The following is a 72,089-nucleotide window of genomic DNA, read 5'->3' as shown; positions in this document are numbered from 1 at the left end:
TTTGTACACATTCAGCAAGCCTGTGTCTTTTGGTTGGAGCATTTAATCCATTCATATTTAAGGTTATTATCAATATGTATGTTCCTCTTACCATTTTCTTAATTGTTTTGGGTTTATTTTTGAAGGTGTTTTTCTTCTCTTGTGTTTCCCACTTAGAGAAGTTCCTTTAGCATTTGTTATAGAGCTGGTTTGGTGGTGCTGAATTCTGTTAGCTTTTGCTTGTCTGTAAAGCTTTTGATTTCTCCGTCGAATCTGAATGAGATCCTTGCTGGGTAGAGTAATCTTTGTTGTAGGTTCTTCCCTTTCATCACTTTAAATATATTGTGACACTCCCTTCTGGTTTGTAGAGTTTCTGCTGAGAAATCAGCCGTTAACTTTATGAGAGTTCCATTGTATGTTATTTGTCATTTTCCCCTTGTTGCTTCAATAATTTTTCTTTGTATTTAATTCTTGTCAATTTGATTACTATGTGTCTTGGCATGTTTCTCCTTGGGTTTATCCTCCCTGGGACTCTCTGTGCTTCCTGAAACTGGGTGGCTATTTCCTTCCCATGTTAGGGAAGTTTTCATCTATCATCTCCTCAAATATTTTCTCTGGTCCTTTCTCTTTCTCTTCTTCTTCTGGGACTCCTATAATGCAAATGTTGGTACATTTAATGTTGTCCCAGAGGTCTCTTAGGCTGTCTTCACTTCTTTTCATTCTTTTTTCTTTATTCTGTTCCATGGCAGTGAATTCCACCTTTCTGTCTTCCAGGTCACTTATCCATTCTTCTGCCTCAGTTTTTCTGCTATTGGTTCCTTCTAGTGTATTTTTCATTTCAGTTATTGTATTGTTCATCTCTGTTTGTTTGTTCTTTAATTCTTGTACGTATTTGTTCTTTAATTCTTCTAGGTCTCTGTTAAACATTTCTTGCACCATCTCTATCTTTGTCTCCATTCTTTTTCCAAGGTCCTGGATCATCTTCACTATCATTGTTCTGAATTCTCTTTCTGGAAGGTTGCCTATCTCCACTTCATTTAGCTGTTTTTCTGGGGTTTTATCTTGTTCCTTCACCTGGTACATAGTCCTCTGCCTTTTCATTTTGTCTATCTTTCTGTGAATGTGGCTTTCATTCCACAGGCTGCAGTATCGTGTTTCCTTTCTTTCTTTCCTTCACTTTTTTCTTTCCACTTGTATCCATTATTACTTCTTTTTGTCCTAATAGATCTTTAAAAATATGTACACTCCTACATATTGATACATTGTCATTGTAGGGAGGGAGGGTAACCCCTCAATAATACAGGTCTTTGGTTCCTTTCCTAGGTACAACCACAGTTATTGGGGTTTAGGATATATCCTTTATACCTTTGCTATCCACTGTGAGGTCTGAGGAATGCCTCATCGATACCCTTGGGTTTTTGTTTTTTTTTTAATACAGAATATCAGCCCCATCCTAGACTCACTAATTCAGAATCTGTATTGTAATAAAGTACCCAGATGATTTCTATGCACATTAAAGTTTCAGAAGTTCTTCTGCTGTAGATCAGTAGCATCCAAGCATTTTGGATTGCTCACTCCCAGCAGTAAAAAAGATTTTGAGTACATACCTTTAATATTTATATATATGAATTATATGCATGCTTTTCTATCAATATTAAACATCAGTAGATCTTCTTATAGACAATACATAGTTGAGTCTTGTTTTTTAATCCAGTCTGACAGCCTCTGTATTTTAAGTGGTATATTTACACCATTTACATTTAAAGTCATTATTGATATAGTTAATATCTCCCTTATTTATAGCTATTTTCCATTCATTATCATTTTTTTTGTCTTCTACTTTTTTTCTGCTTTCTTTGGTTTTAACTGAGCATTTTGTATGATTTGCCTTTTCCCTCTTCTCTTAGTGTATCAATTATACTTAAATTTTTTTTTTTTTTTTTAGTGGTTGCTCTAGAATTTGTGATATACATTTACGGCTAATCCAAGTCCACTTTCAAAGGACACTATTCTACTTCATGGGTAGGGCAAGTACTTGATAACTACAGAATATTTTCAACTCCTCCTCCCATCCCTTATAACATTTCTGTGATCCATTTCACTTATCTGTAAGCTATAATTACTGAATATATTATTGGTATTACTATTTTGAAAAAAATTATATTTATTAAATCAATTAAGACCTAAAAATAAAAGATTTTATTTTTTCTTCATTTATTACTTCTCTAATGCTCTTCCTTCCTTTATATATATCTAAGTTACTGACTTATATAGTTTTCCTTCTCTCTGAAGAACTTTTAATGTTTCTTGCTCGGCAGATCTATTGGTCTGCTCTTCCATTTTTGTTTGTCTAAGAAAGTCTAGTCTTTATTTCTCCTTCCTTATGAAGGATAATTTTGCTAGATACAGAATTTGAGATTGGTGGTTTTTTCTTTCAACACTTTAAATATTTCACTCCATTTTCTTTTTGCTTGCATGGTTTCTTAAGAGAAGTCCAACATAACTTTTATTCTTGTTCCTCTGTAGGTAAGGTGTTTTGTTTTGATTGTTTTTCTCTCTGGCTTCTTTCAAGAGTTCCTCCTTGTCTTTGATTTTCCACTGTTTGTATATGATGTTCCTATGTGTATAATTTTTGGTATTTTTCCTGCTTTATGGTTCCAACTGCAGGCTTCTAAGCATCTGCTCCTATTAAGCTGTGATTCTCTGTGCCCACCTGTCTCTCTAGATTGAGGCAGTGGTTTGCCCTGTGACTTCAATTCTCTGATGGATCTAAGAAACGTGGCTGATTTTCAGTTTGTTCTGATTTTTCTTGTTGTGAGGATGCTAGTGACAACATCCAGGATCTTTACATGTCAGACCAGAAGCTAGAAGTCCAAGTCTTCTTTCTCTATATTTTTAAAGATGTTTAAAAATTTTCTTCTCACATCCCAATAGATTGTCTTTCACACAGCTCTGGGGTGAACACAGCACACTTTGTAGATCACTGCTAATGACAAGGTATTCTTTTCTCGTTTCATGCTGTTGTGGTCAGAAAAGATGTTTGAAATAATTTCTAGCCTCTTAAATTTGTTGAGGCTTGTTTTGTGTCCTAGTATATGGTCTATCCTAGAGAATGTTCCCTGTGCATTTGAAAAGAATGTGTATTCTGTTTTTTTTTGGATAGAATGTCCTGAAAATATCAATTAAGTCTAACTGTCCTATTGTGTCATTTAGGATCTCTGTTGCCTTACTGAATTTCTGTCTGGAAGATCTGTCCATTGATGTCAGTGCATTGTTAATATCTCCTACTATTATTTTGTTCTCATCAGTTTCTCCCTTTATGTCTATTAGTATTTGTTTTATGTATTTAAGTGCTCCTATATTGGGTGCATATATATTAATGAGTGTAATATCCTCTTCTTGAATCAATCCTTTTATCATTATATAGTGTCCTTCTTTATCTTTCTTTCTGGCCTTCGCTTTAAAGTATATTTTGTCTGATATGAGTATTGCTACCCCTGCCTTCTTGTCATTCCTGTTTGCATGAACTTTTCTGTTTCCATTCTCTCACTTTCAATCTACGTGTGTCCTTCACCTTAAAGTGGATCTCTTGTAGGCAGCATGTTGTAGCCTCTTGTTTTATTATCCAGTGTTCCACTCTATGTCTTTTGATTGGAGCATTTAGTCCATTGTCATTTAAGGTAATTATTGATAGATATGTATTTATTGCCACGTTAAACCTTGTTTCCCAGTTGATATTGTTTTTCTTCTGTGTTCCTTTCTTTTCCTGTTTGTTTTTCCTTTGTGGTTTGATGGTTTTCTTTTGTATTCTGCTTGTGTTCTCTTCTTTTTGGTTTTTGTGAACCTATTGTATATTTTTGATTTGTGGTTACCCTGTTTTTCAAATATGCTAACCCATTACTGTATCTATTTGCTTTAGACTGGTAGTCATGTAGGCTCAAACACATTCTAAAAAAATCTACATTTTCTTACTTCCTTCCTCGCATTTTGTGACTGTGATATCCTTGTTTACATCTTCATGTTTATCCTTTTGCTGTTCATTGTGGTTATCATCACTTTCACAAAAATTTGTTTTGATTCTTTTTTTTAAATCTGTGTAATGGTTTATTTAAGTGATTTATTTTCTAATTGTCATTTTCTCTTTCCTATTGGTTCTTTTCTGTTTAAAGAATACCTTTCAATATTTCTTTTAGGATAGGTTTGGTATTTCTATATTAGTTTAGTTTTTGCTTGCCTGAGAAAGTCTTCATCTCTCTTTCTATTCTAAATGATAATCTTGCTGTGTAGCGTATCCTAGGTTGCAGGTTTTTCCCTTTCAGAACTTTGAATATATCTTGCCACTCCCTTCTGACCAGGCATTTTTAACTTGACTTCACACTAGAGAATCCTGAGAAGTTAAAAGCAAAGCAAAAACAAGAACAAAAACTGATGTCCAGGTCCCACAGCAGACCAATTAAATCAGGATCTCTGGGAGAGGATTTTTTGTTTCAGAATCTCCCTAGATGATTCTAACATGCAGCCAAGGATAAGAACCTCTATTCTTCTAGATATAGATTCTAGAATATCCACTAGGTGCAATTTTCTACTTTCTAGTATTCTAACATGGGGCTACCTATGACACCATAGGAAAATGTTAAGGCAGAGCAGAACCAGCTGTTCTCTTTCTGTTCTAGGTTTGTGTTCTTTGTGACTGCATCTCTTATAGCCACAACTCAAGGAAGGTAGTGTGGTAGGCAGAATTCTAAGATGGCCCCAGGATCCCTGTCCCCTGGTGTTCATGCCCTGTATAATCTCCTTCCCTAGATAGTTGGTAGACTTGTGAGTTGCTCTAGCCAAGAGAACACAGCAGACTTTATTAAGGTCCTATTCAGTTGATTTTGAGTTAATCAAAAGGAAGATTATCCTAGGTGGGCATAACTTAATCAGGTAAGATCCCTTAAAAGAGGGACTGGATCCCACCTAGAATGAGAGATGCTCCTTGTTGCTTTGATGGAGTTCCCTAGTCAACCTTGTAGATGAGAGCACTGCCTGGCCATTATCTTGCTTGCAGCTTGGCAAGACCCTGAACAGAGGATCCAGATAAGCTGTGCCCAGGCTCCTGACCCGCAAAAACTGGGAGATAAGGTGTATTGTTTTAAGCTGCCCAGTTTGTGGTAATTTGTTACACAAGGATAGAAAACTAATATAAGTAGTTTGGCATAATGTAGAACAAACTTTGTAGTTAGATACATCTGGGCCCAATTCCTAGCTCTGCTACTAGCTGTGTCACTTCTGATGAATTCTGTAGGATCACTGGAGCTTCAGTTTTCTCATGGGTAAAGAAGAAAAAAAATAATTTCTGCCTTGCACAGATAGGAAGGGGATTGTGAAGAATTCAGATATATGCATAAAGGTTTGCTATTGAGATGCTCAGTGTGGTAAGTTCTCAATAGCTGGAAGCTGTTACTCTTATGGTCAGCCTAGTTATTACTGTAAAATGGATAAGACCAGTGGTGTTTCTGAAAATGTCTTTGACCTGAAAATTTTCACTCTGTCTGTCATTTTTCCAAAGAGAAGGAACAGCTCTTCTTTAGTCCCTTAGCAGTGGGATGATCTCATGCAAGGAAAGCTTTCCTGAGAAGGACTTTTGATAACCTTCCACCAACTAGTATTCTAGTTTTCAGCAGGTCTTACTGGGGTGGGGATTGCAGGGAGGCTTTTTTTTTTTTGGAAGGGAGGCTTTTTGATGTCCAATGTGGATCTCTTTTACTTACAGTGGAAATTCTTTCATTCATGTTTGTTTTCTAGTATTAATAGAAAGTTGTTATCACTTTTCAGATTCCAAACTGACAGAGGTTTCAAGTTTTAGCCTTTAGAATAATATCTGCCAAGCAATTTATAGCACACAAGCTGCTTTCCATAAACATCATTTCATTTAATCCTCACCAAAGTGCTGTGAAGTAGGCGTTATTTTCTTAACTTTGTAAGTAAAGGAATGAAAGTTCAGAGAGTATAAATAACTTACCCAAAGTCCCAAAGCTAAGGAGGGGCAGAAAGGAAAATCATTTTCAGTTCCATAACTCCAGTGTGCTGTGTTTTCCACTCCACCACACTGCTTGGCTTTCTAAGTTTATGAACTACTTTCCTTCCTTTTCTCTCTAACTAACCCATTTGAGTCTATGCATCTGAGGGGCTTAGCACCACCATTACTCCTATGTCTTTCAAACTAAAGAGGTGGTTAAAACTATTACCAGCCCATTAAACTGGCAACCTGGTCACCATGTTGCTTGGCTCACATCTCACTTCAGATTGTGGAAACATGTGAGCCATCAGCATGAAGCCTCTGGCATTTTTTAATTATCCAGGTTTGTTATTGATCAGTCATACTCTTGACCTTTCTTAGTTGTGGGAGTGTATGTGTGTGTCTGAATGAGTGTGTATATGTGCACTTGTTTCCTTAAAGAGGAAGGCAAGTTTTCTGAAAAAAAAAAAAAAACACAAACATACAAAAAGCAGAGTAAGGAAATTTACTAATTTACTATTATGGAATCTAAGGACTTGAATAAAAATAAGTAAAGTGTGGGGCTCTGAGGTTACCAGACAATCCACAAAGGAAAAAGTAATGAAAAAATACACTCACTGAAGTAAAACATGGCACCCTTTCATAGAACTCTGTCTTTGTTAGAGACATTTTTACATATCTTCATGGTACAGTATATCCGTTTAATTTCCATTTCTCTCCCTTGTTTGCTAGGACTTTTCAGGATTTTTCTCCCTCACTGTTTTAATGACAGACTTGACAATCATTTTGCTATGCTGCCAACAAATGAGTGTGCTAAAAGGCGCATTCTCTGCATCTGCTCTCCACACAAACAGCCAATGTGATCTTACCACTGGGGATGCTAATGCAGTCTCAGGAAGCACAGCGGGCCAGGGACGACTGGTAAGGTGGAGTGTTTGAGTGCATCAGTTAACTTTTACTGACCTTGCTTAGAAGAGTTAGGTGGGTCTTTCTCAAGTTTTCTTCTCTTCTCAACATGTGGAATTTAAAGGCTTGGCTCTGTCTGCACTTCACCCATCAGCTCTCTTCCTCCTAATGCTCATTTTAGGAGGGCTTTAGGAGATTTAGAACTTTGCCCCCAATGGGCATAAGTTTCTTTTAAGCAAGAATGCCTTTTAGAGATCTGCTGTACAATGTCATACCTATAGTTAATAATATTTTACTGTACACTTAAAATTTTAAGAAGGTGGATCTTATGTTGTTTTCTTACCAAAATAAAATAAAATAAAATAAAAGACTTTGCCCTCAGCCTCTGTTCTCTCTTCTATGAATTCAATGCAAAATCTTCCACTTTCCTGCAACAATTTCACCTCCTTTATTTATTTCTCACAAAAACTAAACACTTTTTTCTGATTATCCTTGACAAGGAAATCACAGTTCCTGACCACTGGAACTCAAGACCTCATGCATGAGAAAAATATAGATCATGAAAAGATCTCTGTACCATGTATTCAAATGCTGCACTAAGGGGAATTGGAGTTTTAGACATAATTAGATGGCTTGGCCAGTTATAAAGAACATTCAGAATTTGGTAAACTGTTATAATTTCCTTATGATTTAAACATGTTTATAACTATTTTAAGTAGAATTGTTGTTGAAATACACCTCATTACAATATTTAGTATTATTACTTACAATAATATAATATTTGGGATTTGTAAAGCTTCCAAAAATATGTGTGATATTTTGAATAGAGATTAAATGAATAAATTCATGGTTCACTTTGTTTTGATGTTTATGTATCTTATTGATAAGAAGTAGAGAAGAGACCAGAGTGCAAAGCAAAATGCTGGGCTGGGTGACTCAGGCTCCACCAGCTGAATTGCATGGGACACGTCCTTGCAGAATCTCTGGCGTCAGGTTACTCACTTGTAGAATGAGAGGGTCAGACACCATGATTACTTGAATCCATCAGACTCCAAGAGCTGAGAGTTTTTGGAAGAGTTGAACCAAGCTTAATGGTTCGTTCTGTATCCTCTGGCCCTTCCTGCTTTTCTCCACACCACATCTGAGAGGCAACATCATTAAACACCAAGATATGGACTGGCTAAAGAGGAAGTTGAATTTATATTTAGAGTCCTTTTCATCTTCCTGTGCTGCTAGATTGTTCTCATGCTACCAGTCCTGAGCTCCTTCCCCTGTCCAGCTTCTGAGCTAGGCCTTCTCTCTTGTACCTACTCACGCATACCCCCTCCTCATGTGAACACCATCTTGGCCTAGGGCCGCTGGAGCAGCTGCTGCCCAGGCGGGCTCTGCTCATGCCCTAAGCTGACACATGACAACTTCTATTAGGCTGAGGTCCTCCGTGGGAAGCCAATGGGCCCTACCAGCCATCTCCCTTCTGTTTCCCCATCTGCTGGCTCCCAGGGAGGTGGTGGCAGGGCTTATAGGTTAAGAGTGCATCCGAAGTGAGGACGTGGCTGAGATCTGGAGTGCTCACACTCTTCCTCTTTGTCACCTGCTGCCTAGTAGGGGTGGAACCTGTCCCCTTGGAGGAGATGGGGTGACTCAGGCTAGGCTGGCCCCCGCGGAGGGTGTCCAGTCTGCGTCCTACCATGCCTGCCAGGAGTCTCGCGCGGAAATCATATTTTTGGCTTGGGTTAAACATGACCAGGTGTTTCACAGAAGGCAGTGCCAGAGGATTCTTGGCTTGCCCTTTGCACTTGTTTGAATGTTGTGGCTTTTAATATTTGTCAGGATTCTGAACTCTGTGTGCATGTGTGTGTTGCAGCTCTTTTTCCAGGGTCTCCCAGTATGTTCCTAGACGCCAGACAGGAAAAGCAACAGCACGTGTAGGGTGAGGCTCGGGCAGACTGGGCAAGGGCGGGGCCTGGTGGGCCTGAGAGGGGTCAGGCCATGTGTTCTGCTGGTTAGTGCATTGGGCTGGCAAGCAGGGAGGCTGCTGTGCTGGGACCCCCTTTCTCAGCCAGAGATCCCACCGACTCCTAGATGTTACAGCTTGAAGGGAGGGGTCTCGGAGGCGATGTGACTCAACGCTTTCATTTTATGAAGATGAAAATGAGGCCCAGAGAGAGACAGTGAGCTGTGAAAGGCACATCTAGTTGGTAGTAGGAGTCAAACCACCAAAATCTAGGCCGCACTGTGTGGCTCTTACCTATTTGTCGCAATCTTGGTGTCTAGGAAGTGTCTACTAATTGGATGAATAAGCCATTCTAGGCTTTCTGCAACCCAAGTCTATGCTTACATGATGCTTCCACCAAGAAAGACCTGAGGATCTCTTATGGTTGGGATGACATATGTCCCTGTTTCTCCTGGTTTGCCCTTATCCTCATCCTTCTCAAAAGTCTACCAGTTTAGACAATAAGTCATATGATCTCTTTGTTTAGAATCTTCTCATCTTTCTAGAATGCTTTTTCTTCAAGCACAAATATTTCTGGATCAAAGAGTTACCACTGGAACTGCCAGCTCAAAGCTACATGGGAGGTTCTGATGAGTTTTTGGTTGTAGGTAGCGGGAGACCTGGTGGACACATGCATGAAGTAGGTTACCTGGGACTGGAGTCAGCTCAGCAAAAGGTTTCAAAAGAAATTTCTCTACAATTAATTTTCCTCATGTGCAAAATGGAGGAACTGTACTGTGTGATTCCTAAGGCTCCTGACAGCTCAGAACTCGGCATGTGTAAGTTAATTTCAGAGGGCGTCCTCCTCCTCTCCGTGTTTGGCCTCTTCACTAGCTTCTGCATCGATGTGATTAGGGCCACATCTAATGGTACCTTAGAGATTGTAAGTCCAGATGTCCCATTTGAGAGATAGCAGCTTCACAGCCAAGTGTGCAGATGCCTGGTCCTCCCCCTTCCTTCTGGTTCTCAAGTCACAGTCTTTAAGCACTTGGTCTGAGGAGAGCTCGAGGACACGTGGAGGTGCTGGACTCCCATTTCCAAGTGGGGAACTCCTTACACTTTTTCCCTCTTGTTATCCTGCGTGGCAAGAAAAATTAGGGGCTCACCAAAAGGAAGGGCATGGGCTGTGGGAGAGAGCTGCTGACTTCTCAGCAGAAAGCTGTTCCCTAATGATGCTACCCCAGAAAGTGGGGTGGTGAATGGGTCCCTATCTTTTAAGCCCTTGGACTGATTTGATGCCTGACCTTGAGAGAACACGGTCTCCCTGGGGGAGCTTGTTCTTAAAGACATCTGATGTGTAAGTCACAGCTTTGTCTTTCCAAACTGGGATGAGCTGCTTCCAGCTGTACTGGGAGCTGTGGAATATCATGGGCCTCATTGAGGGACAGTTGAGAGGGTCAGCCTGCCTGGGTCTAAATCCTAACCCAAATCCAAACCCTAGTTCAATCACTCTAGCTGTGTCACTTTCAGCAAGTTTCTTAATCTCCTGGAGTCTCAGTTTTCTCATTTGCAAAGGGGTGGGGGAATAAAAAATAGCTATCCTCATAGGGCTATTTTAAGGATTAAATGAGATAATTGTTGCCACAAGCAGAATACGGTGCCTACACGGATAGGTATTTTGTAATTATACTGAACACATTGAACTCTTGGTAAAGTTCTTTGATCCACTGAAAGGGGACCATGGCTTAACAGATGAGGCATAAAGCCATTCTCACAGGCAGGATTTGGGCATTGAGTCAGTGTGACAGAAGGAAAGAGAATTCTGCAGTCAGTCCTGGGGCTGCTGCTCTCATCAATGAGTCACTCTAGTGGGCTTTCCGAGGTCCTGGGTTAAAAGGGGGAGCAAGTGCCTGAGCCTTAAGCAAACTGAGCCTTTGTGGGTGGTTCTCAGGCTCTCCTTTCAAAGCCAAGGGAGAGAGATTGGGGGAGGCTGTGAGGGACTACCAAATTCTTATTGTTCTGATGTGTTTATGGCAGTAAGTAAAATTTGTAGGTCGTTTATGAACTTTGTTTCCATCCTCACACAGCTGGTCCTCTCTAGCCAGCCTATGCACAGTCCAGAAAGAACTTGGCACTTCTCCCTAGGAGGCTAGGAGCCTAGGAGGCTCCTGGATCAAGAGGAAGACAAGAGAGGAGTGGAAGGTGAGGCTGATGGTCTACCTGTCCCAGCCTTGAATGGCCTGACTGCATTTTTTCCAGCACATGGCTGTGGGAGAGGAGGATGGGGGTCAGAATTGACCCACTCATGTGGGCAAGGTCCTGAGTCCCAAATACCTCTGGGGTCTAAATCTTCGCACCTCTTGCGTTTCCCTGATGCATCCACAGTCCTAATGAAGTCTGGTTCCTTAAACAGAAACTTTAGTCCACAGAGGACATCAGGAGGATAATTGCCCACAAGTTGGAATAAAGAAAGTCATCTCTGGTGGCCCTTGCCCATTTATCCTTATAGGATTCTGACAGTGCTTTCTTTTATTGGTGAAAGAAAGGATTTGCTTCACCCTAAACTAACCTAAGGTACCATGAAGCAAGTCTTAAGAGTGGTTCAAGGTTTAATGAAAAACAAACCTGGGCTTGATCTTGACTCTGACACATTCCAGCTGTGGACACTGAGCCTGAGTCCTTCCTGCTACAAAATGAGGATAATGACTTCACAAAGGTCTGCTGGGAAGAGTCAAGGAGATGATGTGTTAGGTGCTATGCACAGTGTCAATTTCAATTTCAAATAACCTCCTCCCCGTCCTCTGTTTTCTTAATTCCTTGCAGTTTTCTCTGTCTCCTTCAGGATCTTTCTGAACTGATGGTCCGTGGTCCAAAGGACCACAGGGCAAGAAATATGAGAATGAGCCACGTGGAAGTGGTCAGCCGAGCACAACCCTGTCACGTCTGAAGTAAACACCAGTGATCTGCCTGGTTAGAGGGAAGTCATCTCACCCAGGCACCCAAGGGGTCAGGTTCTCTACGTTCAAGTTATGTGAAGGTTATTAGATAAGCCTGGAAAAGCTGTCCTCTGGTACCAAGGAGACCAGACACAGATGAAAAAGAACAAGATTTCAGATGAAGGAATAGATGAAGGTTGGACTCCAGGAAGCTTTCCCGCCAGGGGATAGGGTGAAGTATTGGCATGGGTGAGATTGGAAGAAGTGATGTCCTCCCCAGGAGGGCTATCACAGTGGGAGGTTCATGTGCATGGGCTGAGAAGAGGCTTTTCCATAAGGAGGTCTGGGATGGTTGACTTTCCAAGGCACTTAGTCACCTGAGGAGTCTGTCAACCACTCTTCCATGGCACCAAGTATTGGCTCTTATCAACTGAAAAACCATCTTAACTAGTTCACTTTGCAGATAGAATGAGGTCTCAGAGGCCTCATGCCCAAAAATGATACAGGCTGAACCAGCTAGGATGCACATCCCCTGACTTTTAACCACATGGTATAGGGGAGGCAGCTTCCAAGGTGACACCCAAGGGTCCCTGTGTCCTGGTATTCACACCTTCTGTAACTCCTTTGCCTTGAGCATGGACTTACGGACTTGCTTTTAGTGAAAAGAATATTGCAGAAGCAATGAGATGTCACTTCTAAGATTAGGTTTCAAAAAGACTGAGGCTTCTGTTTGGGATACCTCCCTCCCCTCCCACCCCCACCCCCTCAGGCATTCAATACAGATCTGTTGATTGACACAGGAATTGTTCTATCCATCAACTGGAACTTTGGTATGAGAGAGAAAAAATGATGCAGGAATACATCCCATCCCTGCAGTGGGGCCGGCTAGACTTAGATGCTCAGTGAACAATGAAGTTCTCTGGATCTGGGGTTCTATGGACATCATCATTCACTCGCACACAGATGTCTTTAGTTTACCCTGTCCCACTCTAAGCATGTGAAGTCATCCAGCCTCTAAGCTGCTGTTCTCATTCGTGGGACCTCAACTGTTTGCTCAGTAGACAGAATAATCAAAGCAGCACTGTCGCTACCATGCTGAATGAGGGAGAAAGGCTGGGGGCTATGTTCACCAGCTGGGAGAGCCATAGTTAGTCTTTGGGCTTTGTGCTCACCCTGAATGACAAAGCACCAGCAACTGTGGGCTGCCCCTGAGGCATCTGACCTTTTCATCCCTGGGAGTCTGTGGTCTTAAGAGAAGAATGACATAATGGCCCTCTGTTCTTAGTGGACTCTGGCTGTGTTAAGCTGGGCTAATGGGCAAATTGGAAAAGTCCTGGGGTGGGAAAGGGTCTTCTGAAGGTCAACTTGTCCATTCTCCTGCTTCCAGGAAGGGCGGCTAATTATCAACTTAGTAGGTCAGTTATGCAATGAGGAGAAGGTGAGTCTTTCATTTAGGATGTGCAGGAAGGAAGATTCTAGTTTCCTTGGTTAAAAATCTGGTACTTCATGCTCCCGATGGTTAGTTTTCCCTGCCTCTATTTTCATCCGATGGTTCCCTCTTTCAGCCCACGTCTTCTTATTCTGTCTGAGGTTCAGTTGATTCTGGAGACTAAAGTTTTAATACCCATTAAATAATTGCTTTTCGCCACTGCCACACATATTCCTTCCTATTTGTCTTCTTCTGGAAGATTTTCATTTAGAACAGAATTTACCTTACTGAAGTCTGGGCAAGGCATAGATGGTGGGGAGTTGATGGCATATATAGACGTTAGGAGTTGCAGGAACTTCACTGCTGTAAGGGTCCTCTGGTTTTAAGCATCTTTCTCTGCCACATGTGGAGTCTGGATGATTGAATAAGCTCTGAGAAGGTCATCTAGAGAAGATCACCCAGGTCAGAGCAGATCAGAGCCCAATACCCGGACTTCTGCCTTCCTGTCTCATGGTCTTTCCAAAGACTTGTGTTTCATAGGCTTGAATCACTATACAGGATATGACAGCTTGCTTTTCTGGAGAGAAAAGAGAAAAAAAAATATCCTCCCCTTCCTAAAAAATAAAAGAAAGTGAAAAAGCTCTTTGGGCTCATTAAACAGGCTGTTATAAGGTTTCTTGGACTTCAAATAGCTCTTAACAAATAACATTTTGATGAGTTAAGTGTAAATGAATCAGAAACATATGGATAAAATTTCCTTGAAAATACACAAGGGTTTCAGAATCAAGGAACATCACCCTCACCCTCAACCCAGCCCGCCCCCTTCAGTTCTAGGCTTTAGTGTTGGGAACTTACCTCCCTTCTGTGGGCTCACTGATGGGATTGCTCACCCTCTGGCCACCCAGCATGCTCCCAGCTTCTCCCCTGCAATTCCTCTTCATCTCCTGTGGTTTAGTGGCCAAGTGGCTGGGGTGTACTGAGAGAGGAAAGGTCAACTGGTGAGAGAAACAAATGAGAAAAGGAAGGGAGGTGTGGGGAGCAGGCATCCCAAATGCTGAGCAGAAGGGCCGTGTGCTATGTGTAGGAAAGGACAGTGTTTTTGGCTAGAGGCTGGCTTCAGATTTGGGACTCTTTGGAAAGCAGTTCAAGATGTTTCCTTTCTTTCTAAGCAACATGAAATTCTCTTAACCCATGCTCACTATTTTGTGTTTTCCAGGTTGCCAGGGTTTTCTGGAGCTTGCTCCTAAGTGTTTGCAGGGTCTGAGACAGGCAGAGCTGAACTCTCTAAGAGGAGGCTCTTATGAACAGAAGTCATGCCTTGGGATTGACTCAGCTTCTCAGAGCACGTTTTGCTTGCCCTATACAAAATCACTCTGCCTTCCTGTGCCAGTGGCCCAGAAGAGATGAACAGACCCCTCTGTGTACTCAGGAGTTCTAGAGCTGAGTAACGTCTGCAGGCTGGCCCAGTTCCCACTCCCCTCTTGCTCTCCGTATTTTTGATGGTTGCCGGTTGCCCCGGCATAGCCAATAGTGGCGTATGGTAACAGACTCCATTCAGAGGGTATGAATAGTTCCTGTAGTTTATTCTTTATGCCCCAGACTATCTTAGTTTATGTTTCCCCCAAAGCATACTTTGAATCAAGGACTTGGGTGCAAGAGTTGATTTATGAGGTGATTCCAGGAAGCATGTCAAGGAAGAGGAGCAGTGGGACAGGGAAGGGAGGAAAGTCAGTAAAGGATGCGTGTTAATGAGCAGCTTGCCTGTGTGGGCAACGGGGCTCAGTCCTACGGGGGCTGGCTCAGAGGCACCCACCTCATGAGGAAGGTGGGGTATTTATCCACCAACTCTTTACCTACCTCACTAGTTGCTCCTGGAGCATTAACTCCCCAGTACTTTCAACCTGTTCCACATGTGGGCAAGTCATGTTCCTGAAGCTGGAGAAAGCCCTGGGGCAGAGAAAGCCCAGGTGGCTGACGTGGGAAGCTGTTAGAGTACAGGTGGTCTCCACAAATCCCGTGGATATCGGAGGGGAGAGGTGAGCAACATAAGGCAGGTGCCCACAGTGCATTTGTTTGTGGATACCAGTATAAATGGGTGCTTGCATTGTCTGCCAGGCTGTTGCTCTGAGGCTCTGCCCAAGGGTAGCCCCAAGGATCCTCTGCAAAACAGATCAGGGGCTGAGCTCTCCCACCTGTCCTGGCTTTCAGCATGTCAAGTCTGGCATAGCCATCCAAAACCCTGGCTTGGGGTCTTTATATTTTCTCTCCCACCCTTCCTGGGAACCCTGGTCAATTCCAGAGCCAAGCTGTTGCACTGAGAGGTCCAAGGGGGAGAAAGAGAGGATGGATGAGTGCAGTCAACTTGTAACCCTCTTCCCTCTGATGGTGTAGGTAGTACCCAGGGCTGTAATTAGGCATTCTTCACGTTCAGACGAGACACGAAAGGGGAGAGGTGGGACAGCAAGAGTGGAAGCTGGGAGATTGAAATGTTATATCTTTTAAAAAAAAGTTTTTACTTTATTGAAGTATAGTCGCTGTACAATATTGTATGTTACAGGTGTACAGTATAGTGATTCACAATTTTTAGGCTATACTCCATTTGTGGTTATTATAAAATATTGGCTATATTCCCCGTGTTGTACAATATATCCTTGTGGCTTATTTTATACATAATACCTCATACCTCTTAATCCTTACCTCTACCTTGCCCCTCCTCTTTCTCTCCTCCCACCAGTAACCACTAATTTGTTCTCTCTATCTGTGAATCTTCTTTTTTGTTATATTCAGTAGTTTGTTGTATTTTTTAGATTCCACATATAAGCAATACCATACAGTATTTGTCTTTCTTTGTCTGACTTAGTTCACTTAACATAATGTCCTCCAAGTCCATCCATGCTGCTGCAAGTGGCAAAATTTCATTCTTTTTTATGGCTGAGTAGTATTCCATTGTGTGTGCATGTGTGTGTGTGTGTGTGTGTGTGTGTGTATATATATACACACACACAGGCACACACAGATGTATATATAGGACATCCTTTTTACCTCCTCATCTGTTGATGGATACTTAGGGTGCTTCCATATCTTGATAAATAATGCTTCTGTGAACACTGGGGGGTATGAGTCTTTTTGAGTTAGTGTTTTTATTTTTTTCAGACATATACCCAGGAGTGGAATTGCTGGGTCATATGGTAGTTCTATTTTTAGTTTTTTGAGAAACCTCCATACTGTGAAAGGTTATGTCTTTGAAGAGGATCCTGTTGAAATTTGATGGCTTTAGAGGGACCTTCCTGTCCTACAAGTATAATGTTTCTCCATCATGCGTCATTGAAGTCGTGCTTTAAGGCCGTCACATTAGCCATTCTTCATTCCTTCAATATCACATCAGGCTCCTTAGCCCTAAAAAAACAAGGGCAGTCTCAGCCCCTCCTTGGAGATGATCAAACTGGTTGAGCAGATTGGAAGTAAGTCTTACGGAGGAATTCTGTCAGGTGAGGGTGAGGAGCAGCCTTGCGGCTCCGGGACATTAGGACAGAGTGGAAAAAGGAACCAGGAAAGAGATAACCAGGAGTCGGGGTGGGGGAGAAGAATCATGCCTCTCTCCTTCCAAATGATTCATGCCACCATCACTTCCCATCTCTGATCCCTGGGCTCAGAGCCACCCCAAAGCCTTTCCTGCTCAGCTTGGCTGGAAACAGATGTAGACAGACAGATGTCTCCTTCAGGAACTGTGACCTCTACACACCCTTCCCAGGGCAGCCATGCCCTTCCAGGCTCGTGGGGAGAGCAGTACTTCACTAAGCTTCGCCGAGACGAGCCCGCCAAGCCTGAGGACCCCCGGCAACTCCAGCGCCGGGCTTCTTTCCCTTCCAGACTCTTACCCGTCTCATCCACCCATGAAGGCTGCCCTTTCTTTCCGCAGGAAAGCTCCCACCCCACCAAGCTTTCCTGAGTTCTTTCAGTCTCTTTGGCTCCCAACGTCTTAGCTATGCCTGTCCAGTCACCTCTTGGTGGGTGCTTCCCGACTTCCTGCCCATCCTTCTTCCTCCTGCTGTGATGACATGGTTAAGAGGGTGATGCGTCCTCTTAGGTGGCTTCTTCAACCATCCAGCACCCACACCTTCTGCCTACCGATCCCACACCCTCCTGACCTCAGTCCCTCTCTTTGGAGTGGCCTGCCTCTCTGATGGTGGTGGTCCCATACGGATGAAAATGCATTGTAAATGGCCTAATCTCCAGAAATAAAAGAAGCTACGCAATCGGTTTTTACAGAGAAGAAAACAGAGGTTCCAAGAAACTCATCTGTTCTCTGATGGACACAGGACTAGGGGCTGTCTGGTCAGTGGTGCTCACACCTTACCCAGGAGCTTGATAAAGTGCAGATTCCTGGGACCACCTAATAAGCTTTGGTTCGTTGGTCTGAGAAATCCCATCCCAGGGGGTTCTTATGCAGAAGATCCTGTTTAAAAAACACCTTCTGAGGGCTTCCCTGGTGGTGCAGTGGTTGAGAGTCTGCCTGCCGATGCAGGGGACACGGGTTCGTGCCCTGGTCTGGGAGGATCCCACGTGCCGCGGAGCGGCTGAGCCTGCGCGTCCGGAGCCTGTGCTCCGCAACGGGAGAGGCCACAGCAGTGAGAGGCCCGCGTACCGCAAAAAAAAAAATAAAATAAAATAAAAAATTAAAAAAAAAAACAAACACCCTATGAAGTTGTCTGACTCCTGGCCCATTATCTGACAGTCATCCTCCTGTACCTAGATCCTTTCGCTGGATCCCCCTCAAAGGGCATTTAACTCCTTGCTTTTACATTTGTAAATCCATTTTCTGTTTTCCAAAGGACTTGTTGGAGGCTCAAGCCTGTGGGCAGATGGCACAGAATTAATTCGTAGTTGGCTCCTTAGCAGCCTCCAAAGCTCTCTGGGGGATGAAGTCAGAGTTCTCACTGCAGGTCGGGGTGGAGCAGGGTGGGGGGCATGTCCCACCCCCCACAAGGCTGAGGAAGCCCCCTCTGGGCACAGAGGAAAAGGAGAGTCATGAACACCCTCCTCTAGGCCAGCCAGAGGGGTTTAGGGACACTGCCAGCTGCTCCATCCTTCCCAGACTGTTCCCCCACCTCCTGCCTTCCCCAAGTTCATCAGCGACCCCCCTGAGCACACACATGTGGGCTCTTACTGGGTGCTGTGCGTCATCATTTCTTGGTTGCCTGCAAGTTCTTCCTGTGAAGGAATGCTCCCCTGGGCAGTGGAGGGGCCTGGAAAATCTCCCACTGTTGAGGGAGGTCGGTCCTGGGACGTGTGCAGGGAAGCAGCTGGATGAGGTGTTGTGAGGTGATGCTGGCAACATGATGGGAGGCAGCATCCCCCGTTCTCAGACGGAAGGCGAGCTGGGCCCAGGCTGGAGGGGGGTGGGCCCGGCACAGGGCCCGGAGGGGGTCCAGCAGCCGAAAGAACCAGCCATGGGGAGGACGGGACACTGCAGTGGACAGCGATAAGGAAGACAGGGGAAGCAGGGCTCCTGGGGCTGTTCTCCGGGCCCTGCAGGTCCTGGCTGTGTGATCTCACTAGTTACCTCTTCCATGGGCCTCTTCTTGACTGGGAGGACTGGGGGGCAGTATCACAAACATCAGCTACCCCTGAACAACACATCTTTAAAGCAAGCGGATTCACCTAAATCATGGGTTCTCACACTGTTTTCTGTGAAGAGAGGCTCTAGGTGCTACGGCATCTCTTAAAGAAGCCTGGTAGGAGGAGTGGAATCTGGACCACAGTCACTTGCTGTCCTACTGTCAGGCCTGCCAAGGGTTCCTTGGGGGGAATTTCTGGGTTTTTTTCTGAGCTAAAGAGGACCTTTGACTGCTCCAGTGGTTTTCAGTGAGTAACTGCTCCGTGGCTCTCCCCTTCGCTGATATGGGTCAGTCAGCCAGGCCCTGGGTAGCCACTGGTGTCCAAGGGACTGAGGCATGGAGGCTTCAGGGCAGTCCAGGCTCACAGTCTCCTTAGAAGGTGGATGTCTATTTAGTGTGTTTCCAGGAGTATTAGAAAATACAACCCCCAGTCACATGCAGTATCTGAGATTCTGAGTTTTTTTCTGCTATGCACAGTAATATGACTCATAATTTCTTACTAGATGAGTTAATGAGCACATTTATTTATTTACTGGGTCCTGACGTCTTTCCGTCTTTGAGTCCTCAAAGGAAAACTTTTGTCCTGTAAGTCATTCCCTCTGATGCCTTAGCTCGGCTTCACTTTTCAGGTCACATTCTCACCCTCCTAGGCAGCTGACTACAAGGTTCTCGGGAGAACTGGAGACACATAGTGGGCCAAGATTTGGGGCAGAGCAATGGTAGGAGGATGTATCACATTCTAGGTGAAGGCGTTTCCCCTATTTGGATGACTTGGAGACATACTGCCCAGAACCCCTTTCTGGGAAGGACTTGCTGCCCGGCTGCAGGTGTACCGTGAATAGATGGTTTCCAGCTGTCAGCTTCTTCAGGGTCAGCCCCAGCTGCAGGGAACCACTTTGTTCAAGGTCAAGCCCTTGTTAGGCAGCCTACCTCTAGTAACTGTGAAAGATGGGACACACAAGCCTGGTCAGTGCTGCTTGACCTGAACAGGGCTGAGCAGTAGGGATCACTCAGAGCTGCCCCACACCTTTGCCGAGGCCTTGTCAGGCTACATTATACGTAGTTCAGCTTCTTCCTCTGCTCAATCCTACTTCTACCCCTTTCCTTTTATTAGTATTTATCCCTAATAAATAGCATTCACAGAAGCTCCATCTCAGCGTTAACCTCTAGAGAACTGGATGGGACACCCTACTTCCTGGTTCTCTCCAGGAATGGTTCAGAGTCATGCTTCTGGCCCAGTCTCAGATTCTCCGGCAGTTTAATGTCAATAAAGTAGGTGTACAGCCCTCCCCCAAATATCCTGAGAAATCAAATCAATAGCTTCCAGTGTTGCTGATTGGCGGGAAGATATCAGAGATGGCCATCTGCTTATGGGCATTCAGTTGCCCAGAACAAATGCATCATGCCTATTTCTGCCTCAAGGCCTTTGCACGTTCTGTTCTCTCTGCCAGGAATTCTGGAATTTGTGCCCAAATGTCAACTTCTCAGAGAGATCTTCCCTGAGGTGCCAATTCAAAAGGCCCTCTCCCCGACTCTCAGTCATCCATCATGTACTGTATTGTTATTTTCTGTTACGATGAAAATCAAAGATAACTGAGATATCTTATTTTTTGGGTGACTTTGGATACTCCTTTTTCAGTGCCTGTCAATCCCCACTAGAACATAAACCCCATGAAAGCAGGGACCTTTCTATGTTGTTTGCCTCTGTGTCCCCAGGATCTTGTAGTGTATTGACCAAGTATTCAATAGATAATGAGAGAATGAATGGAATGGTCACTCTGAGCGAAAAATAACAGAATCTAGCTGGAGTTTAATAATAATAGTTTCTAATATATTAATTTTTGCTTCTCCCTTCTAGTTAAGTGATGTACTTGTCACTTAGAGAAGGGGTAGACAACCTTTTTCTGCAAAGAGACAGTTGGTAAATATTTTTGCCTTTGCAGACCGTAAGGTCTCTATTGCAACAACTTAACTGTGCTATTGGAACACAATAGCAGCCATAGACAATGCACAAACAGATGGGCATGGCTGCGTTACAATAAAACCTTATTTGAAAAAACAGGTGGCTGGCCAGATCTGGCTGACTGGCCATTGTCTGCTGTCCCTGACTTAGAGTAGTAATATAAAATTTCCTATAAAATAAAATTTATTGAAACAAAAAGGGAAGTCTATTGAAATAAAAATAATAACGAAATAGCTTTACAGAAACCATATGAAAATTCCTGAAGTTGGAGAGAACCCAGTTCTAATTTTTCTTGCATCATCTGTGGCCACAGCTGTGGGGGTGAGGGAGGCTGGAAGGGAGAAACCCGTTTAATTTAATGTGGCCAAACATTGTGGGAGGCTCACACTAAGATATTCCTGAAAGACTGGCAGGGCCAGAGTTCTGCCTTTCCTCCTCCTGCCGTTATTTTTCCTATATCATTTGCTCCCCAACCTGGTCCCAGAACTAGGGGCTGTCATAAAATGCTCTTGCTTGGGTAAGCTGTCCTTTCATAGGGTTTAAATACCCCCAGGACCAGGTTTGCTCATCGGCTCACTTATCTATCTTATAGATATATCCTGAGCTTAAACATAAACATGGCAGGGCACTACAGAGGTAGGTGTGGAAGAAGGTGACAATTTCAGCCTGAAATTCCTTAACCTATGGGAACAAGAAAGGGTCAGCTGTACTGAGCACTTACCCTACATCAGGTGTGCTCTAAGCACTCCACATGTATTAACTGATTTAATCTTCCATCATCTTATAATGATAATATCATCCCCATTTTACAGATGAGAAAACCAAGACACAGGAACCTAAGTAAATTGCCCAAGGTTATTCAATTAGCAAGAGATGAAGTCAGGATCTTAACCCCAGGTGGTCAACACTGGAGTCCACACCATTAACATCTACAGCCGCAACGTTGCCATGTCTCTCTGGGATAGCACTGTGGAGTCTCCCAGTAGTATACAGACACATTCACTGTTCTTTCTCCATAGCTTTAAAAAAATTATTTATTATTTTATTGAGATGAAATTCATACAGCATACAGTGAACCATTTTAAAGTGTAAAAGTCAGCGGTACTTAGGGCCTTCACAATGTTGTATAACCACCACCCCTCTCTAGCTGTAATACTTTTTCATCACTCGAGGAACATGCTGTCCCCATTAAGTAGTCACTCCCCTTTCCCACCTCCCCCTAACCACTGGCAACCACTTGTTCTCTGTCTCTATGGATTTGCCTCTTCTGGGTATCTGATAGCAGAGGAGTCATACGATGTGACATTTTGTGTTTAGCTGCTTCTTTTACTTAGCATGTTTTCAATGTTCATCTAAGTTGTAGCATGTATCAGTACTTCATTCCTTTTTTATGGCCGAATAATATTTTATTGGAAGTATATACCACAATTTGTATATCCATTCATCTGTTGATGACATTTGGGGTTATTTCCCTCTTTTACTGTTGTGAATAGTCCAGTTATAAACAGTCATGAACAAGTATTTTTTGAGTACCTGTTTTCAATTCTTTTGGATATATACCTATGAGTAGAATTGTTGGGTCATATGTAATTCTATGTTTAACTTTTTGAGGAAATGTCAGACTGTTCCACAGTGGCTGCACCATTTTACATTCTCATAGTAGTGCATGAAGGTTGCTACTTCTCCACATTCTCTCCAACACTTGTTATTTTTCTGTTATTTTCTTTCTTTTTTCCCCATTGTTATAGCCATCCTGGTGGATTTGAAGTGGCATCTCATTGCAGCTTTGATTTGCATTCCTTAATGACCAATGATGTTGAACATCTTTCCATGGGCTTATTGGCCATTTGTGTATCTTTGGAGAAATGTTTATTCAAATCCTCTGCCCATTTTAAAAATTGGGTCATTTTCTTTTTTGTAGTTTAGTTGTAAGAGTTCCTTGTGACACTTGTGGCATTTGACCCTTTCCAGATAAATGACTTGCAAATATTTTCTCCCATTGTGTAGGTTGTCTTTTTACTTTTTCTGCAATATCCTTAGATGCACAAAAGTTCTAAATTTTTATGAATTCCAATTTATCTATTTTTTTCTTCTATTGCTCATGCTTTTGGTGTTAGATCTAAAAATCTATTGCCAAATCTGAGGTGATGAATATATAGTTCTCTGGTTCCTTCTAATGGTTTTATTCTTCATCTTCTATTTAGTTGTTGATTCAACCCCATAGTTTTAAAGAAGACTTGATACAGGCCTCCTTAAAGAAGGGTAGGGAGACTTTGACAGAGCCAAGCCACTCCAAGTGAAAGCGAGAATCACGTATGCCAAGAATCATGATGAAAATTGTATGTGCAAATGAGCTTTAATAACACATGCTAGGCTTTTCCAGGCCATCTCAGCATAGATGGGAAAGGCTGTAGGCAGGTCTGCTGCCTCCAGACCTCTCTCTGGGCAGAGGTGAGGATAAGGGGATCCTGCTCTGCATCCTTTGATGTACCATTTCTACCCAAGAGGCCATGCAGCCACCTCTTCGGCTGGGCAGAGGGAGAGTCAGAATTCAAGAACTCCACTTCTCCACCTCTCACAACAACACAATATCACAGCAGCAGAAACCTGGCCAGAGTGAGTTAAGTTATTGTGCATCCAGGCTTTCTATGGTCCAAGATGAGTCTCTGCATGAAAGATAGACTCTCAGTTCTTCATTAATTCATTTAATTTTGTATTCATTCCTTTATACATCAAGTATTTGTCGAGCACCTACTGTGTGTCTGGCATGGTGCTAGGCACTGGAATTCATTGGTCATTGTAAAAATGTGGTCCACGCCTGCATGGAGACCATAGCTTAATGGGGAGTCAGAGAATGAAACAAACAAAGATCACTTCAGAATAGGATAAGTGCTATGGAGGGAATATAGGCAGGTTGAGGAGGTTCCATTTCAGAGGTGCCCAAAGCATTAGAAGGAACCAGCCAACCAAAGAGCATTCCAGGGAAGAGAATCAGCACGTGCAGAGGCTCTGAGTGGGGGGTGGAGGGCAGTGCACCAGTGGTCTGGGTGAGGATGAGGGCCATTACTATCATGGTCACTGTCACCATCAACAGCCAAGTCCCATGGAGAGGACGTATGGGGCTGTGTGGGTGGACCATGTCATAGTCTCGTACGGAACAGTTACGGCTGGGCGGCAGGGCCAGTGTGGAAGACCACTAAGGAGAGGCTGGGGATCTGCTGGCAGGAGGGTGGGAGTCAGGTGAGGACCATGAGGTGAGGGAGTGGGAGCAGAGGAGAGATCACGGTGCATAAATACTGTATTAGGTCCCCGGGGCTGCCATAACAAATTACCATAAATACTGTATTAGGTCCCCAGGGCTGCCATAACAAATTACCATAAATACTGTATTAGGTTCCCAGAGCTGCCATAACAAATTACCATAAATACTGTATTAGGTTCTCAGGACTGCCATAACAAATTACCACAAATGTGGTGGCTTAAAGCAGTAGCAATGTATTCTCTCACAGTTTGGGAGGCTAGAAATCCAAAATCAAAGTGTTGACGGGCACACTCCCTCTGAAAGCTCTAGAGAGGAAGCCTTCCTTGCCGCTTTCTAGCTTCTGGTGGCTCCTGGCTCTCCTTGGCCTTCCTTGGCTTGTAGCTGCATTACTCCAACCTCTTCTCCATCATTACACAGCCTTCTTCCCCTTGTGCGTCTCCACAGGGGTTTCTTCTAAGGACACTAGTCATTGGACTTGGGGCCCAACCTATCCCAGTACGACCTCATCTTAACTAATTACATCTGCAAAGACCTTATTTCCGAATAAGATCACAGTCTGGCATTCTGGATAGACATTAATTTGGGGAGGGACACAATTCAACCCAGTACAAACCCCTTCCAGGACCTCTAGCTCACTTGAGGCGGAGGGCAGAGGCCACCCTCCAGCCAGCAGGAGAAGGTGAAACCCCCGGCGGCAGCCGTTTGAACAGATGCTCAGAGGAGAGCATGATTGTGGGGCTTGGGCTTGAGAGCAAACGTTGTGAGCTCCTAGGGTAGCAGCATGATGTGGCAGTGAGCACCCAGCTCCCTAAACCCAGCTTCTTTCAAGTGAGTTTATGGAGTGGTTAAGTACCGCCTGAGAGTCGGGGAATTGTGCAGAATGGGGGAAGGACAACGCACTGACCAGGCCATGTTTGAAAGCAACCTTTGGTTTCTTGTCCTGCTTCAATTTTTCATTTGTTAACGTGGTTATTGAGATAAAACGTACACACAGCAGAGTGCATAAAATGCACTAATCTTAATTGTACAACTTGGCGGATCTTTACAGAGGGAGGTATATTCCAGGTAACCATCATCCAGATGAAGAAACAGCATATTTCCAGCACCCCAGTGGACTCCCAGGTCAGGACCCCACACTTAGAAGGGCTCCACCCTTGGTTTAATGCTCTGCTGTCATCGTCTTGAAATTCTTCTTAAGTGTTCAATACACAGCCTTGCGTTTTCATTTTGTACTGGACTCAGGTAAACCTCACCCTCTCTCTTCCATGGGTACAAGTCTTTCAAGATTCACTTCAAGTCCTACCCCATCCAGGAAGCTCTCCTTGATTCCTTCCCACTCTCTAATTAATCACCTCTCCTCATTTTCCTTGGGAGTTATGGCCTGTCCACACCACTTAGTACTTGGTCACATTAGTTACACTCTACCCATGCTGGTGTCTCCTTTTTCTGTGCGTGTCACTCCCGTCTGCTTATGAGCTCACTGGAGCACAGGGAGACACCCTGTCGGCTCCGCAATGTAATGCGGGGCAGCGAGGGTTATTCACGTGCATGTTTTATCTCTTCTTTCCAACTGCAAGTTCCTTTATCTTGGTGTCCCAAGATAAACCCAGGGACTCTGTCGTGTGTCAGGTCAGTAAACAGTTGCTGGCCTTTTTCTGCTCTCTCCCCCTGTCTGTCTCTGACCAGGTGGTTTTGCTCTACCCCAGGATTCTAGAATATTAAGGCAAAAAGGGATCTGAGACCTCATCTGGTCAAATCCACCTTTGGATGGAGAGGTCTCAGAGAGGTCTAGCGTATTACTCAAAGGAACACCTCTCATGGGGGCCCAGCAGGGAGTGCAGGACACTTTCCTGTGCAGTTGTCTCCACCCCTTCATTCCTTCCTCTTTGGACAGATGTAGACCCTTCCTGTGAGTGCAGGTGGGAAGTAGCTCTGTCTGGAACAGCTGACTGGATTCTCGCTGGGACCAGCAGTCCATCAACCCAATTGGCTTGCAGCTTCCTCTGTGGAATGGCTCCCAGAAGCCCCCTGAGAACCTCCAGGAACCAGCTTCCCATCGACCACCTTGTTAAACTGGTTTCCAGATGTCTCGATCTCAAACTGAGGAAGCAGGAGGAGAGTGAGGGGCTGGGAGTGTGTCTTTTAAATGAAGTCTGCCATGTCTGTAATAAATAACATCATGTACCCACAGAGCAGGTGGTCTCTGGAGATGGAGCGATGCAGAGGATGTCCTCACTGAGGCCTTGTGTGGGGAGGAGAGAGGCTGACAAACCAGAATATTTGGAGGCAAAAACAAGAGAGAGGAGAGATATGGACAGTTGGAGACTGAGTGGGGGTGGGGGGAGACCATGAAATTGTGATTCCGTCAGAGAGAGGCAGGAGAGGGAAAGAAAAGGAAGCAGAAAAAGAGAGACAGGGACTGAGGGCCAAAATTTGCCATGTATTGACCTGCCAGGGTCTGTGTCCTTCAGAGCAGCTGATAAAGTCCATAGCCAGCCCTTGCGGACTTCCTCTGTGCCAAGCCCTGGGCTGTGTGCTTTGCAGATATCAGCGCTTTTACTCCTTCCAACAACCTCAAGAGGTAGCTGCTGCCATTATGCCCATTTCACAGACAAGGGAAGTGAGGCTGAGATCACAGGGAACTTGCTCAGGCTCACACAGTGGTAGAAAAGGTCCCACACTGCACCCTTAACCTCTCCACTCTCCTCAGTGGTAACATTTGGGGGAACAATCTTTTCAGGCTTGCCTCCTTCCACTGATGAGCGTAGAAACTAGACGGTTGGTGCTACCAAAAACCCAACATCATCTTACAGAGGAATTCTGAGTCTGTCTGAATGTGGGCACAGGTAGAGAGCAAGAAATGTAAGCATCCTCTCTTCCAAGCACTTACTTTGAAACATGTTGCATATAGCCAGTTGGACAGACTTATTTTCCTCCAACTTCTATGACTGACCAGCTTAGGAGCCTCTCCTTAGACTCAATCCCTGTGAATGAGCATTCACACACATGTGAGAAACTTGGGTGTATTTGTTTCCTGGGGCTGCATCACAAATTATCACAAAATTGTTGGCTTAAAACAACAAAAATTTATTTTCTCATGTTCTTGGGGCAAGAAGTCTGAAATCAAAATGTTGGAAGGAAGATGCTCCTTCTGAAGGCTCCAGAGAAGAATCCTTCCTTCTCTCTTCCTAGTTTTGGTGGCTCCCGGCAATCCTTGGTGCTTCTTGTCTTGTAGCTGCATCTTTCCAGTGTCTTCCTTCATCATCGTCTGGCCTTCGTCCTTGTGTCTCCTTTGTGTCTATGTACACAAATCTCCCTCCCCTTTCTCTTATACAGACATCAGTCATTGGATTTAGGACTCACCTTAATCCAGAATGACTTCATCTTAACTTGATTGCATCTGCAAAGACCCTATTTCCAAATAAGGTCACATTCACAGGTACTAGAGGTTAGGACTTAAACCTGTCTTTTGGGGGAACGTGATCCAATCTACTACAATGGGGATAAATGGAATATATAGGCAATGCAAAGAGGAGAACAAAAGCAAATTGCAAAGGATAAGTGTGTAACACATTAATGCTTAGACATTTCCTTCAAAAAATGGAATTTTAAGCTAAGGTTTATACATCTTGCCTAATCCTTGATTCTTTCTCCTCACCCTCCCCGTATGTTGCTGCCTGCTTCCTCCATTTCCTAGACACTCTCCCTGTACTTTTAGAATACCACTGGGCTTTGGAGTTGGGATGCTTCTAAAATTGTTTGAAAATTTTAAAGGGACACCACATTTGGGGCAAATATTCTGTTTTACCCAGAAAGGCAGAGCTGATGCCTGTCCCTTAGCCTGGGTTCATTTCCTAGATCTGAGCTACCTGCTCAATGGATGTGTGGAGAATGCAGTGAAATGGACTTAAAATCAAACATGAGACCCCACTGAATTATCTTCAGGGCCATGTATAATGGGATGCTTTGTGTATCTGATTCACCATGGACGTTGGACCCAACGTGCCCTGCTCTCCAAGGACTCTTCTTAAATCTGAGATAATCCTAAACTAACTCCAATGTTAGTTAAGACTCTTGGTGGCAAGGACAATAAATAACTTTTTTTCCCAGAAGGGATCTGCTGGCTCATGTTACTGAGTATTCCAAGGAGTGGACTAGCTTCAGGTAGAGCTGAACCCAGGAGTTCATTGATGTCATCTAAATGCTCTCTCTCTCAGCAAAATGCTCCCGTGGGCTCCAAAGATAGAGGGTACCTAACACATTTCAGGAAGTGATTCTGTTAACCCAACCTGGATTCTACATATATCACTGGCACATCTCATGGCCAGAGGGAAGGGATTCTCTGATTGGCCAGGATAGTCACTAGCCACAGTAGAATAGGGAAGCTCTAGCTACTGTAACAACAAACTCTGGAAGTCTCAGGGGCTTGACACAATAGAAGTTGACCTTTTAGTCTTATAAAGTCCAATCAGGAGAATATTCTCAAGCACACAGGCTGAGGGAGATTCTACCATCTTCAATTGTGGCTTCCAAGGTCACCAAGAGCATCAGCATTCAACCAACAGACAGCGGAAGAGAAACTGTCTCTTCCTGCACCAGAGTGCAGGAGGTTCTCTTATGGGCCAAGCTCACATTTCATTGGCCCAGAACTCAGCCACATGCATGGACTGGAATATTGTATGGGACATGCAGGCTGGCTGTGATCCCAGCAGGAAAGAAAATAGGTTTGCTGAATGTCTAACCATTTATTTCTGCCACAAGTTGTAATGCTGGGCAGCATTGTTAGAGAATGAGGGAAGAGTGGCTTCCCCCCAATAAAGGGCAGTCACAGCAGATTTTAAAAAGTCCTCTCAACTAACTCATGGGATGTTTCAGACATGTCTGACTTTGCTGCTCGTGGCTATACTTATATCTGGTACGGACATTATTGTTTATTGCTGTGAAATAAACTACCCTGAGTTAGGTGGTTCTCAAGAATCTTGTTATATTTTTCTTATATTTGCTGTCGTGTCCGATGCCGTGGCGGGGGTAACTGGAAGGCAGGGCTCAGCTAGCATACTTTTCCTTTCCATGTAGTCCCAGGCCTCACAAAGTGGCCTGTGCAGCAGGGCAACCAACCTTCTTCCATTGTGGCTTGGAGCTCTGAGAGGGAGTGTACCAAGAGACCCAGGAGAAAGCTCCGGGGCATCTCAAGACCTAACTTCTGAAGCCCTGGCTTGTCCCTTCTGCCACATTCTGTTGCCAAGAAGGTCATCAGGCCAGTCCAGATTCAAAGACAGGGGAAGGAGACTTCCTTCTCAATGGAGGCCAGCTTCAATCGGCCACAGATCCTTTCCAGTCACATGACTTTTGCACGTGGCGTCTTGAAATTTGGGAGCCTTTCCTTTTCTATGAGAGGCTATAGATATGAATCTTTACTGCCCTGCTTACTGCCAGCCGTCCTGGCCATTGAGCTTTTTGCATTGCGGTTCCTGTCTGGAGCTGGGCCTTCAGAGGAAGGAATCTAGACTCTGGAGGGTGAAATAGGTGTTCCAGGCTTCCACACACAGGGGAGAACAAGATGATCCCTCATGGGGGGAGGGTAATAGGAAGGGAGGGACCCACTCCAGGAAGTGGTATTTAGTCAAAGTCGGCAACAGATGTGATAACTGACGTATAACCCTATGATACACGAACTGTAATTATGCTCATTTTATTTTATTTTTTCTAACATCTTTATTGGAGTATAATTGCTTTACAATGTTGCGTTAGTTTCTGCTGTATAACAAAGTGAATCAGCTATACGTATACATATATCCCCATATCTCCTCCCTCTTGCGTCTCCCTCCCACCCTCCCCATCCCACCCCTCTAGGTGGTCACAAAGCACCGAGCTGATCTCCCTGTGCTATGCGGCTGCTTCCCACTAGCTGTCTACCTTACATTTGGTAGTGTATATATGTCCATGTCACTCTCTCACTTTGTCACACCTTACCCTTCCCCCTCCCCATATCCTCAAGTCCATTCTCTAGTAGGTCTGTGTCTTTATTCCCGTCTTACCCCTAGGTTCTTCATGACATTTTTTTTTCTTAAATTCCATATATATGTGTTAGCATACGGTATTTGTCTTTCTCTTTCTGACTTACTTCACTCTGTATGACAGACTCTAGGTCCATCCACCTCATTACAAATAGCTCAATTTCATTTCTTTTTATGGCTGAGTAATATTCCATTGTATATATGTGCCACATCTTCTTTATCCATTCATCTGTTGATGGACACTTAGGTTGCTTCCATGTCCTGGCTATTGTAAATAGATATGCTCGTTTTATAAAATAGGAAACTGAGGCACCAGGAGGTTAAGTAACTTGCCTGGGCTCCTACTGCTGGAAAGTGAGGACCCCTTATTCAGCCCCAGGCAGTCTGGCTCCAGAGGCCAAGGGACCCTACCTAGCGAGATGATAAAACTAGTAATTGCCTTTGTAACGCCATGAGCTTTGTGGCTTCCTGTCACCTCCAGGGGGTTCCCAGGTCTATCATCAGCATTACCAAGTTGACTTATCTTCTATAGCAAACCAAATATACCCTTTGTGAGTTTGTAGAAATCTGTGCTAACAATTCTTACCAACAGCTGCCTCTTTCAGTTACAGCGACACCCATTATTTCCCACGGTGCTCATGTGCAAATTAAGCCAAATAAGTCTGGGTTACATCATAACTACATTATTGCAAACCTGGATTGTTTATGTCAAGTCAAAGGAATAGCTCTACTCAGGAGCCCGTGGCTGTGTGAGGCAACGCAAAGCACCTTAATGTGGCAATATGATGTGCGAGCTTTCTTCTGAGTCAGCAAGGACTAGAAATCCATGCAAAATCCAGACTTTCCCAAGGAAAAAGCTGCTGTGGGATTCTCGTCAAGGCCTCCCATCTCTCTTAATCCCACATCCTGACCCCTTGCTCCTCGCTGCGTGCGCTTTGCATCTGCTCTCCTAAACCAATTTTCTTCTGAGCAGAAACAGAAAGCCCCCAGGGAAAAAAGAGCTGGACTCTTGCGGGCATTTTCTAGGATTGGATGGTTGAGGCTGCTTGGCAGAATTGAGCGCTATGGCCCAGGCGTCACGTAGGATCTGTTAATGACCCTCCGGCCATCTCCTTCCTCCCACAGGGATGGCAGATGGCCTGTAGTTTTAAGAACTAAAAAAAAAAAAAAGAGTCAGAGGGAAATCAGGCTCATCAGGAGCAATTTGGAACCATCCAGGCAGCACAGCTGAGCTGTAAGTTTGTTCGGAAATCATACGTGATGTATTGTGTGGTGTAGAAATAACTGTTCACTTCATTGGCTCTCCACTTAGCGGAGGCCAGAGAAGCAAAGGAGGAACGGTCAGGCTGGGAGTCCAAAGCCAAAAGTTCCAGTCTTGGCCTGACACCTCCAGCCAAGTGGCATTCACCTGGTCATCTTTCCCTTTCTGGGTTTCTGTTACTTTATTCGTAAAAGAGCAGAACTGAATTCTACAGCTGGAAGAGGTTGGGGAAGTAATAATTCCTGTATATGACCTGTTTCCCTGAAGAAGTACAGAAAGATCTCAGAGGCAAAGATAGCTATAGACCATGGGGAAGTGACCGGAGAAGCTGGGACACTTGGCTTGAAAAGGATCTTTGACATATAAATAAACATAGGTGGCATAGAATGGTTTGTGGAGGCTCAGGTATGGGGCTCCAAGGACATCTTTTCACCCTGAATGGACCACCAAAGAGCTGGGGCCCCAGAGGACACTGACTGCACTCCCTGACCCCCATCATCCTCCTCCTTCCCTTGCTTGATGCTGAGTCAGGATCTTCTAGAAGCAACCCTGATTAGTGAGTTGCTGGCTGAGCAGAGGACTGGTCCCTACAGCTGCCCAGCTAGAGACCACCACATCTCAGCGCCTCTGCTCCTGGCAGGTAGGGCTAGGAATGGGCATTCCAGGGCCTGAGGGAGGAAAGAAAGCTACCCCCTCTGCCACTCCCCTCCACCTTGCTTGGTCAACACTGGGACCAGCTGCCACCAGGGGCGAGTCAGCCCAGCAGATGGTGTGAGGCCGGGAGAGATGCCATCAGCCAGCAGCACAGACACAGCAGCGACTGTGCATTTGGGGGGCTCTGTTCCAAGTCTCCTGCTCTCTCCCTCGCCTCCCTCCAGCTCTTCATTATTCATGCAGTTTCTGGGCTCTTCTTCCCTTCCTCTTTCCAGCGCCCTTCTCCTCTCACCTCCCCATCTCGCCCTCTTTAACCACCACTCCCTTTTCCTTATTTTCTCTCAGCCTTTGCAGTGTTTGGCAAAGAAAGAGGGAGGGGCCAAAGTTAGAGGTAAAAGCCTTAATGCAGCCACAGTGTTAATAGGAGGAGGACCAGAGGGGTCAGGTTCTTGGGGTCATATCTTCCTGGCCCAAGAGTCCTGGGTTGAAGGAGGTGCCCCTTACTCACTCACGGTGAAAACTGCAGTTGAACACCCACCAGTGTGTGAGCTGAGAGCAATACTGTCAGCTTGGAGCAGTGGGCTCAAGGCCAGCGAGGCCTCAGATAGGTTGTCTGCCTGAGAAGGCCAAGGTGAAAGCTTCCATGCTCCAGGGCTTCATTCCAGGTCACAGAGGGCCCATCGCTCGCACACTCGATCCCTCCTACCATTTGGAAGATGTGGCTATGCCTGTGTCCACACCTCCCCCATCCTCTCCACATTCTGAAAGCCCTGCACCAGTCCAGGACCCAGGCTAGGGAGAGGGTTGAGCCTGAGGCCTCGGGTTTCTCTGTCTCCCCTTTAGGAGCCCTGGGTGTTTGGGAGACTGGCCAGTACAAGCGCAGTGCTAAGGGTGGTCTGAGATTCTTTCACTAACTGTCACTTCAACCTCTCCTGGCTTTGCCTGTCCCCCTCCCTCCTGGAACCCACACCCCATGGGAGCAGGCTGCAGCCAGAACAGTTCTGGGCTTTTCTCCCAGGAATTTACACTGTTCTCAGTCCAGATCAAGAGGCCCAGACACATCTCTGAGAAGAAGAAATAGAGCAGGGATTGTTCAAAGGAGCCCCAAGCTCAGCGACTTCTATTTTCCCAGCTCCCCTAGACCCCCAGGCTCCATTCTAGATTCTAACACTGCACCGTCCATAGAATGTTTTGCCAGAGTGGAAATGTTCTGTGTCTGTGCTGTTCTGTATGGTAGCCACTAGCCACATGTAGCTATGGAGCCCTGGAAACATGGCTAGTGAGACTGAGGAACTGAATTTTGAATTTTATTTAATTTCAGGAAATTTCGATTTAAATCACCGTATGTGGCCAGAGAGTGCCATAGTGGGCAGGTGGCATTTGAAATGGGTCTTGAGGAGAGGGTAGTCAGAAATGGAGGGAGGGCAAAGGGCGAGGAGATGAGATTGCAGGCACAAGTGGGGGAAACTGCCCATTTGAGGAAGGGGCACTGTGTTAAGGAAACTCTTCAGAAACCTTTTCTAGAAACCCACTTAAGCAATGTTCCCGCAAGGGCAAGGGGGGAGCAGGAAACCCCCGAATAACAAAAGGCTGGGATAGGGGGTGTGTAACATTTGTTTTGCTTCTGCCCAGAAGCAAAGTTCTGCCCAGAACTTGTTTGTGTGAGCGCACACACCAAGCACATGTCAGGCTGAGGACGAGAGACTAGGAGTTAGGTTTCCTAACTACAGCGTAGTCTCCTTATCAAATAAGAAATATCTAATGTACACCTCTCAAGCGACTACTCCCTTCTGAGCCGGCTCTAATGTTTCCAGCTCCTTCCCTTTCACCTGCCTGGGGGGTGGTCCCCGGGGGCTGACAGCACATTAGGCATTTCCTGCTTCGCCTCTGTGACTTTAAACACGTGCTGGGGCACAGAGCACCCAGCCTGCCCCGTCTTCAGGTGAGCCCAAGCTGCCATCTAAAATCTCACAAGCAACATTCTTAGCCTTGATACTCTAGCCCTGAGCTCTTCTTCCCGGGCTGTGTGATTCCCTTGGAGCTGCCTGTCACTGCCACTATAGAAGTCAAACAGTGACTTCAGCTAGACCTTGTGAATTGGAGCCTGTGCTATGGCCACTCAGAATGAGAGATCCTTGAGAGCTTCATGTGCCAGGTGCTGCCCAGCCCTGTGGGGCACCCCCACATGCATAAGCAAGATCTTCCTTCAAGAAGTCCTGGCCCAGGACAGAGGAGCTAAGGTGCCCACCTCAAAGGCCTAGACATACAGTAGGTGACCAAGTGTGCCCGATGAAAGATACAAGGGACAGTGGGGATTCGCCAACTTGGAGTCTTCTTCCCCATCTACTCATCTCCACCTTGTTACGACCACACAAAAACGTGTGCAGAATATGTTCAATACTCCTTTTTCCAAAGAGAAGCTGGAATCTGAATTTTAATTGGAAATTTCCCAATTTTTTAAAAAAGGCATGCTGGCCAAATAAAATTCATCTGAGGGTGAAAAACATTTCCACTTCTTTCTATGCACCAGCAAACTCCTGAAGTTTGTTGAGTGGTTAAAGAGAAGGAACCAAAGGAGCTGGCCCCTGGAAGGTGCTGTTCTGTACTTGTGCACATGCTGGTTGTGACACAATTTCCCATCTTCAGTGCGGGCCCAGGCCTTGTTTGCCCCTGAGCAGTTAACCGGAGGCTTGTGATGGGGTGGGTTCCTTCTGCCCTCTCTTTCGCATCCAGGGAGAGTAAAGGGCACTGGTAAATATTTTCCACAGCTCATGAAGCCTGAAGTTTATAGGCCAAGGCGAAGTTGAGAACAGGGCTTAGGACGCACCCCAAGCTTCTACTTCACAAACATACAAACACACCAGCATTTACTTGGTGTGAAATGCACATCTTTCTATCAGTGGTTGGGTATTCAGTGCCCCTATAGGGTTGTAGGTACATACATGTGTTGTGTTGTGTTCTTGGCAGGTGTATTAACCAGTGTTCCCCAGAGAAACAGAACCAATAGGATGTGTGTGTGTGTGTGTGTGTGTGTGTGTGTACAGTTGACCCTTGAACAGCACAGGGGTTAAGGGTACCAATCCTCCATGCAGTCAAAACTCCACATATATCTTGTAGTTGGCCCTCCACGTATGCAGATGCTCCACATCTACCGTTCTGCATCTGTGGATTCAACCAACTGCAGATCACGTACAGTGAAAAATATCTGTATCTGCATGTAAGTGGATCTGCACAGTTCAAACCCGTGTTATGCAAGGGCCAACTGTAAATACATACACACATACGTACATATATGTATATATTGGAGATATATGGAGAGAGAGAGAGAGAGAGAGAGAGAGAGAGAGAGAGATTGATTGAGAGAGAAAGATTCTTAATGCTGGAAAGTCTGAAATCTTTAGGGAAAGCCAGCAGACTGAAGACCCAGGGAAGAATATTGTCTGGAATCTGAAGGTAGCCTGGAGGCAGAATTCCTTCCACTTCCAGAGATTTCTGCCCTTTCTGTTAAGGCCTTCGCCTGATTAGGTGAGGCCCACCCACATACAGAGGGCAACCTACTTTACTCAAAGTGTACCGATTCACACGTTAATTACATCACATCGTCACAGCAGCATCTTGACTGGTGTCTGACCAAAGAACTGGGCACCATAGCATAGCCAAGCTGACACATAAGATTAACCGTCATGGCAGAGTGACCCTCTGAATACTGTCAGAGTGTTTCTAAACAACACGACAAGCAACCTGATTCCTCAGAAAGGCAGTTGGTTGGTTGTGGCCAATGGTCTTGAAGACAATTGTCCAGATAAGGGTCTTTTCAGTGTTATTTCATTCTCTTTATTCTTTTTTTTGGTCGTCTGAGTTATCAAACAATCACAAATTGATTTAATAATTAGCCCAAACCGAGGTAGGAAAGAGGTTTCATTTTCTGTGACAATTCTGATTAACCGTTGGTGGCTGCTTTGTTGTGCTAAACTGTAAGAAGCCCAGGGCTGACCTCAGCTCAATGGAAAAGAGTGTTGAGCTTAATTACCTGTGTCTGCAGTGGGAACAGGTACGGGGAGTGGCGGTGTATGTGCTTTCTATTTTCCTACTTGTCATCCATGATCATGACCAAATCTTCATTAGAGAAAAGCCAGGAGATCAGAGAGGAGAACTTGTTTGTGTGAGCGCACACACCAAGCACATGTCAGGCTGAGGACGAGAGACTAGGAGTCAGGTTTCCTAACTACAGCGTAGTCTCCTTATCAAATAAGAAATATCTAACGTACACCTCTCAAGCGACTACTTCTCCACATAATTTTCTCACTTCCACTATGGCTTTTTTTTTTTAATTAGAAAAACTGTTATCTCTCCTAAAGGAAGCCCAGGTATCATAGAGCTATCAAACTGTATCCCAAATTTGCACGTCCAAATTTTCCTCCTATTCTACTAAGCCTCAAGAAAATGTTATAATCTACAGCCATGAGGCCCAATCTGGTAACCGCTAGCCTCATGTGGCTAATGAGTACTTGAAATGTAGCTCCTGTACTAAGGAACTGAATTTAAAATGTAATTTAAAAAAATTAAATAGCCACGCGTTACTAGTAGCTGCTGTGTTAGCACAGAGAGAACATGCCAGTCATTTTAGAGAGGCCTACTGAACAGCGCTAACCTAAACAAACGTCTGACTTATTTTCTGTTTTTGGCTTTTCTGTTCCTACCAGCCTAACTTTTCAAACGTTTGACATAAATACGACTTTTTTGGTAGCTCCGGTTCCCAATGTCTTTTGACCATCTCCTGTTTTATTTACTTATTCATTTTTAAGCCCCCTCTTCGTTTATGTCCAAACCAAAGCAAGCTTGAGGTGGGAACTGAAGAGATGTATTGCAGGTAGCCCTTTTTGTTTGGGGCAGGGGCTGGAAAAGCAGGCATGCTAATGTTGGTGGGGCCCTTGGGAAGACAGGCAAGGTCAATGAATGTTGGCCAGTTAGTCTGAATTTTTGTATCTTCCTGGTTTTTAAATTCCAAATCTTAACTCTGTTTCATTTCTATACTTTTAGTTTAAATTTCTTGATTCCTTTTTTCCCTCCCTAAGTCAGCTTAAGACCAAGAGTCTTCTCTTAGTATTTGTTCACTATTCTTCAGAACTCAGCCTTGATATGAGGTTAGGGCTTCTGAGCCTCCTCCTCTGAACTCTTACTGCCCTATTCCTACTTTTCTTTGTGAAATTGGCCACTGTGGTAGCACTGCCTCTCAGCAGAATATTATAAGAACACAGCTTTCAACTCCAGCTCCATCACTCCTATCTGGATGCTATAGAGCATGTTACTTAAACTTCCTGTGCTTCCATTTCCTGTTTGTAGAATGAGGGTGATACTAATAATAGGACCTACTTCTTCGGCTGTTGGGAGGAGTAAACGCATAGTGCTGAGAAGCCAGCCTGGCATCAGCAGGTCCTCTGTGAACATTTGATAGAATTGCTACTATAGGTGTCTATTTATGTGTTTCTCTCCCCTAACAGACTGTAAACTCCTTGAGGGAGGGGCTCAGCATAATGCCTGGTAGGTGGTAGGAAATCCATAAATCTTTGGCTTCGTACTCAAGTGAGTGTATCACCGGGGTTGGTTAATCACTTCCTACTTTGTTCAAACTTTGTTCAAACTGCATGAACTTTCAGATCAGCTCTAAACTCCACTCCTGGCTTCTGCCACTCACTGCCTCCTGTATATTTGGCCTCCTTTGTTTCTGTTTTTCTTCTCCTTTTCTGAGCCCCTCTGCTGATGAGACCCTTTAGGAGTCACTGAATCCAGTCTCTTATTTTCAGCAAGTTCTGACACCCATTCAGCTTCTACTCCAGCTTGGAAGCTGGGCTGAGGGAAGACATGCAACACAAAGACTTTAAAAATTCCCCAAACAGGAATTCTCTCTCCCTTTAGGAAAGTCCCAGGGCTGCAGACATGAGGGCATTGGTCTGTCTTCCATGACGCGTCCCTGGACACTAGGACAAAGAAGTAGGTGGGTTAAAGATGTTGTCATTGGCCCCCTCCTCGAGGGGTTTTGGTGGGAGGTGCTCCTTTCTGCCTCTTGCCTGTGATTATGGGAACCTAAAAACAACCTTGCCTTCTGGGGGTTATCGTGTGGCCCACCTCTTCTTCCTCCTGTCTCCTCTCCTGGCACAGAGGTGGTTTTGCCCTGTCTTTGGACCTTTCTGAAATATCAAGCCCCATTGCATCATGGTACATCAACCAGGAACTTGGAGAACATGGCAGCTTCTTAAATTCTCCAGAGGTTCCCATTCCAGAGACACACTATAACTGTCTAATGTCAACATGGCCTTTAAGAGCAGTGTGAATGAGGAATCCCATCAACTCTGGGCTCAATGTCTAAACCATCCCCTGGCCTGCCTGGTAGCTCCACAGAGCATGACTCTAATGAATTGCAACTTCCTTTCAGACCCCTCCCATAAGCCTCTCCCTAACCTCTTCCCTCTCCTGAGCTGTCTACTGCCCCCATTTTCCTCTTGGAAGCCAAGGCTCTGGTATCAGGCTATTTTTAGAGAATAAGCAGCCAGAGGGAAGTTATACCTGATATTTGGCAAGATTGCAAATCAAGTGTGGGCTTACTTGGTTCTAGATACTACTTCCTTGGCCAGAATGGGGGTTATTAGAGAGATTTTGTGGCGAAATCCAGCTCTTCCTCTTTTCCTCCCTCCCTCCCTCCCTTCCTTCCTTCCTTCCTTCTTTCCCTCCTTCCTTCCTTCCCTCCTTTCTTCTTTCCTTCTATCCTTCCTTCCTTCCACAGTTACTTATTGCCTGGCTCTCACGTGCCAGACAAGTGCTAAAGAGCAAAATCAAATATTTAAATAGTCTTAATTCTTGTTTTTTAGAATTTACACTAGAGTAGGAGAAATATACTCATAAGCAGATAACTATAAATGAATATAAAAAGTACAATCACTGAAATAGTCACAGGGTGCTGTGGGAATCCAGAGAGACACCTAAGCCAGGCTGTGCCAAAGATGATTTGGCTTAAAGGAAAGGTGGTTCCCAAACCCTGATCTGCAGATCCATGCCACCCCATGCTAATATTACAGAGGCCCCAAGAGAAATGAGAAAAATGTGGGCAATGTAGTATGATTGTATGAATTCAGATCTGGGGGAAAATATTGTCTTTATTTTGAGATGCTGCACCCTTTTGGTTACTTATACAAAATGATGGTGACATTAGATGGCGATGACAGAAGCGGGTGTAATTGTTTTTGTGTCTATGTCTTTATTTGATAAAAAAAAGGGGATGATCACATATCGGCCTTTCAAAATTTTTGGAAATATTACTGATCCATGAAACCTCAGAGTTTAGGAACCTCTGGCTTAAAGCATGAGTAGGAGGTAGGCTGTTGATGGTTGAAACATTTCTGGCTGAGGGCACCAGAACCGGTTTACTGGTGTGACGTTCTGGCTGAATACACACACTGCTCTATGTGCAGGGAATGTACAATGTGGCTGTTCCTATACAAAGATGTTGTCACAGGACCAACATATAGGATGTGTTTTATATTATTTCCCTAATAGAGATGATGGAATTTTCACTAAGCCTTTCATACTTTTATACTTATTCCTCCCAAGGACAAAAGGAATGCATTTGTGAGATGGTTTACTGGAGTAGGATTACAGTTTGCAGTCATGGAAGGAAAAATGAAAATGGTTCCAACTGAGGATCAGATTTATGACCTTGGTTTGTTAACTACCTTCACCAACACATTGACCTAATAAGTTATGTAAAAGTTCATTGCTCTAGGAACATGGAGGAAGGTGAGAGCGTGTTGGCATGGAAGAGTAGACAGAAGACTGAGTCATAAGATGAAGTCACAAAATTGTGCTTTACTTCTTAGACCCATTGTTTCCTGGCTCTGTGGCTTTGGCTGTGTTGCCTCTCACTTCTGTCCTCAGTTTCCTCATCTACAAAAAAAGCAGGCCAGATAACTTTAGACCAGTGGTTCTCAAACTTGAACGTGTATCAGAACCATTTGGAGGGCTTGTTAAAACTCAGATTACTGGGTTCTACCCACAGAGTTATGATTCAGTAAATGTGGATGGGACCCAAGATTCTGCATTTCTAAACATTTCTACTGATGCTGTTGCTGCTGGTCCAGGCACTACCCTTTGAGAACCACTGGATTAGATACTCCTTCAAATTCTCTACCCCCAAAGCCCTATTAGTCATCCTTGCCTTTAAAGATTTTATAATCTGATCAACATTTTTTCCTGTGAGAGAGAAGGAGATTGATGACTTCATTCTTTCAGTTTCTAATCAAACATTTATTTGGAGCCTTCTCTGTACACATGACTACAAGACGGAGAGAAGCAGACTACCACAGTCTTCCCATCAATGCTTCCCTGAGAACCTCAGCATTGCGTAAGAGTTTTGATTCCTATAAGACACTTTTTACAACCAAATCTACTATTTGTGGTCCCAGGGACAGGGAGAGTCTGGACAACTGAGATCAACAAATGGTGGTAAGTCTCCTCCCTCCAAGCAGTTTTTCAGGGATGACTGGTAGAAAATGATGATGCAGACAGAGGCTTGTTTATATCTACACATCGGAATGGATGAAGCAGTGTCAAAGAGGATCGCCTAGCAGATTACTGTGCCCCAGCCTGGGTCACCATCACCTCCTCCGTGTCCCCAGCACAAAGCCTTTGTTGAATAATATCATCCTACAGAGTCATGGTGGGTGCCAGACCAGAGGACAAACGCTGATGTGGCTCCTGCCACCTGAAATATAGCCCTTGATGCAGACAGCATTAGAGATGAGTGGTCATGTAAGGACAGAGCTTAACTGGCACAAAGTAGAATAGGAAAGATTTATGTTCACCAAAGATTTTTTTTAATTTTAATTTTTTTTATTGAAGTGTAGTTGATTTACTATATATATAATATATATATTCTTTTTCAGATTATTTTCCATTATAGGTTATTATAAGATATTGAATAGAGTTCCCTGTACTATGCAGTAGGTCCTGTTGTGTATTTTATCTATAGTAGTACGTATCTGTTAATTCCCAATTCCAAATTTATTCCCCTCTCCCCCCCGTTTCCCCACCAAAGGCTTTTTTGGATTTGGGGAGTATAGGGGAAAGTGGGACTATGGAGGGTAAACAAGAGGTAGCTTGGAATATACATGTGTGTATTCATTTAACCATACATGTTGGTCATCTTTTATCCCCCAGCTTACATCCTCTCAGCCTATATTCCTCCTTTGGCTGTTGCTTCAGCCAATAGCTATGCAGGTATGGCCTGACCATGCTTCACCCCAGCTGCATCACTTATCTGCTGCCTTCTGCCCTGGGCTTCCTGCTATAGTGTGGGAAGGGGGCGAAGTGTTAGGGAGTTAACACTCTGTGGGGCAAGCTTGACAAACAGGGGACCAGAGCTGGGGGTCAAATACTTCTCTTTTGCAGTTGCAATTATGACACACATAGTTCTTCAGAGGATCTTCAGCAGGACTGCATTCCTATTGCCCACGGACACATAAACAGCTCAATAACACATGTTTGATTTAGTTGTTCCTCTTTTCCTATTTCATTCTTCTAGGCCCTCCTCTTCTGAACTCTGGGGGTCATTCCCTCAGATAAACCATTTGAGTGCAAGCCCTTGTCTCAGACCCTACTTTTTGGGAGAACCAAAGGTAAACGATGAACACATTTCAGATGTATGTCAGCATTTTAAGAAGAATAGACAGTTATATTTTTGAGCACCATTGATGTAACAGGTTCTATATCTTTTTAAAAAATAAAGATTAATTTTAATTTCCATTAAATTAACACATACATACACTTTTAGAGGTCAAATAGCACAACATGGTATAATCAAACAATAATCCCCTATTGACTCCTTGACCACTGTCATTGCACATCCCAGAGGCAAGCAAGTTTAATTCTTGGCAGTATCTCTCCATTGTTCTAAATGTCATCAATTTGCCAATTTCAGGCATTATTTATTAAAAGCCTATTATGCTGGATCCCACCCCACCTGTTCTACCATCTTACTTATAATTATTTTTTATTGAATTATGACCAGTGTTTACATTAATATGATTATATAAATACCATTCATTGATGATCTAAGTACTATGGCTCCTTGCATATCTTTTTGTTTCCTAGAGTATATAACCATTTCTCATGCTTTTATTTTTTTTCTATTTCCTTTCCCAGTCTCAGCTGGGCCTGCTGTAGAGCATTCACTCTGGGACTTCCTTTCCCCTCCTTCCTGGGACTGTTTCTCTTCATGACTCTTCTATGATATTTTCACATTTCCTGGATTAAATGTCCTCCTCTTTGTTAGTTTACTTCCTTATTTTTTGATCATCTAGTAACAACTTAAAAATGGATGGACGAATGGAAGTTAAAATGTTTAAGATCTTGTTTATCTAAAAATGTCCAACTAGATATATGATTCAAGGTTGGACATAACTTACTCAGAAATTTGAAGTATTGCTCCATTGTCTTCTAGGGTTAAGTGTTGTTGTTGAGAATGGTGAGGTCATTCTTATTCTCAGCCTTGTTATGTGACCTTTACGTCCACAGAATGTTTAGTATCTTCTTCCTAATACTCTGAAACTTCACCCGGGTGGATTTTGAAGTGAGTCTTTTTGTGTTCCTTGTACTGAGTATTTGATGGGCCCCTTCATTCTGAAAACTCATTTCCACCAAATTTGGAAAATTTCCTTGTACTATCTCTTGACGAGTCTCTCCTCTCCTTTCCTCTGCTTTTATTTGTATAATGGCTCCTCTTTTATTAGCTAATGATGATGAACCTTGCAGACTGGTTATCTAATAAGCTTATCCCTTTTCTATTTGTCCTTCTCTCTCTCTTATTTATTTTTGTGTAGTTTCTTGGGGATTTCCTTGTCTTTAAAATTTTTTCAACCTTCCTACTTAATTTTATATTTAGCTATTTATTATATCTTCAATATCCAATATCTGTTTTTGTTCTTCGATATTTAGTAATAGAAATCTGTTTTCATTATTTCATGAATGTAACAGAAAAAAAATTTCATTCTGGGAATACTATTTTTGTTTGTTTTCTATTGTTCCTTTCTTGTATTTTGTGTCCTCTAAGTTTCATTTTGTGTTGTTTGATTTAGTCTCTGTCTTTTATTTTACAGGCTTGCTTTAAATGTCTTGTGCTTCTTTGCTCTCTACTTTTATTTAAGGATGAGGCTGATAGGGACTTCTTTTCCTGCAACTGAAATACTACCACTTGAGTAGACTGACCAGTGAGCAGAAAACCTCAAAGAATCTTCAGACAAATTCTTAGAATTTATCAAAGAATTTAGTAAGGTTGCTAAATATAATATCAATACACAAAATCAAGCGTATTTTTATATAACAGCAATAAATAATTTGAAAATACAGTTACGAATGATATACAATTTATACTGACAATTAAACATATAAGTTGCCTAGGAATAAATCTAACAAAAAATTTTGTAAGTCATTATGGAGAGAATACTTAAAATTTTTTGAAAGCTGTTAAAACAAGAATAAATGAAATGGCGTACATATTCATGGATAAGGAGACTCAGTATTGTGACAATGTCAGTTCTCCCCAAATTGATTGATTTACTTAATATAATTCCAAAAAATAATCCAAAAGTGTTTTTAGTGGAACTCAACAAGCTGATTTGGAAACTTATATGGAATAGCAAAGATCTAAGAAGGTTTAAGACACTTCAGATGAACATGAATCAGGTGATAAAAGTTGCTCTTCCTATATCACCAAAAATCTTTGCCATTGATTTGCCTTTTTAACCCTGACTTAACAACATACTATCTTAATTACTTAAATAGATTAATAAGCCCTCAAATAAACCCACACATATAGGAAAACCAGGAGAATCAGTAGAGTATAGAGCAGTGTTGTCCATGTAGAAATGTAATACAAGCCACATATGTAATTTAAAGTTTTCTGGTAGTCACATTAATGGACATTTTAAAAAGCAGATAAAATTAAATTTAATAATATGTTTTATTTAACCCACTATAACAAAAATATCATTTCAATGTGTAATCAATATAAAATTATTAATTTGAGATATTTAACATTGTTTTTTGGACTAATGTTTTGAAATCCAGTATCAATTTTACATTTACGTAGACCCTATTTCAAATCCTCTGTCACACTAGTCTCATTTCAAGTGCTCAGTGACCACATGTGACTAATGGCCACTGGATTGGATAGTGCAGGCGTAGAAATTAAGGTTGTCAGCTCTGTAGCCAGGGTTACTGCTTATTAAGTATGTAACCTTGAACAAATTACTTAACCTTCTTGTGCTTCAGAAGGCTAAGAGCAACAATAAGAGTAACAATAATACCTACTTCAAAGTGTTGCTGTAAGGATTAAGTGAATCCACAAACATCTTTTATAGGGTGCTCCACATGTACCACTCTTCTAAATGCATCACATGCATTATTGTTAGCCAATGCATGACAGAGGCAGGTTATTAGGAAAGGATAAACTTTTCACAGAGTGGTTCTAAACATCATTTTTCATGTGGCAGTTATCAAAAATAGACAGCAACCTGACAATATATCTTAAAACCAATTCTAGTTAAATCTAGAACTAAAATGTGAGGTGCAAAGCTTTAAAACTTTAACAAATTATTCTCTGCTCTGAGGTCACAAAGATATTCTCCTGTATCACTTTTTTTCCAAAAGACAAAAACACCATCTATAAAGGAAAAGCATGATAACATTGACCATAGAACTTGTGTTTCTCAAAATACACCAAACAGATAAGTCAATAAATGCAAGAATATGTCTTCAATGCATGTAACCAGCAAAAAATTCCTATTTAGAATATATAAAATCTATAAGAAATCTACTTTTAAAAATGAGCAAATGAAATGAATGAGCATTTTACTAAACGGGTGTGTTTATGACTTAAAAATAATCTAAACTAATGTGCAACCTCATTAGTAATCAAAGAATGCAACATAAAACCAAAACAACCTATTTCACATCACCTAGAGAGGCAAAAATTAAATGGTCAATACCAAGCATTGGTGAGAATTTGGAGTTCAGGGAATCCTCATAGAGATGGTAGAATGTAAATTGGTCAAATCCACTATGAGAATTATTTTACATAGTCTAGTAAAGTTGAGCATGAGTAAAGTTTATGTCCTGGCAAGTCTGCCTCTATGACGTATATACTCTAAAGAACAGCACAGGCACAATAGGTGTCTTGTATGAAATCGTCCAGAACATCACTGTTCACAATAATACCAGCCTAGAAACAACCAGAAATCCACTCAAAAGAGAAGGAATACATAAATTACAAGGTTTTCTTAAATGTACTTCTATACATCAATGAAAAGAATAAATCTGCAGGCACATTTCAATGTGGATGAACCCCCAAAGCATAATTTTGGGCAAACAAACAAATCATAGAATAAATGCAGTATGACACTGTTTATGTAAAGTTCAAAGGCGGGCAGAACTAAACAATATATTGTTTAGAGATATATACATGTGTGGTAAAATTACAAAGAAAAACAAAAATAAATGATTAAAACAAAACTCAGCATAGTGGTTACTTTGAGATGGAGAAAGATACAAGAGGGCAGGAACACATCTGGGGTTCAAAGTTATTGGTGAGGTTCTATTTCCTATGGCAAATGGTACATGCAGGTGTTTTCAATAGGATTATTTTAACTCTTTATGGACATGATATATGCTCTTTTAATGTACATTATTATACTTTACAATGTAAGAAAAATTGGTTGGAATTTGTGTTTTGAGGCAACCCTTTTAGATTGTTGGGCTTTACCTCACTGGGTCCTGGAGTCTGGGGTGATTAAGCTGTGAGCTGGAATTTTCACTGGTGGACCCCCAAACGCCAACATCTGCAGGGTCCATTCATTTTTCCGGGGAATTCTCCAACCTCTTGCCTGGGGGTTGAATAACTGGCTTCCAGCAATCCAGAGCTCTAGAGGGAAAGGGACTGGTGTTGGTGAAAGCTGGGGCATATGAAGAATTCTGCTCCATCTCTACACCTCTGTCTCTTCCTCTTTGTAGAAGCACTTGCCTCGCTGTGTGGGGTGGAGGAGGGAACATGGGGTTTGTTCGCTTCTTAGGGACTTCTGAGCAGCCGCTGCCTTTTCAGCTCCATGCTCCACTTTTCCTTCCATAGTACCTGGTACTCTCATTTCAGAGCCATTCTGGTTTCCTGGGGGGCCACATGGATTTGCCTCTCATTGTTCTCCCCGCCCCCAGCTGTGTGCCCTTCTGCTGTGTTAGTTTTTCTTCCTCCATTGGTTTTCCATCTATGAACATCTACTTGATGCCTTTCATCTTCTGTGATTGCTTCTTCCATTCCTTTTCGCCTTTATTCTCATTTTGGTGAGGTTTTGAAGGTAAACACATGTATCCAATCCTCTGTATTTAACTGGAATTACTGCTACCAACAACTCTTTCCATGTTGGATGATTATCTCTATTTTACAGCTATAGAAACTGAGAACACAGAGGGAGACTCTACTTGTTGAGCCAAGACTCAATTGCAGGTGTGAATGATTCCTCCTACACCTTCTGTCTCCTGGAGCAGGAAGGCTACAGGGTTTTCTAACCCTTCTGTCTGGAGCTGTGACCTCTTCTCTAACCCAGAGCCCTCCTGCTGCAGGTTCGCTCCGCTGCTCTCCCCTGGGTGCAGTGAATAACCCGTAGCAGGATGCTCTGGGCCATGAAGCCATGCTCTCGGCCAGGTGTATGAGAGCAGAGTGCAGGCAGAGTGACCTTGATGCTTGATGTTAATGGCTTTACACAGGCAGGGAGCGTTTCCTTTGGAAGCATCAGATAGTCATCAGGGCCATCAGCCTGGTTCATACTGAGAAGCACTTGGAATGAAATTTTATCCGCTAGTGGTGGGGGAGAGAAAGAGGAGAGAGAGCTATGGGAAAGTAACTTCCTTTTTTTTCTTTTTTTGTCCCTTTGACCACCACAAGTTTCCTTCACTCCCTTGGAACCAAATTTCTGTTTTGACTAAATGGAAAGTCTCCATGGAATAAGAGCTGATGGGGGAGATTTCTCTCAGAAGTACCCTCTGTCACCTTCCATCAGGTTTTCCTCCCCTCTCCTCTCCCCATCCCACTGTACTCCTTCCTCTCTGCCCTCTCTGACCCTGCCTCCGCTATCTCCACCTGCTGTCAACTGAAAAGGCACTCTGCACCTTATTCTAGGCGTCGTTTGAGGGTCGTGGGCAGGTCAGGCCTGTGCGGGGTCGGTGGGATGGGCCCATGGGCTCAGGTGCTGACAATGGTGGGCAGACAAGGGGGCAGGTTGGAGGCTGCATAAGGCCAGCCTGCCTGCCATGTCTGCAGCAAAGTCCCTGGATGGTTCCAAGCAGAGTTTCATACAGTCCCTCGCAGCTCTGAGACTCCTATTATCTCCCAGTACTCCTATAATCATATAGACAGACATAGGATGGGATGCTTGCATTTCTACAGTCAAGGTCTGCTAAACTTGTGGCCAGGAGAAAGAGCAGGCAAAGGGCAGTTGTCACAGGAAACTACAAATAAGAGCAGAACTTGCTTTTCCTCTAATATGAAAACCACTTGCTTTGTACCCAGAGCTCAGAAATCCTAAGGCCACACACTGGGCTGCCACAGCCTTGTTCTGAGTCTCCAGTGGTCAGAAGTGTGTCCCTTCACCCTTTCTCTGTCATCATGGTTTCAAGCCGCCATTTGCCAGTCCCACTGAAACAAAGTCAGAAAGAGCTGTCCACCTGTGATATTCTGATATTTTGTTTTGAGAATACCTCTTTTAATTGTATAATAGGAAACATAGCAAACATGCAGAAACAGACTCTACACTCCTTCAGGGCAAGGACCTTGTTTATTTTTAACTTTTAATAAGGAGCCTAGGGTTAAGAGAATACAACATATTGGCATAAAAAGAGATAATTGTGTTATTATTATATTTATTGAGAGATTACATGTGTCAGGAAGTTTTCAGAGCATTTTGTGTGCATCATCTTAATCATATTATCCAAAGTCCTATGGAGAGGTTCCATTATTTCTCTTAGAATCTGAAGCCCAGAGAACCCAAGGGCATATAACTAATAAGTTACAGAATATATATATATATATATATATATATATATATATGTCACAGGATATATGTATGTGTATATATATATATACACATATATATCACAGAATATATATATATATATGTATATATATATACACATATATATCACAGAATATATATATATATACTAAAAGTTTAGCAAATATTTATGGAGCCTCTGTGTATCAGGGCATGGTGTATCAAGCACTGTGCCAATTACTGGAAATCCAACATTTAATCCAATATGGTCCTTATCCTCAAGGAGCTTATGGCTTAGAGAGGTGGGTGCATGCAAACACAGCTACCTCTAGTATGAGGCAGTCTGTGTGGAACCAAGGTTGGTGGAGTGTGGAGAATGTTAATGGACTCTCAGCATGGGAATCTGGGAAGAATAAGTTAGAGTTCTTGGGTGGTGAAAATAAATTCCAGGCAGAGGGAAGGACATGAGCGAGCCGGGATGTACAAAAGGACATGATGGTATTGGTGTCTTTGACCCACACAGACTTGTTATTTCTTCAGCAGTAATGGGGGTAAACACGCAATGCTAATAGTTCCATCAGGAGATTAGTACATTGCAGGACCTCGACTACACGTGTACTGAATAAATGGAAACGTGAATAATTGAGTTCATGGTGTTTACTGTAACACTTAGATGGGGTATACAAACTTGTAAGAATGGGGCCACCCTCGGTGACCAGATTTGTCTCCATTAGCTTATATATATCAACTGCTTAGCCAAAAAATACTGAGAGTTGCTGGTTAAAAAGAAGCTTGGAACAACTGAGATAACCGAAGAGGATATGTTACTGTGAGTCGATTTGGAGAGCCTTTCCAGTGATCCTTGCAAGACTCCATCTCTCTGTCCAGGACACATGGCAGTCATGTGACTTTCTTGGGTATGGCGGGAAGTGAGCAAGACTTTGGGTTGGACCATTAGACCAAAGACAGAGTGATTCTGTAGAAAGGCACTGAGGAGAGGAGAGAAGGCTGAGTGACAGTAAAAGGGACTGTAAGAACATGCTAGCTACAAAGAAGACAAGTTGATGGTGAAGAGGAGGATGTCACTTTCTGTGATACATGAGGCCAGGGCTGCTCCAGGAGTATCCCTGTCTCAGGGACTTAGGTCTGGAGTCCTAGTGTTTTTCACAGTGAAGTGGGTACTAGAGGTTTGAAAGAAGGAAAATGATCAAAAGGAATCTACAGACTCAAAATGGCCAGGGGAGTTGAGAATTATTTGCTTTGCACTAAAGATAAAAGCAGAAGGAATCAAGGAAATGATAACGGATTTCTCAACTGGCCAGTTAAGAACCCAGAAAGGATTAGAATGTGGGGATTAGGGGGAGGGGATGAGGATAAAGAGTGATTTCTGAAAAGGCTCATCTTTTATGCTGGAATATTCTGTGAGCCTTTGCCTGTGACTTGGGGACAGTTTGCATTCCTGTAAATCTCTTTGTCTTGCAGTAAAAGTTATTTTGTGGCACTTATGATGACTGTGAGGCTTAAGTGGAGCCAGGAAGAGATGCAGGTTTTGTACCTGCTGTACAACCTGTTCCAGTGGCTTCCTGATGCACCCCTGCACTTGACACCAATCCAACATCATGCTCAATCACTTCTCTCCTTTCCACGCAAGAGGGGAAAGGGTGATTTCTTTGGGGGATATATTTCTTGCTGTTGGCACAGATTCCTGGGCATGTGGACTAATGGACATGATTGAGCACTAACTTTCAGTCTGAGCCTATACAAGTGTCACCAAATTGAGATCATAGGTCTACTGTCTCTGTTGTTCTATGTGAGCTCAGCACCTGTGGACTTAAGTAAATTTTAAGAAACTATATTTCAACCTGTATTTCTTGGGGGTAATTCATTCTTCTTGGTGTTTACTAAGCACCACTGTCACACACAACCTGTTATTCTTGTAAAATATTTAAAATAATATGAAGTGTTAAGGCACACTACTATATTTTTCCTTTCTGTTTCTTCTAATTCTTATATTTTGATATCATCCCCATTATAAAATTCAATAAGATTACAATTTTCTATTTTTCCTTTTTTTCCCCCACTGTATTAACTTCCTATTGCTGCTGTGACAAATTATCACAATTAAATGGCTTAAAAAAACACTGATTTATTCTCTCATAGTTCTGGAGGTCAGAAGTCCTAAAATAAGGGTGTCAGGAGGACCATGTGCCTTCTGGAGGCTCCAAGGAAGAGTCTGTTTCCCAGCTTTTTCTAGTTTCTGATGGCTTTGGCTCATAGCATCATCCTCCATCTTCAAAGCCAAAAACATGGCATTTTCCAATTTCTCTCTCTGTCCCTCTACTTTTATCATCACGTAACTTTCTGACTCTGATCATGCTATACCCCTCTTATAAGGACACTTGCGATTACCATGGGCCCACCTGGATAATACAGGATAATCTCTCAATTTGAAATCTCTAATTTAATCACACCCACAAAGTCCCTTTTGCCTTGTAAGATAACATATTCACAGATTCTGGAGATTAGGATGTGGACAACTTTATGGGGCTCTTATTCAGCATACTACAACTGCTACAATTATGAAGTTAATTGTGTTCTGATTACTGGTAAATAATTATTAACGACAAATGCTTTTCTGCAGGGTTTACCACTTAGTGTTGAGGAACAAGTTGCAGTGGATCTTAATTCACCTTCCTCTGGAGTCTCTGATACTTGATAAAAAGCATATTTTTCCACAAATTTTCCATGTTGCCCCAGAGTGCCAGCCCACAACAGATAATAAATATTTATTGAAAAAACACAAGAAAAAATTAGTCCATGATTAACTGAATTTTAACACTGTTTGTGGGGTAAAGGATTATTATTAATTCTGCTTAAGAATAAATGGTCCTGGAGCAGAAGCAAGAAGAACTACAATTCTGTAGCCTGTGGAAGGAAAAACACATTCACAGAGAGACAGACAAAATGGAAAGGCAGAAGACTTTGTACCAGATGAAGGAACAAGATAAAACTTCAGAAAAACAACTAAATGAACTGGAGATAGGTAACCTTCCAGAAAAACAATTCAGAATAATGATAGTGAAGATGATACAGGACCTCAGAAAAAGAATGTAGGCAAGGATTGAGAAGATGCAAGAAATGTTTAAAAAAGACCTAGAAGAATTAAAGAACAAACAAACAGAGATGAATAATACAATAAATGAAATGAAAAATACACTAAAAGGAATCAATAGCAGAGTAACTGAGACAGAAGAACAGATAAGTGACCTGGAAGTCAAATGGCGGAATTCACTGCTGTGGAACAAAATGAAGAAAAAAGAATGAAAAGAAATGAAGACAGCCTAAGAGAATGCTGGGACAACATTAAATGCAACAAAATTCGCATTATAGGGGTCCAGAAGGAGAAGAGAGAGAGAAAGGACCCAAGAAAGTATTTGAAGAGATTATAGTTGTAAACTTCCCTAATATGGGAAAGAAAATAGCCACTGAAGTCCAGGAAGTGCAGAGAGTCCAAGGCAGGAAAAACCCAGGAGAAACACACCAAGACACAAAGTAATCAAACTGACAAAAATTAAATACAAAGAAAAATTATTGAAAGCAACAAGGGAAAAATAACAAATAATATACAAGGGAACTCCCATAAGGTTAACGGCTGATTTCTCAGCAGAAACCCTACAAGCCAGAAAGGAGTGGCACGATATATTTAAAGTGATGAAAAGGAAGAACCTACAACCAAGATTACTCTACCCGGCAAGGATCTCATTCAGGTTCAATGGAGAAATTAAAAGCTTTGCAGACAAGCAAAAGCTAAGAGAATTCAGCACCACCAAACCAGCTCTACAACAAATGCTAAAGGAACTTCTCTAAGTGGGAAACACAAGATAAGAAAAGGACCTACAAAAACAGACCCATAACAATTAAGAAAATGATAATAGGAACATACATGTCAATAACTACTTTAAACATGAGTGAATTAAATGCTCCAACCAAAAGACACAGGCTCACTGAATGGATACAGAAACAAGACACATATATATGTTGTCTCCAAGAGACCCACTTCAGACCTAGGGACACATACAGACTGAAAGTGATGGAATGGATAAAGATATTCCATGGAAAGGGAAATCAAAAGAAAGCTGGAGTAGTAATTCTCACATCAGACAAAATAGACTTTAAAATAAAGTCTACTACAAGAGACAAAGAACGACACTACATAATGATCAAGGGATCAATCCAAGAAGAAGATGTAACAATTAAAAATATATATGCACCCAACATAGGAGCACCTCAATATATAAGGCAACCGCTAACAGCTATAAAAGAGGATATCGACAGTAACACAATAATAGTGGGGGATTCTAACACTTCACTTACACCAATGGACAGATCATCCAGACAGAAAATTAATATGGAAACAGAAGCTTTAAATGACACAATAGACCTGATAGATTTAATTGATATTTATAGGACATTCCATCCAAAAACAGCAGGTTACATTTTCTTCTCAAGGGCACACGGAACATTCTCCAGGAGAGATCACAACTTGGGTCACAGATCAAGCCTCGGTAAATTTAAGAAGATTGAAATCATATCAAGCATCTTTTCTAACCACAACACTATGAGATCAGAAATCAATTACAGGGAAAAAAATGTAAAAACACAAACATTTGGAGGGTAAACAATATGTTACTAAATAATCAAGAGATCACCGAAGAAATCAAAGAGGAAATCAAAAAATACCTAGAGAAAAATTACAACAAAAACACAATGATCCAAAATTTATGGGATACAGCCAAAGCAGCCCTAAGAGGGAAGTTTGTAGCTATACAATCCTACCTCAAGAAACAAGAAAAATCTCAAGTAAACAATCTAAACTTACACCTAAAGGAACTAGAGAAAGAAGAAAAAACAAAACCCAAAGTTAGTAGAAGGAAAGAAATCATAAAGATCAGAGCAGAAATAAATGAAATAGAAACAAAGAAAACAATAGCAAAGATTAGTAAAACTAAAAGCTTGTTCTTTGAGAAGATAAACAAAATTGATAAACCTTTAGCCAGACTCATCAAGAAAAAGAGGGTGAGGACTCAAATCAATAAAATTAGAAATGAAAAAGGAGAAGTTACAACAGACACAGCAGAAATACAAAGCATCCTAAGACACTATTACAAGCAACCCTATGCAAATAAAATCGACAACCTGGAAGAAATGGACAAATTCTCAGAAAGGCATAACCCTACAAAACTGAACCAGGAAGAAATAGAAAGTATGAACAGACCCATCACAAGCTCTGAAATTGAAATTGTGATTAAAAATCTTGCAACAAACAAAAGTCCAGGACCAGATGGCTTCACAGGTGAATTCTATCAAACATTTAGAGAAGAGCTAACACCCATCCATCTCAAACTCTTCCAAAAATTTGCAGAGGAAGGAACACTCCCAAACTCATTCTACGAGGCCACCATCACCCTGATACCAAAACCAGACAAAGATATGACAAAAAAAGAAAATTACACACCAATATCAATGATGAATATAGATGCAAAATCCTCAAAAAAACAGTAGCAAACAGAATTCAACAAAATATTAAAAGGATCATACGCCATGATCAAGTGGGATTTATCCCAGTGTTGCAAGGATTCTTCAATATATGCAAATCAATCAATGTGATACACCATATTAACAAATTGAAGAATAAAACAATGTGATCATTTCAGTAGATGCAGAAAAAGCTTTTGACAAAATTCAGCACACATTTATGATAAAAACTCTCCAGAAAGTGGGCACAGAGGGAACCTACCTCACATAATAAATGCCATATATGACAAATACACAGCAAACATCATTTTCAATAGTGAAAAACTGAAAGCATTTTCTCTAAGATCAGGAACAAGACAAGGATTTCCACTCTCACCACTGTTATTCAACATAGCTTTGGAAGTCCTAGTCATGGCAATCAGAGAAGTAAAAAATAAAAATGAAAGGAATATAAATTGGAAAAGAAGAAGTAAAACTGTCACTGTTTGCAGATGACATGATACTATACATAGAGAATCCTAAATATGCCACCAGAAAACTACTAGAGCTAATCAATGTATTTGGTAAAATTGCAGGATACAAAATTAATGCACAGAAATCTCTTGCATTCCTATACACTGACAATGAAAGATTAGAAAGAGGAATTAAGGAAACAATCCCATACACTACTGCAACAAAAAGAATAAAATACCTAGGAATAAACCTACCTAAGGAGGTAAAAAGCTGTACTCAGGAAACAATAAGACACTGATGAAAGTATCAAAGATGACACAGAGAGATGGAGAGAAATACCATGTTCTTGGATTGGAAGAATCAATATTATGAAAATGACTATAATACCCGAAGCAATCTACAGATTCAATGCAATCCCTATCAAATTACCAGTGGCATTTTTTATAGAACTAGAACAAAAAATCTTAAAATTTGTATGGAGACACAAAAGACCCTGAATAACCAAAGCAGTCTTGAGGGGGAAAAAAACCAGAGCTGGAGGAATCAGACTCCCTGACTTCAGACTATGCTACAAAACTACAGTAATCAAGACAATATGGTACTGGCACAGAAACAGAAATATAGCTCAATGGAACAGGATAGAAAGCCCAGAGATAAGCCCATGCACCTATGGTCAAATAATCTGTGAGAAAGGAGGCAAGGATATACAATGGAGAAAAGACAGTCTCTTTAATAAGTGGTGCTGGGAAAACTGGACAGCTACATGTAAAAAATGAAATTAGAACACTCACTAACACCATACACAAAAGTAAACTCTGAATGGATTAGAGTCCTAAATGTAAGGCCAGACTATAAAACTCTTGGAGGGAAACATAGAAAGGACACTCTTTGACATAAATCACAGCAAGATCTTTTTTGAGCCACCTCCTAGAGTAATGGAAACAAAAACAAAACCAAAAAGGGACCTAATGAAACTTAAAAGTTTTTGCACAGCAAAGGAAACTACAAACAAGACAAAAAGACAACCTCAGAATGTGAGAAAATCTTTGTAAATGAATCAATGGACAAAAGATTAATCTCCAAAATATATAAACAACTCATGCAGCTCAACATTAAAAAAACAAACAACCCAATCAAAAAATGGGCAGAAGACCTAAATAAATATTTCTCCAAAGAAGACATATAGATGTCCAAGAAGCACATGAAAAGTTGCTCAACATCTCTAATTATTAGGGAAATGCAAATCAAAACTACAATGAAGTATCACCTCACACCTGTCAGAATGGGCATCATCGGAAAATCTACAAACTACAAATGCTGGAGAGGGTGTGGAGAAAATGGAACCCTCTTGCACTGTTGGTGGGAATGTAAATTGATACAGCCACTATGGAGAACAGTATGGAGGTTCCGTAAAAAACTAAAAATAGAATTACCATAAGATCCAACAATCCCACTACTGGGCATATACCCAGAGAAAACCATAATTCAAAAAGACACATGCACCCCAATGTTCATTGCAGCACTATTTACAATAGCCAGGTCATGGAAGCAACCTAAATGCCCATCGACAGATGAATGGATAAAGAAGATGTGGTATGTATATACAATGGAATATTACTCAGCCATAAAAAGCAACGAAATTGAGTCATTTGTTGAGACATGGTTAGATCTAGAGACTGTCATACAGAGTGAAGTAAGTCAGAAAGAGGAAAACAAATATCGTATATTAACACATATATGTGGAACCTAGAAAAATGGTACAGATGAATCAGTTCTCAGGGCAGAAGTTGAGACACAGATGTAGAGAACAAACGTATGGACATCAAGGGGGGAAAGCTGTGGGGGGGTGGGGATGGTGGTGTGCTGAATTGGGCGATTGAGATTGACATATACACACTGATGTGTATAAAATTGATGACTAATAAGAACCTGCTGTATAAAAAAAAAATTAAATAAAATTAAAAAATTAAAAAAAAACCCAAAAGACACATGCACCGCAAGGTTCATTGCAGCACTATTTACAATAGCCAGGACATGGAAGCAACCTAAATGCCCATCAACAGACGAATGCATGAGGAAGATGTGGTACATATATGCAATGGAATGTTAATCAGCCATAAAAAGGAGTGAAATTGGGTCATTTGTAGAGACATGGAGGGATCTAGAGACTGTCATGCAGAGTGAAGTAAGTCAGAAAGAAAAAAACAAATATCATATATTAACACATATATGTGGAATCTAGAAAAATGATACAGATGAACAGGTTTGTAAGGCAGAAATAGAAACACAGATGCAGAGAACAAACGTATGGACACAAAGGGGGGAAAGTGGCAGGGGTGGTGGTGGTGGTGGGATGAATTGGGAAATTCGGATTGACATATATACACTAATATGTATAAAATAGATAACTAATAGGAACCTGATGTATAAAAAAATAAATCAATTAAAATTCAAAAATTTAAAAAGAGGCCATACGGGAAAAATAAAAAATAGACAAGCACAAACTGAGAGAAGTTGGCAGTGGGGAAGCCATAAGGGGTGTGCTGCTTCATCTTCCTTCAAGATAGAAGCACCTGCCAGGTGTGTGATTGGCTGAAAGCTGGTAGATGCCATGCCTTCAAGATCCACCAGTGTTCAAGTCAAGACCGTGTTCTCCCTGGCCCGATATCTGCCAGTGACTGAGCATGGTGGGGCAACCTAAGCTAAGCCATTCCTGCCCAGTGTTAGTCTCCTTTTAAAGAAAATCTTTCTTCTGGGGCTCCGCATTAGCTTGGCCAAGACCTTTCAGAACTGCCTGCAGAAGAAGGCTCTTCCTACTCAATCCTCCTCTCTTTTCTCCCATCACAGGTATCAAGAGCTGCACTGGGGTTTGAAGATTCTTCCCAACCACTGCTGTTCGTTTTCCCATTACCCTTCAGAAGCATTGACCCCCAATAATTGTCTTGCACTTCTAATTCCCTCTTGCTGTCTGTTTCTTGAAGGACCTGAACAGACATAGCCTATAAATAACAGAAGACTAGTATCCAGAATGTATATGTAAAAACAAACAAAATACAGATTGATGAGATAAAAACAAATAACTCAATAGAAAATTAGGCAAAAGATACAAACAGGCAATCCACAGAAGAAATCTAAAAAGCCAATGAATATACGAAAAGATGCCTGATCTCACTAGTAGTCAGGGAAATGTAAATTACAGGAAACCAGATACGATTTCATACTCATAAGATTGGTAAAAACCAAAATAAATAAATAAACAAACAAACAAATGAAAAAACCAAAAACATTTGCCGAAGTATTGGGGAAGATGCGGAGCAAGAGGAACATGTGTTGTTGGTGGGAGGGTGAATTCATGCGACCACTTTGCAGTTTAGTAGTTACTCATTTAGTAAAGATGAGGGGACTTCCCTGGTGGCACAGTGGTTAAGAATCCGCCTACCAATGCAGGAGACACGGGTTTGATCTCTGGTCTGGGAAGATCCCACATGCTGCAGAGCAACTAAGCCCATGCTCCAAAACTACTGAGCGTGCGTTCTAGAGTCTGTGCTCCGCAACAAGAGAAGCCACCATAATGAGAGGCCTGTGTACTGCAATGAAGAGTAGCCCCTTCTCACCACAACTAGAGAAAGCCTGGGTGTAGCAATGAAAACCCAAAGCAACCAATAAATAAATAAATACATTTATTAAAAAAAAGATGAGGAAGTACTTACCCATCTTTAGAGACTTTCCCACATGTGCATAATGAGACATACAGAAGAATACATTGCAGTATTATTTGAAAGAGGAAAAGAACCTAGAACATCTAAATGTCCAGCAAGAGAAAAATGGATGAATACATTGTGAAACAGCTATGGAATATCATACAACTGTGAAAACATAAACCACAGCAAAAATTTCCACATGGAATGAAATGAAAAATGACTTTCAGCTGTGAAAAGTCCTAACAATGTATACTTTATTTATTTTGAAAAGTTAAAAAAAAAGAGAGAGAAGTTTAAAAAAAAAAAAAGAGAGAGACTTGTTTATCCTCTGGTCTACAGGAAGTAAGTTGACAAGTGCTTTTGATGTGATTTGTCTTGGCCACACTAACTGCTGAAGGAGACTAATTATGATTTTGTAAATCTTTCATCTATTAAAAACAGATGGAAAAGTGAAAAAAAATAAGGTCCTGGAGGGATCCATTTTTACCTCTAATGACAATTAGAAAAAGAATCCAACCATCCAACAAAAAAGTTGTTATACTAAATGTCAAAGACTGTCAGAGCTTAGTTCCTGCGTGCCCTGTACTATGCTGACATTCACATGATCTCATTTAACCTTCACCATCGCCCTATGAACTTGGTACAGTAATTCTTCCCACTTTGTAGGTGAAAAGAATGAAGGTCTGTTAGGGCTGTTATCCTAGGGCTATGTTGAGGCTGTATGGTTGGCCAGCTTGGGTCTGTGCCTACTCCTCTCTACACTGTTAGCTTCAGTAGGTGTTGCTGGCTTCAGCCTGGTGGTCCTGTTGATGCAGAGGATGGGGGGCTCTTATATCACCTATCCTAACTTTTCCCTTAGCCATGGGGTCAAGAGTAAGAACTGCCTTACTCTTGACCCCATGGTCAAGAGTTCTTACTCTTGAATGGCAGTTCATACTCAAGAACTGCCTCCTTAGCATAGGCAGCTCCCCCAGAAAGCTAGAATTGAGAGGGCTGCCAAAGGGATTTTGCTTTATTTATCTTTTAGATTCTCCTCCTACAAGGAGCCCCAACACCTAGGCTTTTAAAAGCTCCAAGCATGAGTGGAAGTTGCCACGGGTGGGAATATGTGTAGGTAGCAAGTGTTTCCTCTACTCGCAGCTGCTGCCAGGTTTGATAATGTTCCCTCTCCACAGATGGGAGCCTTCTTAACTCACATCATGGTCAGCAGGAGAAGAAATGGGGTGGGGAGGACCAAGGTAGAAGCCAGCAGGATGTGACGGGCCAGAAGTGTAGGGAAGAGGGATTGGGTTCACCAGGGACATTTGGGAGCTGAAGTTACCAACAGAGATCAAGAGTGTGGACTTCCTGAATACCCACCCTGACTCCATCTCTCAGTAGAAGTGTTTACTTAACATTATCATTGTTAGCTTCATTTTTCTCATTAGTAAAATGTGGATAAATATAAAAGCTCTTACCTTATAGGGTTGTTGTGAGTATACTTATACTGAGTATAATTATATACCTGTTTTGAGTCAAAACAGGTAGAGCACGTAGGACAGTGCCCGGTAAGTGCTCAATAAATGTGATCTATTGTTAGTAATAGTATTGTTAAAATCTTTTGGAAAGGAAATGGAGCAAAAGAGCATGTCTGCCTTCATGGTATGTGCCAGAGTAGTAAAAGGGGGAGGGAGAGAACCATAGGATTGCCAGATTTGGAAAATAAAAATATGGACTCTGAGTTTAATTTAAATTTCAGATAAATGACAAATATATATATATATCTTTACATTCGTATAAACATATACATATTTATTTAGTATAAGTATGATCCATGCCTTGTTTTTTATCTACAATACAAATTTCACTCTGCTGTATTTTACCTGGCAATTCTATGGGGGTCAGAGAAGGAGGGGAAGGAAAATGAAATCTCTATTTATACCTAGAAGAACATTTTGATGCATTAACAGCAGTATTCCATCCAACTCCCCTTCTCGTGTTATGTTTCCAAAGGATTGAGGGCCAGACAAGGAAATCTCTCTCTCCAGCCTCTGCCTGGTTCCAATAGCTGGGACCAGGCAACAATTTGACTGCGTTAATCCGCCCCATGAAACCGGAGCCTATGTTTGCTGGTTATTAAGCTACCCTGCCTCCATCCCACTCCCCCTTCCCCAAACACACAGGCACACAAACACACAAAGGCCTTGGCTAGAGGTGGAGAGGTTAAGGGAGAGAAGGGGTGGGGAAAGGATTAGAGTCTTATCAAAATAGACTCTGCAGAGATCCTTCCAGGATAGGCATCACTCTTCATGTTTGTGGCCTGGGGCCAGGCCTGGGGTGGATGAGAAAACACCAGCTGGCCAGGTAAGGAGTGGTCCCTTGAGGGTGGAGGCTTCGACAGGTGCTTTGGCGATGGGAGGGACCCTTCTCCTCCCTTCACAGGGCCCCCTGCCCCACCTAACTCTTTTTCTGGACTTCTTTTTTTCTCTTTTTGATCAGACTGTTATTTTCCAGGCATCAGGTAGCAAGAGCTCCTTCAGCCAGGATATTAATATTGCTTGGACTCTTGCATGGGGTTCACCCATGTCTGAGAGTGGCAGAAGGCCCTCCTGGGGTAGGCAAGTTTGCAGTTCTGGGGCCAGAGACCTGCTGCTTTGGGAAGCTCTACCCTTTGGGAGACATCTTATGCTGTCCCCTGCTTTCATGTCTGGCTTGCTCTAAACCAATTCAAGGACAATAGGAAGAAAATATTTTATATATACTTCAAGATCACAAGTTATCCTGGCTCTCAACGCTGAGAGCAAACTTCTATCTAAAGTTCATCCACATCTTTTGGCTGTATTGAGAGGTCTCTCTCCTACCCCTTTCATTGGTCTTTGTTCTCACAGATTTTTTCTACTTCCTTTTTGCTTCTCATGTCTACTTATCAGTAAAGGAGAAAAAAAAACAGAGTGAATCATTTAAGAACAGCCTGTCATGAGGTATAGAAGGACCTTCTATGCGTGACATCAGGGAAGAAATCCACAAGGACAGAAATTGATAGATATCATTCTATAAACACTGAAGAATTGTATGTCTCAAAATTACATAAAAAACACATCCAGGAAATATTTATTACATATATCCTGTATATAAAGAGCGCTTACAAATCAATAACAAAGAGAAGCATGTATAACTAAGGAAGGAATTTAAATGGCCAATAAATATACATAGAAAAGAGGTCAACCAGAGTGGTAACAAAAGAAGACGGTTTCTCAAATTGAAATAGGAAAAGGATGTTACTCTTCTGTGTCTAAAAAAGTGACAAAATTATCTTTAAAAAAAGATAACAAGAATGAGGAGAAACTGGGACTTTCAAGCACTGTAAATTGCATGTTAAAATGCGCGGTATTATGGGAGGATAATGAGACAACACAAATCAAGAAACAAAAATATTCCTACCCTTTAAGCCAGTTATTCTACTCCCAGTAATCATTCTAAGAAAATAATTAATGTTTTATGTCAAGATATAGCTATGAGGATGTTTATCACAACACTGCTTATAATAAGAAAAAACTTGAAACCTGAAATTGATGTCCAATAATTGTTTTAATGAATTATGATACATGGATTATTGAATTCTGTAGACATTTAAGCTCATGATGTAAGATCATGGTTTTTAAGCAATTCTCCATGGAGTCCTCTGGAGTGAGATTTGGGGTTCTAGGTTTCCTATCCCTGATGGGTATTTTTCTGTTTTATATACTAGACTTCCATGTAAGGTTTAATTTGAGCCAAGAATTCATAGTTTAAAGTTGTTTAGAAACCACTCTTAAAGAAGAACATTTAGGGAGTTGCCAGATACCTTTTGCTTGCCCTCCCAGATCCACTCTCTTACCTTAGAGAAGATATATTTGGACAACTATATCTTCTATTTGAATTGTAGAACTTTTTGAAATATTGAAGAAATCTGTGTACTCCAATCAAGTCTAAGTATATTTTTGCTCCATGAGTTTTTTCGTTTGGTAAGTACACTGTTCTTACCAGATATTGTTCTTTACCAAAATTTGTATTCATGTTGCCGTTATCAAAACAACAAATTTTATCTTCAGTGTTGGATCTTTTAATTGAATTTAAAGTATTTACAACCATGTCAGATTAAGTTTTCAAAAGCTTTAGTTTGATTCTATGAATAGAATTAAAAAATTGAGACTTTTTTTGAAATCAGGTCACTCATTTCCTATTTGACTCATCTAAAGACACTGATAAAAAAATGGCACTATTTAACTGTTTACCAGGCTCATTTTCAGCTTATAGAGTCAACAGATTAACAGATGCTATTTCACTTTTTGTTCATATATAGAAATTCTGGAATTAAAAATGAGCAAAATTACGTTGGGAGAACACTCATTTGATCAAAATGCAAAGTCATGAAGAGCCATGTTCACAGAGATGTAAATGTACTTTCTGTAGCTTAATGTGTAAAATTATTCTTTTGAGTCATGGTCTTTAAAAAAATACTTCTTAATGAAATAGATAATGCAGATTATTTTACACCCAAACAAAATGACAAAGCAACTGTGTAGAATGTTCTGATGCTTGGTGTATATTTCCTGCACATATTGTGTGTATATTTAACCTATAATTTCCCACCCTTCTTAACAATCTTGCTGACTGCTTTTTAGTAGCTGTGAGCTTTGTTTGTTTTTTTTGCTTTACATATATCTGTTACTTTTTTTTTTGACGTCTTTATTGGAGTATAATTGCTTTACAATGGTGTGTTAGTTTCGGCTGTTTAGCAAAGTGAATCAGCTGTACATATACGTATATCCTCATATCCCCTCCCTCTTGTGTCTCCCTCCCACCCTCCCTATCCCACGCCTCTAGGTGGACACGAAGCACCAAGCTGATCTCCCTGTGCTATGTGGCTGCTTCCCACTAGCTATCTATTTTACATTTGGGAGTGTATATATGTCCATGCCACTCTCTCACTTCGTCCCAGCTTCCCCTTCCCCCTCCCCAGGTCCTCCTCAAGTACATTCTCTATGTCTGTATATTTATTCCTGTCCTGTCCCTAGGTTCTTCAGAACCATTTTTTTTTTTTTTTTAGATTCCATATATATGTGTTAGCATACGATATTTGTTTTTCTCTTTCTGACTTACTTCACTCTGTATGACAGACTCTAGGTCCATCCACCTCACTACAAATAACTCAACTTCATTTCTTTTTATGGCTGAGTAATATTCCATTGTATATATCTGCTACATCTTCTTTATCCATTCATCTGTCAATGGACACTTAAGTTGCTTCCTTGTCCTGGCTATTGTAAATAGTGCTGCAATGAACATTGTGGCACATAACCCTTTTTTTTTTTAACATCCTTATTGGAGTATAATTGCTTTACAATGGTGTGTTAGTTTCTGCTTTATAGCAAAGTGAATCAGTTATACATATACATATATCCTCATATCTCTTCCCTCTTGCATCTCCCTCCCTCCCACCCTCCCTATCCCACTCTTCTAGGTGGTCACAAAGCACCGAGCTGATCTCCCTGTGCTATGCAGCTGCTTCCCACTAGCGATCTGTTTTACATTTGGTAGTGTATATACGTCCATGCCACTCTCTCTCTTTGTCCCAGCATACCCTTCCCCATCCCTGTGTCCTTTCTCTAGTAGGTCTGCGTCTTTATTCCCGTCTTGCCCCTAGGTTCTTCATGACCATTTTTTTTAGATTCCATATATGTGTGTTAGCATACAGTATTTGTTTTTCTCTTTCTGACTTAATTCACTCTGTATGACAGACTCTAGGTCCATCCACCTCACTACAAATAACTCAGTTTCATTTCTTTTTATGGCTGAGTAATATTCCATTGTATTTATGTGCCACATCTTTATCCATTCATCTGTTGATGGAGACTTAGGTTGCTTCCATGTCCTGGCTATTGTAAATAGAGCTGCAATGAATATTTTGGTACATGACTCTTTTTGAATTATGGTTTTCTCAGGGTATATGCCCAGTAGAGGGATTTCTGGGTCATATGGTAGTTCTATTTTTAGTTTTTTACGGAACCTCCATACTGTTCTCCATAGTGGCTGTATCAATTTACATTCCCACCCACAGCGCAAAAGTGTTCCCTTTTCTCCACACCCTCTCCAGCATTTATTGTTTCCAGATTTTTTGATGATGGCCATTCTGACCGGTGTGAGATGATATCTCATTGTAGTTTTGATTTGCATTTCTCTAATGATTAATGATATTGAGCATTCTTTCATGTGTTTCTTGGCAACCTGTATATCTTCTTTGGAGAAATGTCTATTTTTTTTTTTTTTTAAAGGAAGGATTCTTTTTTTAAAAAAAAAAATATTTATTTATTTATTTTTGGCTGTGTTGGATCTTCGTTTCTGTGTGAGGGCTTTCTCTAGTTGTGGTGAGCGGGGGCCACTCTTCATCATGGTGCATGGGTCTCTCACTATCGCGGCCTCTCTTGTTGCAGAGCACAGGCTCCAGATGCGCAGGCTCAGTAGTTCACGGGCCCAGTTGCTCCGTGGCATGTGGGATCTTCCCAGACCAGGGCTCGAACCCATGTCCCCTGCATTGGCAAGCAGATTCTCAACCATTGTGCCACCAGGGAAGCCCCTGGGGTTGTTTTTTTGATATTGAGCTGCATGAGCTGCTTGTATATTCTGGAGATTAATCCTTTGTCGGTTGCTTCATTTACAAATATTTTCTCCCATTCTGAGGGTTGTCTTTTCATCTTATTTATGGTTTTCTTTGCTGTGCAAATGATTTTAAGTTTCACTAGGTCCCATTGTTCATTTTCATTTTTATTTCCATTTCTCTAGGAGGTGTGTCAAAAAGGACCTTACTGTGACTTATGTCATAGAGTGTTCTGCCCATGTTTTCCTCTAAGACTTTTAAAGTGTCTGGCCTTACATTTAGGTCTTTAATCCATTTTGAGTTTATTTTTGTGTATGGTGTTAGGAAGTGTTCTAATTTCATTCTTTTACATGTAGCTGTCCAGTTTTCCCAGCACCACTTATAGAAGAGGCTGTCTTTTCTCCATTGTATATTCTTGCCTCCTTTATCAAAGAAATGGTGACCATATGTGTGTGGGTTTATCTCTGGGCTTTCTATCCTGTTCCATTGTTCTATATTTCTGTTTTTGTGCCAGTATCATACTTTCCTGATAACTGTAGTTTTGTAGTATAGTCTGAAGTCAGGGAGCCTGATTCCTCCAGCTGTGTTGTTCTTTCTCAAGGTTGCTTTGGCTGTTCGGGGTCTTTTGTGTTTCCATACAAATTGTGAAATATTTGGTTCTACCTCTGTGAAAAATGCCTTGGTAGTTTGATAGGGGTTGCATTGAATCTGTAGATTGCTTTGGGTAGTATAGTCATTTTCACAATGTTGATTCTTCCAATCCGAGAACATGGTATATCTCTCCAAGTGTTTGTATCATCTTTAATTTCTTTCATCAGCATCTTATATTTTTCTGCATACAGGTCTTTTGTCTCCTTAGGTAGGTTTATTCCTAGATATTTTATTCTTTTTGTTGCAATGGTAAATGGGAGTGTTGCCTTAATTTCTCGTTCAGATTTTTCATCATTAGTGTATAGGAATGCAAGAGATTTATGTGCATTAATTTTGTATCCTGCTACTTTACCAAGTTCATTGATTAGCTCTAGTAGTTTTCTGGTAGCATCTTTAGGATTCTCCACGTATAGTATCATGTCATCTTCAAACAGTGACAGGTTTACTTCTTTTCCATTTTGGATTCCTTTTATTTCTTTTTCTTCTCTGATTGCTGTAGCTAAAACTTCCAAAACTATGTTGAATAATAGTGGTGAGAGTGGCCATCCTTGTCTTCTTCCTGATTTTACTGGAAATGGTTTCAGTTTTTCACCATTGAGAACGATGTTGGCTGTGGGTTTGTTGTATATGGCCTTTATTATGTTGAGGTAAGTTCCCTCTATGCCTACTTTCTGGAGGTTTTGTTTTTTTCTTATCATAAATGGGTGTTCATTTTTGTCAAAAGCTTTTTCTGCATCTATTGAGGTGATCATATGGTTTTTCTCCTTCAACTTGTTAATATGGTATATCGCATTGATTGATTTGTGTATATTGAAGAATCCTTGCATTCCTGGGATAAATCCCATATGATCATGGTGTATGATCCTTTTAATGTGCTGTTGGATTCTGTTTGCTAGTATTTTGTTGAGGGCTTTTGCATCTATGTTCATCAGTGATATTGACCTGTAGTTTTCTTTTTTTGTGACATCTTTGTCTGGTTTTGGTATCAGGGTGATGGTGGACTCGTAGAATGGGTTTGAGAATGTTCCTCACTCTGCTATATTTTGGAAGAGTTTGAGAAGGATAGGTGTTAGCTCCTCTCTAAATGTTTGTTAGAATTTGCCTGTGAAGCCATCTGGTCCTGGGCTTTTGTTTGTTGGAAGATTTTTAATCACAGTTTCAACTGTAGTGCTTGTGATGGGTCTGTTCATATTTTCTATTTCTTCCTGATTCAGTCTTGGAAGGTTGTGCTTTTCTAAACATCTGTCCATTTCTTCCAAGTTGTCCATTTTATTGGCATATGGTTGCTTGTAGTAATATCTCATGATCCTTTGTATTTCTGCAGTGTCAGTTGTTACTTCTCCTTTTTCATTTCTAATTGTGTTGATTTGAGTCTCCTCCCTTTTTTTCTTGATGAGTCTCGCTAATGGTTTATCAATTTTGTTTATCTTCTCAAAGAACCAGCTTTTAGTTTTATTGATTTTTGCTATCATTTCCTTCATTTCTTTTTCATTTAATTCTGATCTGATCTTTATGAGTTCTTTCCTTCTGCTAACTTTGGGTTTTTTTTTTTTTTTCTTCTTTCTCTAATTGCTTTAAGTGGAAGGTTAGGTTGTTTATTTGAGATTTTTCTTGTTTCTTGAGGTACGGTTGTATTGCTATAAACTTCCCTCTTAGAACTTCTTTTGCTGCATCCCATAGGTTTTGGGTTATCGTTGTCATTTGTTTCTAGGTATTATTTGATTTCCTCTTTGGTTTCTTAAGTGATCACTTAGTTATTTAGTAGTGTATTGTTTAGCCTCCATGTGTTTGTATTTTTTACAGTTTTTTTCCTGTAATTGATATCTAGTCTTATAGCATTGTGGTCTGAAAAGATACTTGATAAGATTTCAATTTTCTTAAATTTACCAAGTCTTGATTTGTGACCCAAGATATGATCTATTCTTGAGAATGTTCCATGAGCATTTGAGAAGAAAGTGTATTCTGTTCTTTTTGGATGGAATGTCCTATAAATATCAATTAAGTCCATCTTGTTTAATGTGGCATTTAAGATTTGTTTTTCCTTATTTATTTTCATTTTGTTTGATCTGTCCATTGGTGAAAGTAGGGTGTTAAAGTCCCCTACTATGATTGTGTTACTGTTGATTTCCCCTTTTATGGCTGTTAGCATTTGCCTTATATATTGAGGTGCTCCTATGTTGGATGCATAAATATTTACAATTGTAATGCCTTCTTCTTGGATTGATCCCTTGATCATTATGTAGTGCCCTTTTTTGTCTCTTGTAATAGACTTTATTTTAAAGTCTATTTTGTCTGATGTTAGAATTGCTACTCCAGCTTTCTTTTGATTTCCATTTGCATGGAATATCTTTTTCCATCCCCTCACTTTCAGTCTGTATGTGTCCCTAGGTCTGAAGTGGGTCTCCTCTAGACAGCATATATATGGGTCTTGTTTTTGTATCCATTCAGCCAGTCTATGTCTTTTGGTTGGAGCATTTAATCCATTTACATTTAAGGTAATTATTGATATGTATGTTCCTATTACCATTTTCTTAATTGTTTTGGGTTCGTTATTGTAGGTCTTTGCCTTCTTTTGTGGAAAAGAGCAGGAAAAGACCTTGTGTTTCCTGTCTAGAGAATTTCCTATAGCGTTTGTTGTAAAGCTGGTTTGGTGGTGCTGGGTTCTGTTAGCTTTTGCTTGTCTGTAAAGGTTTTAATTTCTTTGTCGAACCTGAATGAGATCCTTGCTGGGTAGAATAGTCTTGGTTGTAGGTTATTCCCTTTCATCACTTTAAATATGTCCTGCCCCTCCCTTCTGGCTTGCAGAGTTTCTGCTGAAGGATCAGCTGTTAACCTTATGGGGATTCCCTTGTATGTTATTTGTTGCTTTTCCCTTGCTGCTTTTAATATTTTTTCTTTGTATTTAACTTTTTTATGGTTTGATTAATATGTTTCTTGTCCTGTTTCTCTTTGGATTTATCCTGTATGGGACTCTTTGTGCTTTCTGGACTTCATTCATTATTTCCTTTCCCATATTAGGGAAGTTTTCAACTATAATCTCTTCAAATATTTTTCAGTCCCTTTCTTTTTCTCTTCTTCTTCTGGAATCCCTAAAATTCGAATGTTTGTGTGTTTAATGTTGTCCCAGAGGTCTCTGAGACTGTCCTAAATTCTTTTCATTCTTTTTTCTTTATTCTGCTCTGAGGTAGTTATTTCCATTATTTTATCTTCCAGGTCACTTACCTGCTCTTCTGACTCAATTATTCTGCTACTGATTCTTTCTAGAGAGTTTTTAATTTCATTTATTGTTTTGTTCATAATTGTTTGCTTGCAGTTTAGTTCTTCTAGGTCCTTGTTAAACATTTCTTGTATTTTCTCCATTCTATTTCCAAGATTTTGGATCATCTTTACTATCATTACTCTGAATTCTTTTTCAGGTAGACTGCCTATTTCATCTTCATTTGTTTGGTCTGGTGGGTTTTTACCTTGCTCCTTCATCTACCGTGTCTTTCTCTTTCTTCTCATATTGCTTAACTTACTGTGTTTGGGGTCTCCTTTTCACAGGCTGCAGGTTTGTATTTCCCGTTGTTCTTGGTGTCTGCCCCTAGTGGATAAGGTTGGTTCAGTGGGTTGTGTAGGCTTCCTGGTGCAGGGAACTGGTGCCTGTTCTGGTGGATCAGGCTGGATCTTCTCTTTCTGCTGGGCAGGACTGCATCTGGTGGTATGTTTGGGGGTGTCTGTGAACTTATTATGATTTTAGGCAGCCCCTCTGCTAATGGGTGGGGGTGTGTTCCTGTCTTGATAGTTGTTTGGCATGGGGTGTCCAGCACTGGAGCTTGCTGGTCATTGAGTTTAGCTGAGTCTTACCACTAAGACAGAGATCTCTGGGAGAGCTCTGATCGATTGATATTACATGGGGTCCAGAGGTCTCTGGTGGACCAATATCCTGACCTCGGGTCTCCCACCTCAGAGGCTCAGGCCTGGCACCCAACCAGAGTACCAAGACCCTGTCAGCCACACGGCTATCATGGCCACTGGGTAGTTGGAGGCTGCCAGGCAAGCGGGGGCCTCCATGCACACCGGTGCCCGCCTGCATCTCACATGAATGGCGCTACCAGTTAAATCATCCAGGACACCACATTTCTTAATTTTGGCACATTCCACTGTCAAGTGGCTGTACACTCAAGTGACCAGTAGGGACAGCAGCACCAAAGACCTCTAACACTACAGCCTGAGACCAGGAGATGCTGTAACTAGATGTTTGTGTCCAGGTACACTTTTAAAAACATTATGATTAGTGGGTCAGTGGAATAGTTTTCTTGGAAAGTAGGCATTAATCAAATTGGGTCTGGAATGCTCGAGAAAGGGTTCTCACGGGTAGTCTTCCAGATCTAACCACATTTTCAATGCACACACATCTCATCGACTACTAGATGACACCATGGCAGATGCTGAAAGGATAAAAGCGTTTTCTAAACTCATCCCACCTGATTTTAGTGCAACAATAAATAATAAGACCTTATTAAAAAGTGGAGAATCTGGGAAATGTCACACTGGATATGATATAAAGACAACAGATATATCCTAGGATTATCCCAGGCAAACCTGGATGCATGGTCACCTTATCTGTACTCACCCCCACCGTCTTGACACTTTTGTAAACAGTCCTTTGTGAATAAACCCTTCTGGAGTCATCCTATTTCGAGTGTGCCATCTGTTTCCTGTTGGGTTCCTGGCAGATACCGTGGGATAAAAGGCTGTTCAAAATATATTGTTGCATGACAAAAGAAGATTACAAAATAGAGTGACAGTAGGCTCCAAATTATGTATGCTAGGTAGTTATGTAGATATAATTGCATAGAAAAAAATTCTGGGCATGTATACATCAACATGTCACTTGTAGTTATACATATCTGAGTGGTAGAGTTAAAAATGACTTTTTCCTTTTCTTGTTTTCTTTATATGATTTTAGAAAGTATCTCTAGTAAGCATGGGTTATGTTTGTAATAAGAGAAAAATTTAATTTTTTTTACAAACCTTTGAGTGGAGGTAGGGGATAAAGGCATGTAGTGGCTCTCTGCTGTGGTTCTCATGGGCTGCATTATGTATCTAGTGTTTATCTACCACATTATGAATGGGCAAATAAATTGTCTCCAATTCCCTAATATAAAAAGCAATACTCTAGTGAAATCACAGATTTTTACTAAAATTCTATAGAGAATTTCTCTACAATATCACTCAGGAGTGTGAATACTGGTCATAGAGAATATTTAAACATAAACCCAATTTGGTTGAGTGACACTGAAACCAAGCAGGACCCTGTGGGACTCTTGGGCTTGGAAGCCTTTCTGTCCCCCATTTCTTGGCTCCAGCCTGCATGACTTTCCCTGAGTTCCAAAGGGCAGATTCAAACAGCTACTAATCCAGGAAGGGAAGGGATGCAAAGTCAAGGAGGAGGCAGCCAGGAAACAATAATGCAGCCTTGGGGCAGGGTCCTGGTTCCACCTCAAGGGATACACATAACAATGTCTTTAAGCTCTTTAAGATGTCAACATTCTTCATACCAGAGAAAGACCACCTGAGGCTATATTAAAGGAACCAGAGAAGCTCATCAAGAAGATTACCTGAGACCAGATTGCAGGAGTGGAGGTCCTGCCCACACCGTAATCTTATCAACAAACTCACCCTTGAACCGTTGCTATAAAACTCCTCATCAAATCCTCTCAGGTGAAAACATATGGTTCTCGAGGGTGGGAGCCCCCTGTGTCCCCCTTTGCCTGGCAAAGCAATCAAGCTATTCTTTTCTACTTCACCCAAAACTCTGTCTCCAAGATTTGAGTTGGCACTGGTGCAGAGAGGCCGAGCTTTTGGCATCATTTCCAGACTCTTCTTTATAATGACTACATTAACCTATACTCTCATCAGAGTTTGTGAAGATACCTCTGTCCCCATATCTTCACACTTTATTCAATTTTCTGATGTCTGTCAATCTGAAGAGTGTAAAATGATACCTCATTGTTGTTTTATTTGTGTGTCTCAGTTGCAAATGAGTTTGTTTCTTCATTGTTTAGCCAATTGAATTTCTTCTTTTGTGATTGCCTGTCCACAATGTTTGCCCATTTTTCTATTCAGTATTCTGTCTTTTTCTTTGTGTTGATTTCCAAGAGTTCCATTTATATAGCCCAATAATTTAAAGTAAACTATAAATCCAAGGCAATTTTTTATTACATACAGATGGTGAGCTCTCAGTTGTCCATAGTAAGTGTAGGAAATATAGGTTTGACTGATAATCTCAAACTCATTAATATTCAGTTTGAGAATGTGGTAAAGGCACATATCCATCTGTGAACACATCCAGCTTTGATGGTGTCATTTGCAACCCCAGCTTGGGAATGGGAACTATCCAAGTAGACTCAAAGATAATGGGAGTAAACTTCCATTGCCAAACATACTAGCTCTTAGAATTTGGATGAAATTGCTTATTACAGAGGTGTTTTTAGTTCAGTGTTATAGGGCTCATTCAAGAAATTAAAAAGAATGATGAATGCATTGATGATAATTGACATTAATTGAGCATCCACTATGTGCCACTCACCATGCGAGGTGCTTTACATACATTATAACCTGATCACATAAGTGCTAGTATTATACTCATTTTACAGGTGTGACAACTTAGATTTGAAGAGCTTAAGTACTTGCCCAAGTGCATGCAGGCAGGAACCATAAGGCCCAGGAATTGAACCCCACTCAGGTTAAAAGAATTTCTATGTTGAAAGAAAAAGCAAGATCTATCATAATTCTTCTTTTCAAAGTTATATTCATAAATAATTTCTAAGAATATAATAATACTCTTGAAGGAATCTTATAAGGATAACAGAAAATTAGAGTTTATAAGGCCCTTTGATAATTATTTAATTCAACTTATTAAATTTATGGGTGCAGGAAATAAAACTCAGGGAGGTGATTCAGCTTGTCCAACATTATATACCTGATTTGTACTATTTGGGGCTAGTACTAGAAGTTGTACTTTCTGTTTCCTTGGTCAAATATATATATATTTGCAGTTGTAAATGTGGGCTATTTTCAAAAGTGAAGGGAGAGCCAATA

This window comes from Monodon monoceros, unplaced genomic scaffold, assembly GCF_005190385.1.
Source record: "Monodon monoceros isolate NGI ecotype Baffin Bay Population unplaced genomic scaffold, NGI_Narwhal_1 Super_Scaffold_16, whole genome shotgun sequence".
Classification (NCBI taxonomy): domain Eukaryota; kingdom Metazoa; phylum Chordata; class Mammalia; order Artiodactyla; family Monodontidae; genus Monodon; species Monodon monoceros.
Note: the sequence above shows the minus strand (reverse complement) of the source record.